This window comes from Brassica rapa, chromosome A05 (genome assembly GCF_000309985.2).
Source record: "Brassica rapa cultivar Chiifu-401-42 chromosome A05, CAAS_Brap_v3.01, whole genome shotgun sequence".
Taxonomy (NCBI): domain Eukaryota; kingdom Viridiplantae; phylum Streptophyta; class Magnoliopsida; order Brassicales; family Brassicaceae; genus Brassica; species Brassica rapa.
In genome coordinates, this window is record NC_024799.2 from 10901942 (window position 1) to 10972343 (window position 70402).

The window sequence follows — 70402 nt, forward strand, 5'->3', positions numbered from 1 at the left end:
TTAAATATAATTTCGAAAATGAAGATCTTTTAAAAATCTTTTAAAACAGATTTGTTAGATTTTTAAAATAAATATATTTATACTTAAAATAAAAAGATATCAAAAGATATTATGATTAAAGTATTCTAAAGATTCTATGTATTATTAGTCCTAACAAAATATATTTAATAAGATTTCTAAGTGATGGTCCAAATTAAAAAAAAAATCACACATGAAAGAAGTCATGACTTCTCTTTTAATATATAAGATATTTAATTAGTAAAACAATATGTGGAATAAAACGTTTTTCTGGATTATTTATTGTGGAGTTGTTGTTTAAACTTTATTAGTCATATGTTTGGTATTGAGTAGTATATTAATCTGGGTTTGGTTTCTAGTGAACAAACCCATATTTCAATATAGCTAAACCAAAGTGATTAATAAAATCTCGATTTTTAAGAGATCGAATGATATATATATGGAAATGGATTTAGTGAGTCGACGCCCCAAATTAAGTTTGGGAGAGGTCTGCCACATATAAATCATTTGCCATAGGAAATAAAATGTTTGTTGATATTGGTCATAAACATTTATATTTCATCAATGCTTAAATGCAAGTTACAAGAAGATTGACCATGCAAAAACAATGATAATTTTCAGACCAATATGACTGAAACTGACATGTGTATTGTAGTTTATAAAGTCAATATGGTTGAAAATAATCATATATAATGGTGGTTTTGATGGCACAAATAATATCTTGTGTATATTTGTTAAAAAAGCAAAATATGTGTTTGGAAAAGATCCAAAACATACAAGTTACATTTATAAATCAACTTGAGAGAACTATGAAAATAGTTGTATGTAAAATGTGAATTTCTAAGAATGAAACACATTTTTTCAAGAAAATTGTAATAATTTTTGAAATTGCTTTTAATTCATTTAAATCTAAAGGAGTTGTAGATTAATTTTCTAAACTCTTAAGAGATGTTAAATGTAATTATGCATGTTTTGAGCTATCTCAAGAAATGTGGGGGAAGCTTTGCTTACCATATAAAGTCATTGGCAAGAGGTCATATGAACTTAGTGATAGTTATCACAATATAATTTTTTTTATTAAAAAAAAAAACAAGCTAGTGTCATACACTGAGTTTTGTGTATAATGGTTAATTGTATCTTGAATAAAAGATGACAAAAATCATTAGACAATTGATCTCCACTAATCTCAAGAGATTATGTTCACTATGGTGACAACCTAGGATCCTTTAATTAAAGGTGTGTCATGAGATCAAATTGTTATATCATCAAAAGGAATGGGTCGCCTGTGAATTAAGATGAGGTTTCGCGGTAACTCTACCTAACTGACTGGAGATCCCAAGAAATAGGTTCAAGGAGACAACTAAGTGAAATTAAGTCTGTCCAAAGCACTGTAAGACTTCGGTCTATACCCAGTTCCTATGATGATTAAACAGTGCTACATGTAAAGAATACAGGATAAGCATTAGCTTTTAATAATTTGTGTCCATAGCTTTGAGATATGAATGGAGTAGTACATGATACTCCTCTAAACAAAGTTAATGGCAAATCACCTTGTGAGTGTGAAATGGGGCCGTTTCTAGGAGAATGAAGGAAAGGCTATATTCTCCAAGTTCACTCATGATTAACCAAGACTGTTCACGGCCAAAATGAACACAATAGAGAACCTAGTTCTGTGAGAGAATGAAGCTGTGTTATGGCTATTGTCTAGGTTTACACCAAAGCCTGGGAGGTTCAAGACATCATGGCCACCTCCTGGCCGAGTAAATCCGATAGCTATTAACAATGACTGGTTCAAGGCTGAAAAATTGCTACCAACTCATCATGCAGTGGATTTTTCGTTTGTACTCTCAAAAGTCCTTAGTTAGGTCTTGTCGAGTCTTGTCTAGGAAGTTGAGTCTTGTCTAGAAAGTCTGTCGAGTCGTCTAGTGTCTAGAGTCATTTCTATTCATGTGGGGGATTGTTGGAACTATTTTTTGAACATTATGAATAATGTATTCATATGTCAAAAAAGAAGTTTTATTTGAATGAGAAATGGAGGTCTAATGTGTGTGATTTGAAAAACTTGTATAAAGTAGCAAATACACACATTGGATATTTGAAATTAGATTTGGGTTTTTTGATTTGTTAGTTGGACTTCATGTTCATTGACTTAATCTTATAAACCAAATATATGTTGATCTTTTATATTGATAAAATATAAAAAAGAAATCCATTTTAAAGTATATTATTTTGTTTGAATTGGTCAAAACAATAATAATTTTATTCTTTAATTTCTTGGTCAAAATGTGGAATAAATTCACATAATAATGACAAGAATTAAAAACTCCATTAGTGCACTATGGAGGTTTCATTTTTGTGTTGAAAAATGAAACTTGTGCTTCTCATTATATTTCTATATAAAGGCTTGTGAACCATTTAGAAAATACACACATTCATACAATCAAGAACATTTCTCCCACTCAGAATAGTTATGCTAGTATTTTTTATTCTTTTGAGTCTGAGAGTACATCACAGAAATAGGTTCGATAGATTCTGTTTTTCGGTGATGGTAAACAGAAACAATGCTGCAGTTGTATCTTGGGAATCTGAGCGCCATAAAACCGTCACACTACGGGGCGTTTAAAGATTTAAGGAAAGAGATTAACTATCTCGACTCTGCAATTCTTCTTTATTTTTATATTTTGGTATTGAAATTTTAGTTTATGTTCTTATTATTCTTTACAAATATCAGTTGTCCTATGGTAGTAAAATAAGGTTCCTACAGATAAGACTATCAAGTCAGTATCAGTTCCCGAAAGACAATATTGGTAGGCATTTTTCGCATGCATTCTACACGAGAGATATGGTTAATGGAGAAAAAAAAGATAAGCAGTGGTTGATATATTCAAAAGCTTTGGATAAAGCTTTTTTTTCTGCTGCAAGTTGTTCAGACATGAAAGCAGTGGTGGAAACTTGGTAACCGCATGATTTAATAATTGGAGAAACTTTGCAAAAAGTCTGAAAGAACACGGAATTTCTCATGATCTTGTATATGCATGACACACTGGAAGGAGTTGGAGTTGAGATTACAAAAAAAAAATCAAACAATTGATAAGCATGTTCAGAAGAATTAAATAGGGAGAAAAGCCATTGGAGAGAAGTATTGTTAAGAATATTTACAATGGTGAAAACTCTAGCTCAAAGGAATCTGGCATTTCGGGGAGAATATGAAAAACTTGGTGAAGCAAACAATGAAATTTTTTTGGGTCTTATTTAGATGATTGCGGAGTTTGATGCATTGATGAGAGAGCATGTTAGGTGAATTGAGAAAAAAAGAAATATATGTGCATTATCTTGGTCACTAGATTCAGAATGAGATGATTGAAATGCTTGCTAAGGAGATCAAAGTTATGATCATAAAGAAGATCCATGATTCAAAGTATTTCTCCATAATTCTTGATTGTACTCCAGATATTAGTCACAAAGAGCAAATGACTTTGGTTATCAGATGTGTGGATGTTTCTAGTTTCTACAATGTCAACGAAGGTTGAGAAATTCTTTTTGAGATTTTTGATTGTCAAAGATAAATCAGGAGAAGGGTTTTTTTACTTTCCTCCAAGATGCATTGGTTGAGCTAGAGTTAGACACTGGTGATGTGAGAAGGTAAGGATATGACAATGGATCTAATATAAGGGAAAGAATAAAGGAGTTCAGAAAAGGTTGTTGGATATTAATCCAAGGGCATTCTTCACCCCATGTAGTTGTTATAGTCTCAATCTTGTGTTATGTGATATAGCACCTTCTTCCCCAAAAGCTGTGTCCTTTTTTGGAATCGTTCAACGAATATATATATATATATATATATATATATATATATATATATATTTCTTATTTGCTTCCTCGACAAACAGATGGGACATACTGACAAATATGGTTAAAGGATTAACCCTTAAATCTTTGTCTCAGACACGTTGGGAAATTCATGTTGAAAGTGTCAAGCAATACGGTTTCAGGCCTTAGAAATCATAGAAGTGTTACTTTGTTTGGCTGAAAGTACTTACAATCCAGCAACACGAAGCAGCACTGAATCTCTTGCTTTTGTTTGGTATGGTTGTTTGATATGACCTTATTTTTGTTCTCAACACTGTAAGCAAGAGCTTGCAATCAGAAAATATTGATATTAATGCTGCAATTCAGCAACTGAAAGGTCTTGTGTCATATTTTCAAAAATATCGGGAGACTGGGTTTGAGGAAGCAAAAGCTAAGGCTAGAAAAATTGCAGCAGATATGGAAGATGAATTTCCTATGAAACAAAAGCGTATTATTAAGAGAAAAAGCACTATGATGAAGACATAGAGATAGTTGATGACAATGTGCTACTATCACTAGAAGAGGGTTCCAGGATTGAGTACTACAACACACTCATGGACCAAGCTCTAGTTTCTCTTCAGTCAAGATTTGAACAATTCCAAAGGTATGAACAAACTTTTGGATTTTTGTTTGATTTTAAAAAAACTAACAGCCGCAAGTGAGGAGACTTTGAGGGCATATCATGTTTGAATCTAGAATCTTTTTTGAAGAATGGTATGCATTCAGACATTGTTGGTGAAGATTTGTTTATGGAACTGAAGATTCTCCGAGAAACAATACCATTGGAAGTTCGAAAGCCTATAGAGGTTCTTGATTTTTTGAAGAAAATGGAGGATTGCTATCAGAACATATAAGTTGCTTATCGTATATTATTGACTATTCTGGTATCGGTTACAACAGCTGAAAGAAGTTTATCGAAGTTGAAACTGATAAAAAATTATTTGCAGTCTACCATGTCACAAGAGAGATTAAATGGATTAGCTATGTTATCAATTGAGACGGATATGATTGAAAGACTTGACTACACGAGTTTAATGGATGATTTTGCAGGAAAGAATACAAGAAGATCAATATTTCAGCAATAAGTATTTTTAATTCTGTTACTTTCGTTTTTCTTTATAAACATTTTGCGAATTTCGATTGTTTTATGGAAGTTTGATTTTTAGTTACTCTTGCTATATGATTTTGAATTACATATGTAAGCGCATAGTTTTTTGAACTGGCTTAGGGTGTTATAGAGTTTGGACCGGCACTGCCAGCACATCTAAATAATTTAAGAGCCCTAACTGTAATGCATTATTTTTACAGTATTTAGCCATGTTCGGAATCGCGCTAGGCGTGAGTCGGGCGGCTGGTCTAGGCCTAGAGAGTTATAAGAAAATCGGAGATTAATCAGGGATTACTTTTGAGTATTTTTTCGATTTTTTTGATAGTTTATGTATAATAAAGAATGATTTACAAAGAAAGTAAGGAAAGTTGACGTGGTGTAGTGGTTTTGTTGCTTCTTTAACATTCAGGAGATCCGGAGTTTGATATCCCTGGTGCGTTTTATTTTTATTTTTGTTTTTAACTCATTAATGGCATAATCATAAACATCTCTTCATCTTCTTTGTTGTATCTTCCCTAAATTGCAGCCGTTTTCTCATCTTCTCCAACACAAATCAACTTTTTTTAACGATTTCCTATGATTTAACGACACTTCTTTGTTCCTAGCACTGTATTATGATGGATTCGTGAAGAAATAATCATTTTTGAACTTGAAAATGGCATAATATGAGGTGTGTTTTTTTAGGCGAGTTTTTGGCCGAACAGAGCTGAATCGCGGCGGAGCTCCGATGCCGAGCGCTGCACCGGCGTGTAATCGGCCACTCCGGCCACGTTTTAGAACCTGTGTATTTAGAGTTAACTTAGAGCTGGGTTAAAAAAAATTAAGGGTTTTGATAGGGTTTGGACCCTACTAGATTAAAAAAAATTGATTGTTCGGCAAACAACAGTGATTGGTACAATATTAAAACTTCAAAAATGAATTTTCTTTACAAAACGGTGAATCGTAAAAATAAAATTTCGTCGAAAAAAAAAAGTTTTTCTGCCAAATCGAATTTTTCTACCAAAAGGAGTTTTTTCCACCGAATCTGAAAAGTGAGTTTTTCTGTAAAAACCAAAAACAAAGTTTTCCCGCCAAAATCATAAAATTGATTTTTTCCACCAAAACCATATAATCAAGTTTTTTTCCCCAAAACTGTAAAATTGATTCTCCCCGTCAAATCCGTAAAATTGGATTTTTTTTGCCAAAACGAGTTTTCTCGTCAAAATTGTAAAAATAAATTTTCCGCCAAAATGAGTTTTCCCGCCAAAAATGTAAAAATAAGATTATTCGCCATAGCCGCAAAAAAAAAATTTTCATCAAAACAAGTTGTCCCCGCAAAACGAGATTTCACGCCAAAACGAGATTTCCCACCAAAACCGCAAAATCAGACTTCCCGCCAAAAAAAATTGAATTTTCCGCAAAACCATAATAAAAATTTATGTCAAAACTCTAAAATTGAGTTTTTCAGCCAAAATTTCACAAATGATTTTTTCCGTCAAATCTGCAAATTGAGTTTTTCTACCAAAACTGTAAAAACGATATTTTCTGCCAAAACAAAAAAAATGAGTTTTCTTGCCAAAACCACAATATAGAGTTTTCCCATTAAAATTGATTATTTTACCAAAATCACAAAATAAGTTGTTTTGCCGTTATCACAAAAATTTAGATTGAAAACAAGAATTTTTTTAATCAAAAACCAATTTTCTTTGATTTATCTTAATATATAAGATAATATGTATTTTATAAGCGATTATATTAAATGTATTCGCATTTCAAAAAATAAATGGTTTAAAATGGTTGAAAAGGATTCTTATATATTAACATAAATAAAAAAAAATTGGTTTTCAACCATTTAAACCCTTTATTTTTTGAAATGTGAATACATTTAATATAATCTCTTATAAAATAATCCAACTTAAGTTGAATTTAATATAAAATCCTTTTCAACCGTTTCAACCATTTTGAAATGTGAATACATTTAATATAATCTCTTATAAAATAATCCAACTTAACCATGCATGAAAAAAAAATCCAAGTAACCATGCATGAAACGAAAAAAATCCAATAATCCAACTTAATAATGCTCTCCACGTGGTGTAACAATTTAGGGCCGAGCATAAATTACATAGGGTTGGGCTGGGCTAAGAACACCCGTAATGGGAGTCTGTTAAGAAAGAATCTTTAGAAAAAAAATAATTAAATAATCAGTAGATCTTACCAAAAGCTATAGATTTAATTCTTAAAATTTCTAAATAATGATTCTTTCTTAGTAAATCCTTACACTATCTGCGGGTCTCCACAACATGTGGCGACACGTGATTAGTTGATATATTTTTTTTTATCTAAAAAGAAAAAAAATAATACTTAAAAAATTAAAATATACCTTTTTTAAAAAAAATTCTTTGGATAACATCATTGCAGGTGCTCTAACATCCCTACATGTGTCTGTCAGAGGACATCACGTCCATGTGTACCTCATGCGAATTGGATCTAGACTGTGCATGACACGTGAACTGAAAACAATAGAAACAATACCCAGCCTTTTCAAGTTACGGAAAATCAAAGACGGTCATCATTTTCTAGCTCTCTTCTGTGCCATTTTGCATACGTGCTGGATAAGCGTCCATCTTATTCCAAATTTCGTATTAGCTGTCAAGGACATGTGAACTGGTTGTGGTCCAACAATTAACAAGTATGATCCTTGATTCCTTGTCATTTTTCTGTTGCTTTGTTTGGTGACACAAATCCATAGTTACTTGGATTTTTTCATCTCATGCATGGCTGCTTGGATTTTTTCGTTTCATGCATGGTTACTTGGATTATTATTAAGTTGTTAAACCACGTGGAGAGCATTTTCTTTTTTGAAAATAATGATATGTATTTGCCGCGGTTCGAGTTTTTTTTTTTTTGAAGATAACCGCGGTTCGAGTTATCCCATACATATAACAAACTGTGGCATTTCACTAACGTTTATATATATAGGGAGTAGCACTGCCCCATGTCAAATACTATCATTCTCACTCACAGCTGCCTTCCAACATTATAAGGTCTCTTTCTATCTCTCTCTCGTACACACATTAATTTTAGCTTTCTTGATTTTTCTGTATATCCCGATTAAAACGAGGTAGGGTTTGGATATAAGAGCATGATTAACCCGGTTCTTAGGGTGGAGTTTTTAACTCATGATTTGATATTTTTTATATTTTTTTTATACTTTTCAGCTAAGAGCTGGCTTTTATATCTCTTATTTAAGAGACGGTTCTTAGTTTTTCTTAGTTAAAAGCTAAGAATCCCATCCTAAGAACCTGGGTTAATAATGGTCTAAGACTATCCACGAAAATACAGAAATCTTTGAAAATACACATTTAAAAGATAAAAAAAAAAAGAACCCTATCCTAAGAACCTGGGTTAATCATGGTCTAAGACTATGCAAGAAAATACAGAGATCTTTGAAAATACACATTTAAAAGACAAAGAAATGAGTACTAAATTGAAATTCTTTTTTTTTAAGACTAGCAACAAACAAAAAAGAGTATTTAAAAAGGAATTCCAAGAATTTATGAACAAATCATTTTGTGGCTATGTTGGTGTCAAACTATTGTCCCAAAAAAAAATATTATATTTTTTAATTTTTTTAACAAATATTTGTGGTCAATATTTTTTGTTCCTTTATTTCATCTTTTTCTCCTGGGTATATTATAAATTTTTTTTCTTTTTCTGATGCCTATCAATTTTTAGAAATCGTACGTCTTCATCCATATATATATATTGTAGTTTTTCATCAGTTTCTTAAAGAAACAAACATATGGTTTTGGTTTCACACGATAATGAATTGTCATCGAACGGATGAAAAGTTGAATTTTAACCATCGAAAGTAAATATAATATGTGTACTATTTATTGATCTGAGTTAGTTTGATCCTGAGAAGTTAAGACTACGTAGTTGCATTGGCGGAGCTACGTTAGTGGAGAGGGGGGGGCAGCTGCCCCCAGCAAGTTTAAATATCTATGAATTTTGTTAAATAATTAGCCAAATATTCATTGGATCAGTTGGTGCTGCCCCCATAAAAATTTCATCTCTGCCCCCAACACTTCTTGGTTCGAGTGTCGCCTCTCACCATTTCAGTTTTGTTTTCATTAAAAATCATTTTTATTAGTTATAACAAACTACTTATTTCCAATTTCCTTCCTATATTAGTGCTTCACGTATCTATAACAGAGAATTTAAGACATTTTTTGTTTCCATATTTTTTATTTACAGAGATTGTTCAATAATATTTTATATACTTTTCAGTTGGTTAATTATTTTTAGAGTATAATTAGTTTTTTAATAATTTCTCTATTTGTGTGTTTACCTTATTTTGGTTGGTCTTAACAAAAAAATATACTTTATATAGAAAATAGTAAAGTTATATGTTAAATCATATAAATAATAAACATATTTCATGTTAAAGATGCTAACAATATAACATTTGTAATAACAATTTAATATTTATATATATATAATTATTTAAATATTATTATAATAAATATTTTAATTAAATTATGTTCCCAGTAAAAAAAAAATTCTAGTTCCGCCACTGTTTAGTTGTGTTTTTTTTACTATATCTTCCAGTGTATAAACTTCTTTTTGGATATATATAATCTTTAATACAATTCTCGTCAACAGATATCTGACGGATCTTTAAGGCCAAAATGTCTTGGGATGACGGAACGCACGCGAAGGTGAACAGAGTCCAGCTTACGTTTGATGACGTCATCAGATCTATCGAGGTTGAATACGAGGGCACCAACGTTCAGCCCCAGCGTCGTGGCACCGTTGGCACCAACTCTGACGAAGTTAGTAAACAGTGTTAATATTTTTGTATTATGATTATTCTGAACTCTGAGAAGTATAAAAGATTATTAAGCATTATTTTTTATATCTATGAAAGATTATTAAACACTATTTTTCTGTTAATTACAGTTTTGTTTTTTGGCAGTTTACACTGAGCTCAGACGAGTTCATAACGCGTGTGTCTGGTTACTACCGAACGACTTTCTCCGGAGACGTTATAACGGCGTTATTGTTTAGGACGAACAAGAAGACCTATGGGCCTTATGGAAACCTAACACGAAACTTCTTTTCTGCTGACGCACCGAGAAACAACCAAATAGCTGGATTTCTAGGAAATAGTGGAAGTGCACTCAACTCCATCAACGTTCATTTTGCTCCCATTCCTCCCCCTGGTAGCATTAAACCAAAACCTGCTGGCCCCGGAACAGGCGACGCTGGAAGCGGTCAACCTGTTAGCCCAGGACCCGGCGATGCGGGAGGTGGTCCAAAACCTGGTGGTCCTGGAACCGGTGAAAACGGAGCCGGCACTAAACCTAGTGGTCCCGGAACCGGTGAAAACGGAGCCGGCACTAAACCTGGTGACCTTGGAACCGGGGCAGATGGAGAAGGTACTAAACCTGGTGGCTCTGGAACCGGCGAAGACGGAGCCGGTACTAAACCTGGTGGTCCTGGAACCGGTGAAAACGGAGCCGGCACTAAACCTAGTGGTCCCGGAACCGGTGAAAACGGAGCCGGCACTAAACCTGGTGACCTTGGAACCGGGGCAGATGGAGAAGGTACTAAACCTGGTGGCTCTGGAACCGACGAAGACGGAGCCGGTACTAAACCTGGTGGCCTTGAGACAGGAGAAGACGGAGCTGGTACTAAACCTGTTGGCTCTGGAACTGGCAACGATGGAGGCGGTCCTAGACCTGTTATCCCTGGAAAGATGGGACCCCTTGGTGGTGACAAGGGAAATGAATTCGACGATGTTGGTTTTGATGGTGTGAAGAAAATAACTGTGGGAGCAGATGAATTCAGTATAACTTATATCAAGATCGAATACAGTAAGGACGGAAAAGTTGAAATACGTGAACACGGGACAAGCCGCGGGCAACTAAAAGAGGTATAAATCATTTTGGTTCTTGTTTATAGGATAATTAATATTTAGCTAGATTTTGACCCGCGGGTTTGTTTTCTAAATTAAATATATATTTAAATGAACTTCTACATAATATATATAGTGTATAGGTTTATGTACATTTATCCCAAACCGCGAACTAAACTGTAGCAAACTGAAAAAGAAAAACGAAACCTACATTAAACTGATTTTCATAAATAATCGAGCAAATCCTATATCTCTAAAACTAAAAAACTGAAACCAATCGTGAAACATTGAAATGGTACGAAAAAAAATTTATTTTTGAAAATGATTTAACTCCTTTTAGTAGGAATACATATGTAGTTTATTGACGAATTAAGATATAAGCATTGTTTTCATATTTGATTCGGACCTGCAATTGGACCAGTAAACTGGTGGCCATATATAATATGGACTGACTTATATTCTTCATGTAATATTCTATCATGATTATACCAACTGATATGTTTCCACAAAATTCAGATTTAAGGAAAACCTATTAATTAAAAATCCGATAAAACAGAAAATCATGCCATTAACCCGTGAACCAACACAGGTTGACCCGATAAAAACTTAAAAAATTTTGATAATATTTTTTAAAAAATTAATTATAATTCTCATATATTTTATAATAATACGCAAAACTTAAAAAACTATTTGATTTGTCATCTACACGTAAGATTTGTGTAGATGAGAATGTGGCTTACCAATTATGAATGATAAAATCTTCAATAATTTTAATGATAATGTGAATTCGCAAGTATATTCTCGTTTAAAAATATTGTAAATTATATGATTAACTTATAGAAAGAGTAAAAATAGGTGAATGATATGGTATATAATGTTATTGAATATTGGGTTATTTATTGTTAGAGATAAATAAGGGAATACCAAAAAAATGTTAATGTAATGAAAGGATCCAACAACCTTTTATAAGTAGATTTTTTCAGAATGTTTCTCTTTTAATAGTATAGATGGTTTTGCTAATAAATTATTTGATTTTTGTGGAAAATACAATATAGTTTTCGGTGGATTATCCAAATGATAATATCGTGGCCGTTGGTGGAAGCTACAATCATATTTTCACGTATGATACAACGCTTATCACATCGCTATACTTCACAACCTCCAGGGGTTTTACCTCTCCTTTATTTGGTGAGAAAACGGGAACAGATTTCGAGTTCCAAGGTGAAAATAGAGGAAAACTTCTCGGGTTCCATGGACGTGCTGGTTTTGCTATTGATGCCATCGGAGCTTACTTCCACACTGGTTCACAAGGTGGCCAGGGAGGTGGTCCTAGACCTGTTGTCCCCGGAAAGATGGGACCCTTAGGTGGTGCCAAGGGAAATGAATTTGATGATGTTGGTTTTGATGGTGTGAAGAAAGTAACTGTGGGAGCAGATGAATTCAGTGTAACTTATCTCAAGATCGAATACATAAAGGACGGAAAAGTTGAGATACGTGAACACGGGACAAATCGCGGGCAACTAAAAGAGGTATAAAACATTGTGATTATTTTTTTTACGATAATATTCATTGGGTTTGCTAATAAATTGTTTGATTTTTATGGAAAATAAAATACAGTTCTCGGTGGATTATCCAAATGATAACATCGTGGCCGTTGGTGGAAGCTACAATCATATTTTCACATATGATACAACGCTTATCACATCGCTATACTTCACAACCTCCAGGGGTTTTACCTCTCCATTATTCGGTGAGAAGAAGGGAACAGATTTCGAGTTCCAAGGTGAAAATAGAGGAAAGCTTCTCGGGTTCCATGGACGTGCTGGCTATGCTATTGATGCCATCGGAGCTTACTTCCACACCGGTTCACAAGGCGGTGAGGGAGGTGGTCCTAAACCTGTAGTACCCGTAAAGATGGGACCCCTAGGTGGTGACAGGGGAAACGAATTCAACGATGTTGGTTTCGATGGTGTGAAGAAAGTAGCTGTGGCAGCTGATGAATTCAGTGTAACCTACATCAAGATCGAGTACGTAAAGGATGGAAAAGTTGAAATCCGTGAGCACGGGACAAGTCGAGGGCAAGTAAAAGAGGTATAAATTAAATATTTTGGTGACTTCTGTTAAATATTGAATATTTTTTGCTACATATTTATTTGTTTCTAATGAAAAACTTACATACAGTTTTCGGTGGATCATCCAAATGATAACTTCACGGCCGTTGGTGGAAGCTACGATCATATTTTCACATATGATACAACACTTATCACATCATTATACCTCACAACCTCAAGAGGATTTACCTCTCCTTTATTCGGTGAGATGAAGGGAACAGAATTCGAGTTCAAAGGTGAAAATGGAGGAAAGCTTATTGGATTCCATGGACGTGCTGGTCATGCTATTGATGCTATTGGGGCCTACTTCGACACTGGTTCTAAACCGGGGGGCGACTCAAACAGTGGAAAAGGAACTGACAGCGGTTCTAGTACTAAAGACAGTGGAAAAGGAACTGACAGCGGTTCTAGTACTAAAGACAGTGGAAAAGGATCTGACAGCGGTTCTAGTACTCAAGACAGTGGAAAAGGATCTGACAGCGGTTCTAGTACTCAAAGACTGGAGGCACAAGGAGGCAAGGGAGGCAATCAATGGGATGACGGAGGCGATTACGACGGTGTGACAAAGATACATGTTGCAGTTGGTCGATGGATTGAGGAAATCAGCTTCGAGTATGTCAAGAACGGACAGACAAAGAAAGGACCCGCACGTGGTGTGAGGGGAAGGAGATCTACCATTGGAACGGTATTATGTTTCTATTCTTTTCTAAGAATATTTTCTATCAAAACACATTATCTAGAGCTTACTGAAAATTTTCATATTGGGTTTCTCATGATCATGCAGTTTGAGATAAGTCATCCCAACGAGTATCTTATTTCCGTGAAGGGTTGGTCAGATTCATCCAACAAAATTGCGGGAATTCAATTCAAAACCAACACAAAGACTTCAAAGTATTATGGATTTGAAAAAATTCCTGGAGACGAAAGTACAGACATTTTACTTGAAGTGAAAGACAAGAAGATCGTCGGTTTTCATGGCTTCGCGGACTCTCACGTCAATGCTCTTGGAGCTTATATCGCTCCAGCAGCCAACTGAAAACTTTGTTGGGGTTTGTTTCTTGCTTTCCGTGTGAATAAAGTTACCTCAGAGTCATACTTGTGGATTTGTCACTTCGAGGTGGCATGGGCTATGCTTTTTGTTTGTGTCTCAGTGTAATTTTTGTGTGTTCAGTGTGATGTTTGTGTAGTCAGTCACTTGTAGGGTTCTTTCTTGATTTTCTTATGAATAAAGGATGTGTCTGTTTATTTTCATTTGGATTATTTTTTTTCGTTTTTTTTTGTAAAAAAATAAATGATCTTTTCCCTTCTTTTTTTATTGAAAATTTTCAAAACATACCAGAGCCAGGTTTTTTTTTTCGTTGAATCATGTGAAGACTAGATAAAGGGTTTGCCTTTTAAACCAGAACTAGATGGACCGTCCGCACGCATGTGCGGACATTAACATTAATATTAAATTGATAATTACTTATTTACAACTATATAATACTTATGTTACATGTACATAGTTAATATGAAAGATTCGATGTTCAATTAAAATATTTATACTATGATCATATGAACAAAGAATACATTAGAACGTTTAGAAAACGATCACATTTAACACTAATCTTAAAACATCAGAAAAATATAATTGAGAAAAAATAAATATTTCACGCATAACCCCAATAAAAAAATCAGCCATGAAATATAAAAGAGAGATTTTGAATTACCTGAGATTTATTATCATTGGAATCATTGTAACAACAGAGATGATTTACGGTTTCCTTCTTTAAGCCTTAAGTCAGAAAAGAGGTAATTCTAACAAAGATATTTAAAGATGTAAACAATCCCCAAAAGATAAAAAATTATATAATTGATAGGACAACGTCAATGAGTTTCAAAGTTTTTAAACAGCTTTGAGATTACCTTTGGCTCTCAGACGTACCGAAGAGGATCACGCACAATAAATAAATTGCACTTGATTAGCATACACATCTTATATTATATTCTTGATAAGTGATTTAACTTTATAAAAAAAAGAATTACCTTTTTCGAAAGGGATGATCAGTTCCTGGATAAACAGAGTCGTCTCTTTTTGTTAGTTGAATCACTACTGATGCAAAAATATAGATAGATATACAACATGGACAGGAAGATAACAGAAAAAAAACGGAGAAGAAGAATCTCCCATAAAATTACCAATAATGGTGTTCCCGTCTATGAGTTACTTATTGATTATCATACACCTGCGCAAGATCACAAAAGTATAATTTAAATTAGAACGATCAAAAACATATGAAAACTTAAAAGATAGATGCGTGAAACTAATGGGGGTGGCGTGATATTTATATAGCAAATTAGTTTAACTTTCTAAATGACCTAGTTTTCAAGAGAAGCTATGAGATAAAATATCCTCTAATAAATTTTGATTCAGCTATAAGATAGAATATCTTAAAAAATTTATTAGAAGATATTCTCGTTATAATATATACATAATTTTGGTAACTCAAATCTTGTTATATATATATTTAAATATTAAATGCATGATATTATGAAAGAATATATATCGCCAGTTGATTGCAACTGGTTTTTGATAAAACAAATCCCACTATAATGATTTAAATAATAGTTAATAAGGAAAGAATAAGGAATTTTGACGTTAAAACCCTTCAACTAAGTTTGTTTTGGATAAAAATCCCCAAACTAAGTATTTAACGGAAAAACCCCATAAACTAACTTTATTTAATGATTTAAACTCTAACAGGTCATAATTACTATTACTACCAGTAAATATTTAATTTAGAGGTTTCTACACTAAGTAAACATAGTTGAGGAATTTTACCATTAAAAATGAAAAAAATGAAAAATATTGTAATAGGTGGATAAATTTTCAAAATACATTTTATAAATTAATATATAAGCTTCTATAAATGACTTAGAACCTCTTATAATAATTTAAAACTTCTGATTTTTATAAATGTATTTATAATTTTATAAATGATTTATAAAGCATGCATTGAATTATTAGACATTAATAGTTATTATGATACTTTATATACAAATATAATTCTTTCTGTACGAATATAAAATCATTATATCAATTCAAATAAACACTTTTGTTTATTATTTTATGTAATTTATAAATATATATAAAAAATTGATCGCATTATTACTCTTTTATAGTTTCAACAATTAGTTACCATAAATAATTATTTCTAATATTATGTAGATTATTTGGAAAGTGAAAATTAAATTATCCTCTCCTTTTAGATATAATTATAATAAATAAAATTAAAAATCATCGGTCAATCAAATTATAACAATTTGAAGAGTTCATTTATGATAAACATGTAATAAAAAATCACTTATGTGACTTCTCAATCAATATAAAGTAGGATTTATATTTTTATAAAAAATTTATAACACTATATCAATAATTTTAAAATTCTGATAAATTTATTTTGTAAACAAAGATAAATAATTTAAAAATCATATTAATAAACATGTTTGGATTTTGTTATATTTAAAATAGTTATTATATAATTATATTCGAATACAATTCATCAAGTAGAGTATAAAACTATTATAATTATCTTATATAAAAATTCGTTCATTATATTTTATAGTTTATAATTATTAAAAGTAATAAATATAACATTATTAATCTTTCTATAATTTCGAGAATTAGTTGCCATAAATTGTTATATTTAATATTCTTTAGATTATATGGCAAGTGATGTTAAATGTTTTTAGACTTACCTTAAATTTTTAGATCTAATTTAAATAAATAAAAACTAAAAACAATCGACCAATTAAATTATAACAATTTTTTTGAAACTTCACCTATGAGCGATACGTCACCAGACTTCACTAAAGTGACTTCTCTTTTAATATATAGGGGGATTTGATTACTCTTTTGGTATTCGTTCGGGTTCGGATCGGGTATTTCAGATTTTTAGGTATTTCGGTTAAGGATTCTAGAACCTGTATGGATAATTTTAAATATTTTGTCGGATTGGGTTGAGTTTGGGTATTTTCACTTCAGGTTTGGTTATTAATTTCGTATAAAACAGAAATATTTAATAATTCGTTTAAAAACTTTTTTGATGTTTCCACAGATTTATAATATATATTTTGTAGATAAAGATGTCGAAGAACGTGAAGATGAGGAAGATCGTAATTTACAGCCGGGGAAGATGGCTAGGATTTACGGATCTTCATTCTTGCATGTACCAAAGAGATCTTTTACACATTTCCATTCTTTTTTCTTTCTTACTAGGGTAAACCCGCCCTACGGGTGGGGGGGGGGGGGGGGGGGCGGACGAGGGCGAGTAAAATTAATTGTACAAATTTATTTTAAATTTTATTTTAGTTTTTATTTAAATAAAATTAAGGTTCATAATTATTTTACAGCAATATTATCTATGTATTTTATTCTTCATTTTATAATTATAAACTTGTCTAATTTTTTTTTTTTTGTAACACAACTTGTCTAATTACAATAAAAATTTTAAATATATAATTATTTACTTTCTCTCAATGTTTATTTTAGTTTAATTATACCAATAAGGCACATAGATTTTTAAATTTACAATTAGAGTAAGTAGAATAAGACACATAAACCTTTTTCTGCATATTTTAAGCAAAAGTTTTTCTGCATAACTATAAAGTATTAACAGTTGACGAAGCATGATGTTTTGTGTGTTTAGTTCTCGTAAAGTTTTAATTTTGAGTATCATGTTAATTTCGTTAATATGCAGATGCTATGAAACTATCTTTTGCTTATTTTTCTTAATATATAGTTATGATGCTAGTTAGGGAAAGGATAAGGATGCTGTAGCAGGATTTATAATTCTTTCACTTTAAAATGCCTGAGATGGTGCAAATTTTAAGGAAGTACAGTAACATAAACAAATATGTAAAAGATTTGAAGTTCTCTGACTTCCCATTGTTTTTCATACTTACTCCTCCCAACATAATCCTTCTTGATTGTAGGAGCATAAATCATAGTACCTGCCAATCCAACTGAAACCCATTGAAGCCCATTACCATTACACATTCTCACATCCAAACCCATCTTCGATTCCTCCGAACTGTCTAATATCGAGGTGCCATTGCATGCCTTATCAGAAACTGTCTCCGTTTCCAACTTTCCTGCTAATCATGTTTCATAATTCATCTCAGACCTATATTTTCACTTAAAAATCATATGTTCTTAATAACATTACTTTAAATATATATATAAATTATATCACCTTGCTCTTGGTACACATTTTTCTTGAGCAAGGTCTTGATCAATATTGCTAACCGTGGTCGCAAACGTATTTTTGGTTGGGATACATCTGGCTATAACAATCAATATCAGGTTGTACCTACATAATGAATCAAGAAAGAAATTAACTTTGTGAAGGAGGGAAACTAAAAGTGGCAAGATACACCTTTTGTTGAGCCGAACATGCATACCTTGCTTCCTTAGAAACGGTTCCATCTCATGTGTGAACTGCTCTAGAAGACCTCCCTTCAGTTCAACCTGATCAGTCAATAGTACCAAAACAGTATTGATCAGTAATGAAGATTAACGCAATCACGCTTGTATGTTTATCAAGCTGGCAATAATTTTATTCACAAACCGTTTATACTGCCACTCCTTCTAAAGTCAGAATCTTCATAAGCGTCAAATAAGCTGTAATGATAACCAGAAGAAGCATTTAGAAACAGTTACAACAGTGATACATGAAAGGCAGGAGAGAGATGGATACAGTTTAAGCCTTTCACTGCTGTCTTCACAAAGCAAGATGAGAAAAAGAGGTCTTCGAGAGAGAGATGTACCTTTCAACCTCTTCCTTTGGCATAAGCAGTTCATCATCACCATGAAGCAGCTGAAATAAAATTCCAAACATATGTAAAAACGCAACTGGCGAGAAAAGACCACGTATATAAAACAACCATTGTAAGAAGCAGAGTAAACAACCTTAGAGGCTTTAAAGATGGCATGATGGACTTCATCAGAAGTAGAACTGCAGAGAGCAAACTACATCACTTTATTTTAGGCGAGGAAGACTGAATGTGACATATATTGATCTCACTTACAATCAAGCAACACCCAGCTATTCATAATTACAAAAAAAAAAAACAAAGAAACTCACCTTCCATGGTGTCTAAACTGTTGTATGAACTCCTTGAATTTGATAGTTTTCATGTTTTTAAAAGAGAAAACATGGACAGAGTTATATTCTTTGAAAGTCTCTCTGATGCCATTAACAATAGTCGTCTTGTGTCCCCTCTGCAATAACAACAACAACATTCATCAAGTAATTCGATAGTAAAAGCAAAGGTTTAGGCTTTATTCCAGATGATTCCTTTAAAAATAGCACACAGCTTCCCAGCTCAGTAACAAAGATGTTATAGTTTCAAGAAACAGAAGTATGAAAGAGAGGAGGAAGAAAGATTTCAGACCTGATTTGTCTTGCTTTCACTTAGGTATGTCTTCTAGAGTTTCAGACTGATGAAGTGAAAGTGAGAGAAACCAAAGTAGAGGGCTTTCCTATGAAATCGGAAAGTATAAACTCTACAAAAAAACTCGAAGCTGATAATGTTTTTCTCCTCGCCGGCTTTCTTTACATCAGTGAGCCTACATAATCTCAGGAGACAAACGTCAACGCCGGCGGCCTTCAAATCACCGAGTAGCAGACTGGAATTTGACATTCTAGTTACTGAGAGAATCAAAACCAAAGTGATTAAAAGGAATGATCTGATATTTTTTCAGAAAGAAAACACAGATATTTATAGTACCAGCTTCACACAATTGAACTAATGTTGCTAATGTTGACAATGCATGCATCGAGTCGAGTACCGTAACGGCGCCGGAATTCCTTCCCGGGTTGAAGAACTCGAATCGACAAAACAGTGACAACGGATTCTATCTGATCTTGTATTGAATCAATCGTAGCCCATGAAACACTCGATCTTCATTGATGGTTGGGAGAACTATAGTTGTTAGTCGGCGATTCAATTCGTTCAATGGCGGAAAACAAAAAGTGGGAAAATCTGATGGTTGAGAGGCTGTCGAGCAAGACATACAAAACGCAGGCCCACATCTTATGCACACTTCGATTAATAAAACGGAGCGTTCAATAAAAAGAACACGTGTTAACACAGGAATTTTTGAATTTGTCACCAGTTTCTTCGTCTCAGGCGCTTCAAAAGAAATCGGAGGATTGAAGAATTCTTATAAAATCGAAAATCCAGAAGCAAAAAAAAACGAATTGGAGAAGCTGTAAAGGAAACTTGAAGAATCTAATGAATACATTAATAATAAGGGAAGTCTAAGAGTGCTCTGTGATTTTCTCAGTTCTATGTTTTTAAGAAAGAAATAATGGTTGAAGTTAATGGCGAAATCACCCGAAGTGTGTGGAGCGGAAAATGAATTGTAGGAAGACACGTGTTGACACCAGAAGACCTGAATTTCTTAGGTGGAATCTGACGTGGAGGGCCCTGGAGAGAGAGAACTCTACTTTATATATATAGATATATTCATTTCACACAAATAAACACATGGTTCGATATCACCCTCGAAATCAGATTAAGAAGAAAAAGAAAGTTAGAAGCTTTTCAACCTTTTAAGATTTCTCTCTCTCAATATATGTTTGGATATTTCGGGTAACGTTTCGGGTATCGGATATAATCCATCGGGTTCGGTTATCCGGACATACTCATATTAAAAGCCATTCAGGTATTTTTATATCACGGTTCAGTTTCGGTTGGAGTATTTTTGTTTTGGGTTCGGATTTGGGTATCAAATAAAATGGTCAGGCTTGCCCATTGATACAATCAAATGTTACATCTATCTTATTAAAAGAGAAGTACAAATAAAAATAATTTTAAGACTTCTACTATGCTCAGTTCTGTAAGTCTTCTGAAAAACTTCCAGAAAATCTTCTCATATAGTTGATCTTAAAAATAATTTATGAATTTTATAAAAAAATATTGTTCTAGGGAAAAAATTGAATTCATGTAATTATAAACATTTTGTAAATGATAGAAATTAAGATATAGTAAAATTGAATTGTTTTCAACATAGATGAGTGAATGTAGATTGAATCATGATATTCTATGGTTTAGGGTTTGGTAGCATATGTCATAGTATTGTTTGTATTTTAGAGTTAGATTTTGGAATCTTAACTTCTTTTTTTTTAAACTAAATTTGACATATATCTGTTTAGTTTTTTGTATATTAGATACTTTAAAAGTTAATTTTAAGCTTAGTGAAGTGTTAATTTATGTCTAGTTAGTTATTTGATTTTAGGGTTTAGGTTAGTTAAGTCTTCTTATGAATAATTCACTAGAAGACTTTCCTATCTTTTGGGAGAATAGTAAATTTAGGGATTAAAAGATTTTACGAAAGTCTTCTATTAGAAAACTTCCCTAAAAGTCTTCTGAATCGAAAATATTTAACATAATTGAAAACTTTTGTCTCACTTTATAAAGAAAACTAGATATTGACCCGTGCACATGCACACATGTTTTTTAATTTTACGTTTTTCAAAATTTATCAAACATAATTTTTGGTAACTATTTTTAATTCTTACCAATATTTTCTCGATGTTTAACATTGTTTTAAAGTTTATATGCAGAAATTTTATAAATTGTTTTGAAATGTTAATTTTTAAATTATATATATATATATATATATATATATATATATTATCTTGTTGGTTTAGCATTGAAACGATAGAATAACTATTTACACAAATAAATCATTTTTATTTGAATTTACCGTCTGATTTTAAAAGGTTCAGCATTTTTTTAAAAAAGCAAAAATTGTTTTTGCAGACAAATTTAGGTTGTTTGATGAATCTAATTTGCTTTGAAGCTATATGAATCTAATGTGCTTTGTTAGTCTGACTCTGTAGGTTAAAAAGAAAATTTAACAAAATATTAACCAAGCGTGATTTACACGTTTAAATAAAAATATATAAGTATCTCTTAAATAATTAATTAAAAACCGTTCTTTTTTATTTTAATAGTGTATAATATTTGTAGTTAAGATTAGAGATATTTGATGACAATATAATAGCATATGAATAATGTGGTTTACTTTCTTGGAATTTTTGTATATTTTGCATTTTGATAGAGGTCCAGATAAAATTATAAATCCAAGCAATGAAAATTAATGTATATATGAAAGTAATATTCCATGATTAGTTTAAGGAGTCTCGAGATTTTATTGAATATCTGAATTAATTAATGCTTTAATGCTGATTACTTAATGTTATTAAATGAAAATAAGACCAGTGACATTTAATTATAATTATTGAGTAAAACTTTGGGTCAGATTTTATTTATACTCCTATGATCATGTTTTAATAGTTTAGACTAGATTTTGACCCGCGCTTTCAAAGCGCGGGTTTATTTTTGTTTTTTTTTTCAATTGACAAATATTTAGTAAATGTCACATTTTCATATATTTGTGTTTTATTTTATAAAAGACTTAAAAAATTTATCTTTATTTATCGTATTTCATTTTAATGACTATTTATGTTTAAAAAATTAAACTTTATTATTTTAATAAATTAAGTTGGTATAACTCTGATAAATTAATTTTATCATGGGGTTAATATTTTAATTAAAAATGATATACTTTTAATAAAGATTTATATTTTTCAATAAAAAATTCAATTATTTTTATGAAAGCTTAAATTATATTAAGAGAAGAAAAAAATAATAATTAAGAATAGTTGAAAAAAAATTATTTGAATTTGGACTCAATGGCCCAAAGGAAAAAAAAGTGAGAATTGAATCTGATTTTTAATAGGCCCAAATGGCCCAAGAGAGATTTGATGTGGGCTGGATCCAAAAATAATGACCCAATATAGATTTGTTATTAATATTACTTAATTGCCCTTAATGAAACATGCAATGTTAGTGAAAGAAATGACAAACTAAGGTAATTATGACAATATGATCCTGCTTTAATAGTACAGATTTGCACATTTTCTCTCTTTATCTCAAATGACTTAAACAAAAATGTAATGTTTCGTACTCTAAAACTCTCCAACTCCTGTCTAATTTCTTTAAACTTGAAAATACCAAACTTTATATCAATTTTTTATTTTTTTTATCTCATGTCTTTTTCACTAATTTATCTTGTTTTTGCAGGTTTTTAGCTGCATGGTTCTCATCTTCCATTCGTTTAAAGGTAGATCTATAAATTTAATTAGATATGTATTTTTGTGTGTTCTATAAAGGTAGATTTATCGCATTTTCACTCATTTTCTCTGTTTTGAAGTCACTTGAACGGTTTTGGATTCACATGTTGTTCAGATCTGAGTTAGGCTTTGGAAGTCTTCTAACATATAATGCGCTACAAGACTTCCTAAAGTCTTATGACGGAGTCTTCTCTCATGTCTCTTCTTTCATAACAAATCTGAGTGTTTTGATAAGTTTCTTATCTGATTTTTTTTCAGTTGGTAACATTTGGTTGCTTAAAACTCTTACAGTTTTTCCAAACTAAAACTCTCCAACCTCTCTCTAATCTCTTAGAACTTGAAAACACCAAACTTTATACCAATTTATCAATTTTTATCTCATGTCTTTCTCACTAATTCATCTTGTTGTGCAGGTTTCTTATTACATAGTTTTCATCTTCTACTCCTTTAAAATTAGATCTAAATTTTTTGGATATGTATTTTTCTGTGTTTTTTAAAAGTAGATCTATTTCATCTTCCACTCATGTTTTTGTTTTGAAGCCACTTGAACGATTTTGGATTTGCATGGTGGTTGATGTACTAATAACAATGGAAATTTAGTACTAATAACAATTGAAATTGTTTGTTCATGGTGGTTGATGTACTAATAACAATGGAAATCTTGTAAATAAAATAGGAATATGAGGATGATTGACTGAAACAACCATTTTCAAAAAAAATTAATAAAATAATAATGGCACGTGAATAATTCAAACTTTTACAGTGAATAGGGCAAACGAAAGTTTCAAAAAAATCATGCGTTAGTTTTGTGTTTAACTTTGAGTTTAAGTCATTTTTGCAAAAATAAACCATAAATATATTATCGTACGTATATTTTGATATAAATAATACCTCTATGTAAATTCAATATGATAAATGTCGAAGAGTATAAAATATATAGTACCAGATTTTAAATAGTATATACATATTTTATTTTACATTATCATAATAATTTAATTCAAAAATAAATAAAAATAGATTTGTGCGAATGCACGGGTCATATTCTCAAAATGTGGGTGATACAATTGACGGTTTGCAAAACAAAATAAAATTACTCAATGTAAAATATAAATTATTTTATTTAGAAATATCATATTAAACAATTATTTAATATGTGTAGATTATAAAATATATATTCTCACTTATACAAAATAAACATTTATTTATAAAAAGTAAAAGCAAACACCCGCATACTATTTAAAATATGAAGTTTATATAGAAAGGTTTATATTAAAATCCAAATATTTCCTTTTTAGATTGTATAGGATTTACCAATCTTATTTACAAATATACTAGATTAAGATCTGCGCGCCTTGCGCGGAATGAATATTATATCTAAATTACTTTTATGTATTATATGTTTTTTACATATTATGAAATAATAAATATATATTAAATTGGTACAAATACATAAATAAATTTTAATTATCCACACAAATAATTTTTTTTCTATTTTATATGGTATAACATTAAGTTTAAATGATATTAACATACATATATATAATACATTTTTAATGTTGACATCTGTTAAAAAAAATTCTACTCATATTATTTTTGATCATTTGTATTTCTTTATTAAAAAAAATTTAAATCACTGATAATAATAAAAAATTTGTGGGATGTTAAATAGTTTTAGTAATTTATAATTTTAAAAACATTCAATGCAAAGTTTAAAATCGAAATTTTAAGTTGCCAATATTTGTTTAAAATGTTTATCAAAAAAAATCAAAACAAATTTCGAAATTAAAATACTTATGTATTTTTTGTGGTATATAATTTTTTTTAAAAAATATTAATATATATATATATATAATATTATTTATTAAATAAGACTTCCTACGTAATTTCATAATAATTTATATCTTGTTATAACAGAAATTTTAAGCCATGGATCACCAAAATTTCAATGCTAGATTTTTAACAGTTTTAACAGTTTTAGTCATTTATAGTCGTTTTTAAAAATTCAAAATATATCATGTATGAAAAAATCTAAATTTTTTTATATAGTTAATCTGGTTGTTTAATTTATTTTAATAAGTTAAAATTTTAAAAAGTGATAAAGAATAGACTAATTTTTATCAAATCTTTATTATTCAAAATCATTAATTGCCATATATATATATTTTAGCTACATTAGGTAATTTCGTGATTTTTATTTAAGGAAACAATTAGGAGCATTAATTATTAATTTATGGTTAGTTTAATAAAAAACTTATTACATATATATATGGACCAACATATTTTTCTAAGGATTCTAAGAATGATTTTGGTGATGACACGTGACTACAAAAATATGTTGTAATGCTTCTCTTTTAATATATAAATGATATCTTGTTATTAATCTATCTCCAATAAAATGAAAAAATAATTATAACTACAACTAGGTATGAGGTTCGAATCTTACGGACTATGCAATTTCTTAAAGATTATATGATGCAAAGCTTTTTAGAGGCTCTAGAGTACTACAGAAAAAACCGCTCGTTGTGGTTGTCTAGTGCGCACAGGGCATGTCTATCGAAGATGTCGTACACTGTCTGTCGATCCAAGTTTTTCGGGAGAATTTCATCGTGGAATTATTATCTGTGGTATTGATCATCAATTTCGCATATATTGCAACTAATTGGTCATCGTATGTAATAGATTAGAAATTATATGATCATGTAGTTGGTAATTACCCATGGTTTAAAAAAATCCACGAATAGCCATTCTTTTTCATGTTTTTTTTTAATTTAAAGCTTATTTATCCCTTTCTTATTAATAAAGAAACAATTTGAAATAGTAATCTTGGTTTTGCAAGTTAATTACATACAAACCTGCTGAGATGTCATGCTTACATTCAATCTCAGCCATGCTTTAGAAAGACCCTTTAATTACTCGCAGTGTTTTGAAACCCGACCCGGACCCATGGTTGAACTGGTAAACCCGGTGACCTAGAAAAAATCCGGTTTAGATTTTGTGAAAAACCCAACATTTAGAAACCTGCAAAAACATGAAAAAAGCCACTAAAATCCGGAACCCGATCCGGTTGAACCACCGGTTGAACCAATAAATAACTTTTACTTCTTTTCTTTAGTTTTTAATTATGTTTTGTATTCTAAGTTTCCAATTAACAAGTTATTTTATGCGTTAGAAAATATTTAAACTATTATTAAATTATGTTTTGTATTCTAAGTTTCCAATTAACAAGTCATATCCAAACTATTATTTTATGTGTTAGAAAATATTAAATTTTAGTTTCTATATTATTATTTTCATAGCTAATATATTATTATATAATAAAATTAATTCATTTATTAACTTGCGGTTCACCCGCGGTCGACCCATCGACCCGATAGATCGTTCGGTTCAGTGTCCGGATCGGGTTTAAAAACATTGATTACTAGACAATTTACAAAACCATGCCACTGGCAGAAAATGAAAACCCGACCACATAACATGAACTAGATTTTGATCCGCGCTTGAAAGCGCGAGTTCTTTTGTTATAATTTTTTTGATATCAATTAGTATTTTGTGATTGTTTTATATTATTATATTATAAAGTCAAATTATATAAAAGAATTAATTTTTTAAAAATATATATAATTTGTGAATTATTTTATTTGGAATTATGTATAAATCTTATGTAATTCTCTCTTACGCATGGGCATATACATGAACCCCGAAAAACCAAACCAAAATTAACTCGAAAATATGTATTCTTTTGGAAATGTGGGTCTCTATTCGCGTCTGAGATCTACCCGAAACCCGTTTGGGAGCCAAAGTACCGAAAATGTTTGCGTATATTAGATATATTTGTGTATTTTGGATATATTTTTGGTATACATATATTTTTGAGTTTTTGGTTTGAATTTCCGGTTATAGTTTTGAATTTCGAGTAAAAATTCAAATTTTAAAAATATATTTTTGGGTATTCAGATACAATTTTGGGTATTCTTTGGTTCTTTGGGTCAGATTTCAGATAAAATTTTAGGTCTTTTGAGTATTTTTTTAGATTTTTGGGTTTTTGTTTAGATTTTTGGATATTTTTCGTGTTTCGAGTATTTATATGTTTATCGAGTATTATTTGAGTTCTAAATATCTGAATAGATCCATACCCGCTACGTACAAAAAAATAACATATATTTTATAGGTATTTGAGTTATGGAGCCGAAACCATCCAGATCCGAAAGAAACTATCCAAACCCAAATAATGTTTTTCTAAATACCTAATTAGATCCGAAAATCCCCGACCTAGCAAAATTCATTGATTTGTTTTATAAAATTTTGGGTGGAAATATTCTTGAGGTTTGATCAATAATGTTTAATAAGACATGGCTCATTTACATTTCAAAAGTTGATCTCGTAAGAAAATTTTGATCTAATAGAGGATGATGGTATAGATGATAATGACCCCTACGTATTGAAACTTCGGTGCCGTTTATATCAAATGTATTTATGTTAAATTGAAGGAAGTTGATTTAAGTAAAATAACCATTTGAAACATTCTATATATGTACTCATGATCTTATTAAAGTGGGTGAAATTTATTTTAGTGTTAGAGGATATTATATGATTCCTATATAATAGGGGATAGTTAATAATATCCCGTAAACTATATTTGAGAAGTGATTTTTTTAAATTTGTTTAGGTGTCATCTTCATAGACGATTTCACCAGAAAATCATGACATGGTACAATTAGATATATGATATGGCTTATAAAAAAGATGACATGGCTAATTGAAAACTTAAAACCCTAACATTATTTCTAGGAGATATATATATATATATATATATATATATATATATATATATATATGAGTCTTACACAAAACGTATTACATCGATTTAGAAAAAGCTTCATAACTTTACCTAGCTAAACTTATTATGTCGTCCCGTGATAACATCCAGCCGTCCACATATGTCTTCAATTCAGAAAAATGTATTTCATAATCCTTCTTTCCGTTAGCTTTTTGTATATTTAGTTTGACCATATTTTGTTTTTTATGCAGGATCTGTACACATGGAAGTATGAGTCATCTTCAAGGCATAAGACTGTCACGTATTTGGTGAATGGTGTAAGTGATTTTTTTTTTTGTAACTTGATGGTGTAAGTAATTTTTCTTTGTTATTTTACTGTAATTTACTTTTCTGTACATCTTTTCTTTTTTTGGTCAAACACTTTTTTGTACCTCTAAAATCTAACCTATTTGATAAAATATGTTTCAGGCCTCCAACAAAATTGATGATTTTCGCAAGACTTAAGTCGATGTACTGTATGAATATAACATCATGATGACATTTACAGTTAGAGAAAAACATTCAGTCAAATTTCTTCATGAGCAAGTTAAATCCAAGTTTACGGTTTGAATGGAAAATAATAAGTTAAGTCATGAAAGTGTAAAACTCAAGTCTTCGGATTGATGTGCCAAGAATATTTTTTTGTGAGATCCGAAAACTAAAGCGTGGAAACCAGAATTTGAGATATGAAGAATATTGTCAATTGTATGCTTTTGTTGCTTTCTTTATTCAGTTCTTTTAGCATCTGTTTTAAATATAGAATCTTTAAAAAAATGCATCACGTAACAATTCATTGTTTCTACCATTTTCTTTATTGCAAATTGATACCATGTTTACAAATCATGACGTAAGTAATCTATGAATATATTATTTGCAAGACAATTTGCCTTTCCTACAAGATATGTCCATATTTTTCTCATTAATGATTGACAATGAATGGAATGAAATAATTATTAACAATATATTTTGTTTTCACGTACCAATTATTAAATAGACAACTTAATATATGAATATTAATGAGTTTTCATAATATCAAGTAACATATATTTCGGATTGCATAGACTAAAGATAGATTGTCTTTTCAAAAACATTCGTTATATTGTAGTGATAAATGAAGGAAATCAATATGGAAAATATATGATTCATGTATTCAATGACGTGAATGAATATCAACTATGTTATATATATATGTATGTATATATTATTCACAATATGTTAGTTGACAAAATCTTAACTTTGCAATCATTTTTAACAAAGCTTTATGCCATGTCTGACACACCTAAAAATTTAACCAAAAGAAATTGAAAAACAAAATCTAAAATTATGATTTTAAATATATACATATATATTTTTAAATATAATTTAAAATAAAAAAATATTTTTTTCTATATTTTATGCTTAATTTAAGCAAATTTATATTAAATATTGGTCAAAATAGTAAAATATATAATGTTAATAAATTTTATTTTTAAAAATAATTTAAATTTTAATAACATGATACAGGAAAACACGTAGTTTAGTTGTATACAATAGGTTGAACTAAAATATAAATAGGTGCAACAATCTTTTGTAAGTAGATTTGTTAGGACTCCTTCTCTTTTAATAGTATTGATATTTTTATGTTTTTTTTAGACGTAATATAAAACGCGGTGTATTGTATAATTTTTATTCACTGCTTCAGTATCTGAGAATGGGTCTCCACCAAAAGTATTCACTGCTGCGGTTTATCTACGTACATGTTGACCGATTATATACCTTTTCCAAAAAAGAATCTTTACACATAGTCTATGATTATGATAACTTGACAAACATTTATTTTCTTGACCTAACTTAAGACTATTAGCAATTGACAGAGCCGTGCTTAGAGGCTTTTGAAAAAGGCATTCGTCTAGGGCCCCCAAATTTTGTAAAAATTTCAGGGCCCTAAATTTTGTAGAAATTTTAGGACTCCAAATTACAAAAAAAAAATAATTTTACATGGTAGTTAACATTCTCTTAGTTAGATTTTTATTTTTATTTGAATTTGAATTGGACTTCTGTTTAAAGTAACTAGGTTTGTGATCATTTTTGCTATATTTTAAATAAAACTATAAAGATTATACTCTAAAAATTATAAATATTTGATCACATTGGTCTTTTCTTTTTATGCTATGAGTTAGATTTATTTTATATATTTATGAGAATTTGATAAAGAAAAAATAATATTTTCAATATATAGTTTATTATAGTTAATTTAAATGCTAAGATTTACATTTTTGACAGCTACCAACATTTCAATCAAAAATTTATATCTTTGTATTTATATTACAAATTTATATTTTTTGTTCATGATTTAAAAATTTTATTTTATAAAATTTTGGTAAAGAAAATTTAGAAAACGTTTATGTAATAATTCAAAACTTTTGAGTGTTATATATATATATATATTATTAAAAATATATCATGTCAAATATATTTTTGAACTCGCCTCGGGCCTCCGAAAACCTTCGCACGGCACTGGCAATTGATAGTAGGTCATTAGCAGCGGGACCATATTAGTTTCTGCCTTTCTGGACGGTGGAAACTGAGAATGATAGCACTGACATTGTGGCCACAGATATAATTATTGTACGAACGTATATCTACACCAATTATTCTCTACGGCTGAGTAACCTTATCGCCAAAATGACAATAAATATCAAACATTTGCCACCCCCAAATTATTGCGATTCACTCTTCTCCTCATCATCTTCCAATCAGGTACACTCTCTCAAACCATTTTATGTCGAAAAAATATCAAACCATTTGCGACGCATTTTCTAGTTTTCTTGATTATTCTGTATATCCAATCAAAGAGATGTAGGGTTTTGATATAAAACAAATCATTTTGTGGCTATGTTTCCTAGATAATTTTTTTACCTTTTTTTTTTTCTTTCTATAACAAATAGGGTTTATTTGTCAAATAACCAAAAAGGGTGTTGTGTTTTCAGGAGATACCTGACGGATTTAAATGGCCAAGATGGAACCGCTAGGTGGTAACAAAGGAGAAGGATTCAACGATGTTGGTTATGAAGGTGTGAAGAAAATAACTGTGGGAGCTGAAGACGTAAACATAACTTATATCAAGATCGAATACGTAAAGAACGGAAAAGTCGAGATCCGTGAGCATGGAGCGGCTCATGGGAAACTGAAAGAGGTATAAAATAAATGTGTTGGTGACTTTTGTTAATTACTGATCAGTTCTTTCGTTACTAATTCATTTGTTCTAATGAAAAAATGAAATATAGTTTTCAGTGGATTATCCGAAAGATAGTATCACTGCCGTTGGTGGAACCTACAAGCATATTTACTCTTATGATACAACGCTTATCACATCGCTGTACTTCACAACCTCTAAAGGATTTACCTCGCCGTTATTCGGTGAGATGAAGGGAACAGAATTCGAGTTCAAAGGTGAACATGGAGAAAAGCTTATTGGATTTCATGGACGTAGTAGTAATGCTATTGATGCCATTGGAGCTTAATTTAGTACTGGCGACAACTCAAACAGTGGAAGCGGATCTAACAGTGAATTTAGTACTCAAAAACTTGATGCACAAGGTGGCAAGGGAGGAAATCAATGGGATGACGGAGGCGATCACGACGGAGTGACAAAGATACACGTTGCCGTTGGCCGAGGCATTGAGCAAATCAGGTTTGATTATCTCAAGAACAGACAAACAAATGAAGGACCTGCCCATGGTGTGAAGGGGGGCAGATCTTCCATTAGAACGGTGTGTATTATGTGTTTCTAATTTTTTCTTCTCAAAGAATGTTTCTATCAAAATATGTTATCATGAGATTACTGAAATTTTTCATGTGGGATTTCTCATGATTATGCAGTTTGAGATAAGTCGTCCCAACGAATATCTACTTTCTGTGAAGGGTTGGTCTGATTCAACCAACAAGATTGTGGGCATTAAATTCATAACCAACACAAATACTTCAGAGTGTTATGGATTTGAAAAAACTCCTGGAGAAGAAGGTACAGATATTTCACTTGAAGTAAAAGACAAGAAGATTGTCGGTTTTCATGGATTCGCTGACTCCCAAGTCAATTCTCTTGGTGCTTATTTCGCTCCAGTCGCCAGCTGAAAACTTTGTTGGGTTCATTTCTTGATTTCCCTATGAATAAGGCTACATCAGAGCCATACTTGTGGATATCCGGATGGGCTATGTCTTATGTTTTGTGTTTCAGTGCGATGTTTATGTTGTCACTTGTGGTTTTTTTTATAAAGGATGTCTATGTTTATTTTCATTTGGATCTGTTTTTATTTGAATCTTGTAACTAAATTTGATTTTCACTTGAAGTCTATTAGCCCTAATTTTTTTTTCACTTGAAGTCTACTACCTTTAATTTTTAAACAGGAACACAACTAAAAGAGCTAAACAAGAACTAAACAAGATACTTTACGTACCAGCGAGAGAAACGACCAGCAGAAGAAACAAAGCAAGCAATGTGTAACCAAAACCGTTTCAATTTTTTACACTTAGAAACACTTTCTCACTTTCTAATTATATTACAAGACACTTCACACTTGAGACACACTTTTTTCTTGTGAAAATGACTCATATAACCTCTTTCTTTCTTATGTATCACACTAATCTTTCTCCTCTTCTTATTCTACTTTATTGTTTTTCTCATTTCACTTTATGATTTCATTTACATTTATCTCAAATTCTAAAATATATTAAACAAAAATAATTGTTACAATAAATTATATATAAAATTATCTATCTTTTAAGATCCATTTTCATATATATATTATATATATATTAACAAATTTGAATGTGAATGTGGATGTGGATACCAGAGCGTGAATAATATAATTATAAATTAGTTGTGGACGTGAACATTTTTAACACGAAGGCCGTTGGTTGATACCTTTAAAAATTTTCTTTTGATGAGAGTTATCTACTATAAAACACATTAACATCATATGCCCACACATTAACATCGTTTGTCCACACATTAACATCGCCTGTCCACATATAATCACTCATCCACACATCACTCATCCATGTATACTCCGTCCATAAATCACGCATCCACGCATCACCCGTCCACAATTATCGTTTCTATTAAGGGTGATAAAATTGTCCACTATCTATCACTGGCCCACAATAAAGTGTGTCACATGTATGAAGTGTCTCTAGGTGTAAGAGAAAGTGAAAAAGTGTCTCTAAATCTATAGGTGAGCTGACTAGCTGAGCGATTAAAAAGCTTACATGTAAGTTTAAAAATTAAATATAATTCTTTACATGCAAGTTAGATCTTCGTTCAGAGCTGACTATCTGAGTGATTTTAGTAAAACTTAAAAAATGAAAAATGAAATCTATAGGTGATTTGGTAATGATATTTTCTAAAAATTTTAAAAGATAATATTTGTTTGTCTACACTTTTTTGCTTATGGGTCTCTTTACCAATTCATTTGTTTTTTTATCACACATGTTTTGTAACGATACGCTCATTACTAATAACTACTATCAAGAGGCTTGAAAAAAGAGTAGACGTGCAACCAAGAATCATACTCTAGAGGTCAATCGATGGCGGCGATAGTTTGGAGATCATTCAAAAAAAGCGAGCAGGAAAGTATGATGTTCGTGATGCAGCCAGAAAGCTGCTCTACGGTTAGTTTTATTTTGCCAAAACATTTAACTGTATCCATCTTTTGAGACATGACTCTAAAAAGGAGTTTTGGTGATTCTTTTCAGGATAGTACAGAAATAATCAAGAAAACCATAAACGACAATAAGGCAAAGAAAGTCGAGTTTGCTTCCAAGAAACAAAAGTCTCAAGCGAAAGGTATATTCTGCAGAAAGTGATGTTCGTTTTTCCTATGATTTTGTACTTGTTACAACAGCAAGTTTCTCTTACGTTGACCAAATTGTAAGTCAGCTAGAATCACTGCAACCTTGTATCTTACCAGTGTAACCAACACACGAACAACATTTTCGTCTCAACAAGAAGATCCAAATCATTCACGGCAGCCATCGTACTTCACAAGACTCCTAGAACTTGATGCATAAGAACATTACAAGTGAAAAAACTATTGAGAAGATTGATGATGAATTGATGATGAGCTTAAATCATTATGATAATTCACCAGAGAGAAAATAGATTGTAAACATCTAATATTGTTAGAAGAATACACTGAGAGATAGACATATTTTTTTCTTGAAAGCTAGAGACAGAGATTTGTTAACCTAGATTTTTTGAGAAGACAAGAAACTGAAGAATGCATGTAAAGATGGTTAGAACAACCTTATTATTGGTAGTCCTAACATTGGTCCTTAGTGTTTTTAGTGTAGGGCCCACTACTTTTTTGCTAGAAACTTTGCTCAAATGTCCCTAATTAAGTAACGGCCCAAGGATTGTCCAACACTGTTTGCAGACTCCACTGACACGTGGCGACCCGCAATTGGTTCTTATTTATTATTATTATTTTTTTGATAAGAAAAACAAAAAAATTTAAGGACCAAAAAATGTCCCAGCCGATAATCATGCTCTTAGAATAATAAATTTTCCCTGTTTATTAACGTGAGAGAGAGAAAAAAAATAAGAGGAGAAGACGATGAAGAAACTCAGAGAATAAACATGAATTTCAAACACAAGAGCACTATGATCGTCTTCTTCCACTCTTGCTATAATTTCTCTATCCATTTTCTGGAATCTTCTTTTACTATACTCTCGATCGCCATTACTCAGCCTCCTGCTTCACTATGTCTGCAATTGAGAAAAAATAGGGATGTTATTTGTAGACGTATTTTAATAGAATTTAAATCTAAACAGAATGATGATTTTAAATTTTATTTTAATATCTGGTGTTATTCAATGAATTATTTAAATTCAGTTTTTTTTAAATCTAGTGTTACTCAATTTTTAAAGTTTGTAAAATTCTTCGTATTTTCAATTGATTTCAAATCATCTCTCATGAAGTCGCATGAATAAATGAGTGAACTCAAAATCCAATGCCTACTGCATAGATTTTAGAATTCTTGAACTTTAAACAATTTAAAATTTAAAATTTGATGGATTGCAAATCACTGATCGATTAACACCACCTAAGACACTATTTTTCAGAATTTGTTATTGTTATTTATTTTAAAGGTATCTTCAAATAACATCTACAAAGACATTATTTCAAGAGGACTATTTTTAACCGGAAGTGAAAGCCAAGTCTCTTAAAATTTCTACAATAATTGTTTTTCCTAAATATTGTTTACACTTGAATAACAATGAATTTGATATAATTTTTATAAATTATTAATTAAATAACAGAAGATTGCAAGTGAGTTTAAGTGATTTTGCACAAATCCCAAATTGAATAACACTTGATTTGAAAAGAAATTTAAAATCACTGACTAAATAACATAGGGTATTAATGAAATCTCAAAATCTCTTAGAGCATGTTTATTGGTAAAACCCACTTAAGGGTCCTTAGTAAATTTTTAACTCTTAAAAGAGAGATAAGAAACATTGTTATGACTGGCGTAGTATTGTATCTGGTAGATCGTTAGCAAAGGACTAATCAAAAGGGTGGGATCAGGATCATCTATCTCAGTAGGGAATGATCCTTGGCTCTCATCCACTCGCCCGAGACTAGCAAATAAAAATCAACACAATCTTTACCCAGACCTTACAGTGGATTCTCTCATTGATGTAACATCTAGAACATGGAATTCACAGGCTATTCAGACTCTAGTGGACCCGCAAGATGCAAAAATTATTGAAAGTATTCCTTTAAGTCGAATTCAGACAGTAGATCGGGATGGATGGCATTTTACAAAAAGTCGAATATATACAGTTAAATTTAGATATCAAGTAGAGCGGGTGTATCCTGATAGTGGGCGAACATTACCAGAGTATGGTCCTTTGGTTTTGCCCTTGAAGGCGCATTGTTGGAAGATACGATGTCCATCCAAGACAGAATATTTTCTATGGCAACTGGTAACATGATGTATAGCGATGAAGAAAAATTTACGCTCACGAGGAATCCATGAGGACACAACTTACGTACAGTGTGGAGCACAAGAAGAGTTCATAAATCATGTGTTTTTTGAATGTCCACTAGAAATTCAGGTTTGGGCACTTTCACGAATTCCGTTGAATCCGAACTTTTTTCCCCTACAATTCCTATTTGCAAATATGGACCATTTATTTTGGAGGGTTACCCCGGAAATGGAAGATCATCAATTTGCATGGATCTTATGGTATATATAGAAAGGAAGAAACAATAAAATTTTCAGTAATCTGGATATTGATCCGTGTGAAACAGAAATAGAGTTGATACTCTGGGCTGAGGTACAAATTACAATAACACAGAGAACTGACCAAGCTCGGACTGCAACGGACGTGATAGTACCATCTATCCCAGGTAGATGGTGTTTCACGGATGGATCTTGGAAAGACGAGGAAATATTTTTGGGACAAGGGTGGTATAGTACGCTAGAAGGTTTTGATGGTCTAATGGGAATAAGAAATACAAGAGCGGGTCAATCACCTCTTCATTCAGAGATAGAAGCTTTTATTTGGGCTATGAAATGTATGAGGAATCTAAGACAGTTAAACGTCACATTTGCAACAGATTATTCTCAATTGGTGAAGATGGTTTCTAAATCTGAAGAGTGGCCAGTCTTTACAAGTTATTTGGAAGATATAAAGTTATTGAAGAGAATTTTCAACAGTTCATAGCTCATTCATATACCACAGACACAAAATTAAAGAACGGACAGTCTAGCACGCAATGCAAGAAATCAACCGTCTTTTGTTGTCCATATGGACGCGGAGCTACCAGTTTGGTTTACAGAGTCTATATGAATTTGTTTGTTGCTGACAAAAAAAAGAAACATTGTTAAGAGACACTTAATTTTAGTGGTTTAATGGTAGTTTCTTAATAAAGGTTCTTAACAAAAAAAATATTAAATTTATTTTTAAACATAAAATTTTAAACAAAGATTAAATTTATTTATTAAATAAAACACAGTCAAACATAACATCTTAAACATAGATTTTAAAATGAAAACATAAATACAAAGATTACTAAAATAAACGATAATAATTTCAAAAAGGCATTCAAGCTCAGTTGTTGTCTTCATCACGTCCAAATTTACGCCATATATGTTCAACCAAATCACCTTTCAGTTGTTGATGTGCTTGTCTATCACGAATTCTTGTTTGAACACCCATCTGATTGGCGATACTTGTAGGGATATATGTCGAATAGGTGAGATCGATATGTGAACTTCCGCTGTCATCTCCTTGTTGGAAATCCGAAATATCATATTGAGTGTATTCATCTTGTTCGTCTTCTACTATCATATTATGGAGTATGATACATGCTCTCATAATCTTCCCAATCTAGACTTTACCCCAAGAAAGTGAGTTTTAATAATGGCAAATCGAGCTTGCAAGACTCTAAAAGCACGCTCCACATCTTTTCGGAAAGCTTCTTGATGTTAAAAAAATAAAACTGCTTTCGGCCCTTGTGGAATCGGAATATATTGGATAAAAGTTGCTCATTTCGGATAAATACCATCGGTGAGATAGTAAGCCAAATTATACTCTCTTCCGTTGACCGAGAAATTCATTTGCAGAGCTTGACCATTTATTATGTCATGAAAAACAGGTGAGCGATCAAAAGCATTAATATCATTTAAGGTACCCGGAGGTCCGAAAACGCATGCCATATCCAGAGATCATACGAAGCAACCGCCTCTAAAACGATTGTGGGTTTTCTCGAACAACGAGAATATTGCCCTTTCCAAGCGGTGGAACAATTCTTCCACTTCCAATGCATACAATCGATGCTCCTATCATCCCGGGAATTCCACAAAGCTCTCCAATATGAAGTAGACGTTGAAGATCAGCCAGTGTTGGTCTTCTTACGCACTCATCGCCGAACAAATTTATGATTGCTTCCACAAAATTTTCCACACATAACTGAGCAGTGGTTGCACCGAACCTGAGGTATTCGTCGACCGCATCAAGTACAAAACCATATGCCAACACACGGATAGCTGTTGTACACTTTTGAAGTGTAGAGAGACCAAGCCTTCCGATACCGTCCTTCTTTTGACAAAAGAACTGAACTATTGGAGAGGCGATCAACAATATGCATGAACAATGGCTTGTTCATTCTAAATTGTCGTCAGAATAGATTTTCGGTATATGTTGGAGTGTCACTGAAATAATCATTCCATAACCGGAGATGGCCTTTTTCACGATTTCTTTCGATAAAAATTCTTTTTTTCTTTGTCTTCCTTTCATCTTCTTGATCACCATAAACATTGCACAAATTCTCAAAAGTTTGATTGAAAGTTTGATCAAAATATTGATCGAAAGTTTCATCAATATTACCCTCGAAAGTGTTGTGAGAAGATGATGCCATGACAGGTTTGTTTGAGATTCTTGTGTCAGATTATATATTTTTTCACATTTAGAAAGAGAATGTAGAGTTGTGTGAATTGTTGTGGGAAAGAAAATAATAGAGAAAGAGAATGGAGAGTTGTGTGAATTGTTGTGGAGAGACGTATGAATTGTTGCGAGAAAGAGAATAATAGAGAAAGAGAATGGAGAAAAGTGTGAAATGTTGTGAGATAGAGAAAGTACATTAAACACAGAAACAAAGAAACTTAAACAGTTAGACTTATACTTATATAAATTAGCTAGACAGAAAGTCATTAAATAGCTTCTGCTTGAGTGCTTCTTCATAGTCAACAAGAGGTTCTTTTTCGCAATCAGACTGTCAAGAAGATTCATCTTCGACAACCTTTCCTTCATTGTCAAATCTTGTTGTTTAATAGACCACATACTTTCAAACTCATTCAGTGCATTCTCCTCTGCCAATGTCTTCTTACCGCGAGCCTTTGCGGCCTTAACACCCGGCGGACGCTTGTTCTCAGTAGCTTGAGAGCTTGACGAAGCAGCACCGTCATCACACTTCATCTTCTTAGAGGTCCCATCGTTTTTAGCAGTAGCAAGGTCGCACCACTTCTGGTCGTCCCAGAGCTCCTTCCAAACGTGTTCCAGTGTGAATTTCTTTTTATGGTTATTGTAGGAAATTTGATGAGCTAGTTTCAGAACGTCATTATCGTTTTGACCGCTACTCTTCTCTCTGCTTGCATCTTCAAAGGCTCAACAAAACTGGCAAACAAGATCATTGATCTTGTACCATCGTTGCTTGCAATGACTAGGCTCTCTCTGCTCGCAGCCAGCAACTGGAGGTCTTGCCGCAAAGTACGCTGCTACTCTTGTCCAGAAAGCGCCTGATTTTTGCTCGTTGTTGACGACTGGATTTTTGCTCGTGTTTAACCACGAGCTGATGAGGAGAATATCATTCGTTGGCGTCCACTTCCGTCGTTCTCTATGCTCCATAGCAGTCTCTCCACCATCTTCGGTTCCTAGCGTGCTTTGAAACAAAGGTTGTGATGAAGATAGTGAAGCACTATCTTCATAGTTACCGAACGAAATGCTTTGTTGACTATGAAGTAGTTCAACACATTTTTAACTCTGGGTAGATGGATAAGAATCCATATCCGAAGTAAGCTCAAGGAAGAGAGAAAAAAAGAAGAAAGTGGGAAGAGAATCACACGGTTTGAACAAGGAAGAGATAAAGAAAAGAAGTGAGGTGAGAAAGTAGGAAGAGAAGAGACACGATTTATGTAAGGAAGGGAAGGATCAATGCATTGATCACAACCACCCATAACCGAGTAGACATATATCTAAAAGCATTCATCACACAACCCCCTTCTACACAAAACACCAAATCAATTTATTACCTAAACCTACCATTATCTCACACAAACCACTTAAACATCTATTTAATACCTAACCTAACACAAAACTACAATTCAATTCTATCCAGACATGAGTAAAAATCAACAACAATCATACCATATTTCACAAACCACCAACCAATATATTTATCATGATTAATCCTATTTAACATAGCAAAGAAAAAGGTTTAATCCAATTCAAAATTCATTTCAAACAACCATTAAAATCAAAAACAATCGCATCATAACTCACAAACCAACAACAAATTTAAGCAATGGTTTATCTAATTCAACAGAGCCAAGAGAAAGTTTAATCCAATTCAAATGATCAAAGAGAAAGGTTTTACCTTTATGAACAAGAAGTGTGGGGTTTTGTCTGACAAAGAGAAAGGTTTATCCTCGATCGCGCCTCTTTCTCAATCACTCGCAAGACACAAAAACAGAAAAAAAATATCAAAACAAATCAGAGGACTGGACTTCTTAAGATTCACGATGAAAGAGCTCAATCAAAGACATGCATAATTGAAATATTCAAACATTAAAACATATGAACTCATCTTTACCTTTCGAGTCACTGTTTTCCTTCGTTTCCGAGAGCCTCCACGAGAGAGATCTCGCTGTTATCCTTCGTCTAGAAGAGCAACCGATAGAGGGGACGCCGTTTTACTTCGTCGACAAGAACCACATAGAGAGACGCCGATTCGTTGAGAAGAGCCACCGACCGGGAGAAATATCGCTATTTTCGTTGCCAAGGAGACGAGAGAAGGAAGAGAGAAAGAAGGAAAAGAGAGAAAAAGACGAAACCGTGAGACACCACCTTTCTTCTCTCCAATGCTTTTGTGACACGTAATCATTAAGAACCGTGTCTTTGCCTGCTTAATTAAGTGAAGGGTCTTACCTTAATGACCGTTTTGTTCTTTTTTTTTAAAAATGATAAAATCAAAATTAAGCTAAGATAAACGTGCTCTTAAAATTCTTATTCTGATATAGTCGGCTCCGTGAACTAATTCATCTGATGGGCCAACCCCATATAAACATTTGGGCCTATGATAAGCAATACGTAAGCAGCAAAACTCTCTCACCTTCTCAATTCATCTCTTCCGTTCCCTTCCGATTTAGGGTTTCCACAGTCGCCATGTATCGCACGGCAGCTTCACGAGCCAGGGCTCTCAAGGTTTGTTACCTAAGCCTTTCATCGTTTCACGATTGATCTCGTTTTGTATGCTTCTGGAACCTTCGCGTAGTGAATAGATTCGTCCTGATTCGGATTATTCTTATTCCGATTGAATTACCCGCGACGATGGGACTGTTATTACTGCTTAGGCTTACGAGTGATCGAGTCTTTGTTTCGCAGTTTCTGAAGTCAAATCTAACTAGAAATGGATTTGCCTCTATCGTTTCAAATGGATCGTATTCTTGTTTTGTGATAGGGATCTCTTAGCCGGAGTTTGAGACCGGCGCGTTATGCAAGTTCAAGTGCCGTTGCGACTAGTTCTTCTTCTTCTTCTCCAGGTTTCTTCAGCTGGTTGACTGGTGGATCATCTTCTTCGCTTAATTCATTGGACATGCCACTACAGGGTGTGTCTCTTCCTCCACCACTTGCTGACCTTGTTGAGCCAAGCAAACTTAAGATCACTACTCTCCCAAATGGTCTCAAAATCGCCTCAGAGATGTCTCCCGTAAGTAAATCTTATGTTTACTCTCTGAAGATAGAATCTTTTAAAATGAACTGAAACAAAGTTATTATCTTGGTGTGTTAGAATCCGGCAGCTTCCATTGGTTTGTATGTTGATTGTGGCTCTATCTACGAAGCTCCTTATTTCCATGGAGCAACGCATTTGCTTGAGAGGATGGCTTTCAAGAGCACGAGAAACAGGAGCCATCTACGTCTCGTGAGGGAGATTGAGGCTATTGGAGGCAACACCTCCGCATCTGCGTCTCGGGAGCAGATGAGTTACACTATTGATGCTCTTAAGACCTATGTCCCTGAAATGGTTGAAGTTCTTATTGACAGTGTGAGGAACCCTGCTTTCTTGGATTGGGAAGTCAACGAAGAGGTGATTCTCTTTTTTTTCTCTTTTGTTGTTATTTTAGTAACTCCTGTGAAATTATTTATGTGACGTATTGTCTTGTGGTTATTTGGCAGCTACGTAAGATGAAGCTAGAGATAGCGGAACTTGCAAATAACCCTATGGGCCTTCTCATGGAGGCCGTTCACTCTGCTGGTTATTCCGGTGCATTGGCGAATCCTCTCTACGCACCTGAGTCTGCTTTGGACAGATTGAATGGGGAACTCTTGGAGGAGTTTATGGCTGTAAGACCGCATCAGCTTTTGAGAATCTATGTGATTAATGTCCTTATTTGCTTCCTCATTTGATATGGGAATTTCAGGAGAATTTCACTGCTGCACGTATGGTGCTGGCGGCAAGTGGAGTTGAACACGAGGAACTTTTAAAAGTTGTTGAGCCATTGACTTCTGACCTTCCTAATGTAACGCGCCAGGCGGAACCAAAATCTCAGTATACTGGTGGAGATTTCCGCCAACATACTGGTGGAGAGGTAATCATGACAGATTTGCTTTCATTGAACAAGTGTGTTTGAGATGAAAGTGTATTTATGTCACAATACTACGTAAGCTTATTCTGTTCTGTCATCTTCAGGCTACGCACTTTGCTCTCGCCTTTGAGGTTCCTGGCTGGAATAACGAGAAAGAAGCAGTCATCGCCACTGTTCTCCAGGTTTCTAACTTGAATATTTAATGTTTGCTTGTGTTAAAAATATTTACTTGTTTTAATCAAATTCTATTGACTGAATATAATTTAATTCGAATTGCTATTAGATGCTTATGGGAGGAGGTGGCTCGTTCTCTGCTGGAGGCCCTGGAAAAGGAATGCACTCATGGCTGTGTAAGTCAATTCTTGTGTTTATATCGCTTTCTTGAGCTTTCTGTTTTCACGTTTGTTGAACTAGTTCATTAGTTCTCAAGCGATCAGTAATAGTGATAAAAATTCCTATGTCTGTTTACAGATCTCCGTATTCTTAACGAATACCAGCAAGTGCAGTCATGCACTGCTTTCAGTAGCATCTTTAACAACACCGGGTTGTTTGGAATCTATGGTTGCTCGGTTAGTTTCAGCAATCCTGATCTATGCTCTTCCTTATAAATCAACTATCCACTTAATCTCATTGATTATAGTTGTAATTTGTGTGGGTATTAATACCTTCAACTTTAAGGAATATCGATTTTGTGGGGATATTAGGCTATGTCTTGTTTGTGTGACTTGACGACTTCTTTGCTTCATATGTGTTCTAGTACATGTTGTGATACGATTTACATCCATGAGTGCAGAGTCCCGAGTTCGCTGCAAAAGCAATTGAATTAGCAGCTAAAGAAATGAAAGATGTTGCCGGAGGAAAAGGTTTGCAGTTTGTTTCTTCTGTTTTCTCCTATTATAATCTTAACAAGTCGAAGCCGTTGTTTACATCTGTTTATTTGTTTGGACAGTTAATCAGAAGCATCTTGATCGCGCCAAGGCAGCCACAAAATCTGCAGTTCTGATGAATTTGGAATCACGGGTATTCTCACTACGATCAAACCGTTTTGCTTGAAAAGCATGTTTGTTCGATTCGAACCGATTTGATTTTACTAACGAGTTAATGTATGTCCTATGCAGATGATTGCAGCAGAAGACATTGGCAGGCAGATTCTTACATACGGAGAGAGGTACACGCAAATGTCTTTTAGAAAAGAAAAAAATTAAAGACAGCGTAGTATTCTTCTTGCGCATACCCGTGTGTTTATAAATGAATAAATAAATAAATATTGCAGGAAACCAGTTGAGCAATTCCTGAAGACAGTTGATGGACTAACCTTGAAGGACATTACAGACTTCACCAGCAAGATTATCTCAAAGCCTTTGACAATGGGTTCCTTCGGAGATGGTAAACAAGTTTTAACTTTTTTCTTACTAGTTTTATATACGTTTTTAATGTCAAAAAAATCAAGATTTTGTGTTCTTTCTTTTGGCAGTGTTGTCTGTTCCTAGCTACGACACCATAAGCAGCAAGTTTTCTTGAAGCAGCAAACAAGTTGCGAGAAAATCAACATTACTTTGGGACATGTAAAATAAAGAAGGATGTTTGGGAAAAGAAGAGTGACCATTTAAAATTTCTATTTCTTACGAAATGGATTTTGTTTCCATCTACAGTTGAAATGGCTGGCATTTTTCCTGTCCGTCTCTCCAACTTTCAAGAATTATTTGTATTCCAATAATTATTTTTTCACAACTTCATGCAGTTATGCTACTTACTGTATGTCATTTTTCACAATTTGTTTTACTTGGTTGAACATGAAACAGATATCTTTTGGACTAGCTCGTGTGTAATTTGACAAAGGAGTAGCCAACGGTAACGACGAAAATTTGTTTATGGAACTGCAGTTATCGACCGTCGAATGATGATCTGCAACTCTATGACTACATTTAATAGGGCACAACTCTAACCCTCATCTCTAAAGGAAGAATCAAATGCTGAAAAGTGAAAACACTTTTCTTTTCTGTTCTTGTCTCGATTTTCAAGTTTATTGTTCGTTTTATCAAACTTGTAATATGTCATTTTAAAAATATCTAGTGGAAGGATCACACTTAGAAGCGTTTCAGTTTTTAATTCAGCTATATACAACATAGATGGATTTGTTTGATAAACTTCAAGACATGATCTGGTAGAGACACTCGTAAGCTACACAGCGTACACTGATGTGGTCGATTAAGGAGAGATTAATAATCATCACAAATGTTAATAAGTGGACCGTAGCAATTATAGGCCCATGTATCCCAACTTAGGCCCATTAAAAATAAAAACGGTCATCTACATCGAGGCTTCCTACTCAAGAGAACTCGTTCCCTTCTCCGCCGCAAAGATGAGGCTTCTTCGCCGCCGTTTCTTTATCTTCACCGACGGAATTTCCGGAGCCAACCGGCGAAGATACGCCACCAAGTATGTCGCCAAGGTCACTTCATCATCTCCCTCCGGCCGATCTCTCTCCGCCGAAGTTTCTCTTCCTAATCCCCTCCCCTCCGACGTACGCGGCTACGCTCTCCCTCGGCGTCACCTCATCTGCCGAGCAACCAATCTCCTTCTCCGCCACGGAACCTCTTCCGATCCCTTCTCCGACCTCTCCGATTACCTCTCTTCCCTCTCACTCTCCCTAACTCCCGACGAAGCTTCAGAGATTCTCAAATCCCTAAACTGCCCTCGCCTGGCCGTCGATTTCTTCCACTTCGTCCCCTCCGTGTGCCCTAGCTCTCACCACGACCCGTTCCTCTACAACCGCATCATCTTAATCCTCTCCAAGTCTAATCTCCCCGACAGATTCGATCGCGTCCGTTCGATTCTCGATCAGATGGTGAAGTCTAACGTACGTGGCAACATCTCCACCGTTAATATCTTAATAGGTTTCTTGGGGAACACGGAAGATTTAGAAATGTGCTTAGGGTTGGTGAAGAAATGGGAGTTAAAGATGAACTCTTTCACTTACAAGTGTCTGCTTCAAGCTTACTTAAGGTCTCGTGATTCTTCGAAAGCTTTCCATGTGTACTGCGAGATTAGAAGAGGAGGGCATAAGCTCGACGTCTTCGCTTACAATATGTTGCTTGATGCTTTAGCTAAAGATGATAAGGTACTTACTTCATAATTTCCTTCACACAAACTAAAAGTTGAGTTTCATCTAGGCATAGGCATAGGCATTCAGTTCCGTTGAATTTTTAGGGTTTTTGGATCTTTCGTTTATAGATAGATATAGGAACTGTTTGGGTTTCTATAAAATTCGGTTTGGTTATGGTAAAAATATTGGAACTGGCTAGTAACATGGAAATGTTCGAGATTGAATTGGTTTCAGTTTGTTGGGTAATTTCCGATAATTGGAAGGAAAATATTGGTAATTCTTCGATGTTTTTAGGTAAAATATTGGGTAATTCAGGATGTTCAAATTTTATTATTGGTTAATTTCATATAATTTGGATATAAGTATTTAGATAATTCGGGTTTTTGAACAATTTTTGGTTTATGAATTATATTTTAGATATAATTATTTTGAACTAAATATAACTAATATTTTTAGGATATGAATTGTATTTTGGGTACCCATTCGATTTTTGGTTCTGTTTTGGTTAAGAGAAATATGAACTATTTGCTTTTTTTTTGTGAGTTTGGTCCGGTTTTGTTTTCGGGTTTGGGATAGACAGAATGTGCAGGCCTAGTTTCATGTATAGAGAAAGATGAAAATGTACATTCTTTGCTCAGATTGATCAGGCATGCCAAGTTTTCGAAGACATGAAGAGAAAGCATTGTAGAGGAGATGAGTATTCCTACACGATTATGATCAGGACAATGGGAAGGATTGGGAAGTACAATAAAGCTGTTGATCTATTCAATGAGATGATAACTGAAGGGCTTACTCTTAACGTGGTTGGTTACAATACTCTTATGCAAGTTCTCGCAAAAGGAAAGATGGTTGATAAGGCTATTCAGGTTTTCTCCAAGATGGTTGAAACGGGTTGTCGTCCCAACGAGTATACGTACAGTCTGGTTTTGAATCTTTTGGTAGCTGAAGGTCAGCTTGTGAAGTTAGATGGGATTGTGGAGATGTCCAAGAGGTATATGACTCAGGGGATATATTCTTATTTGGTTAGAACGCTGAGTAAACTAGGGCATGTGAGTGAGGCTCACCGGCTGTTCTGTGATATGTGGAGCTTCCCTGTAAAAGGAGAGAGGGATAGTTACATGTCGATGCTTGAGAGTTTGTGCGGTGCGGGTAAAACAGTTGAAGCTATAGAGATGTTGAGCAAGATTCATGTGAAAGGTGTGGTTACGGATACCATGATGTACAACACTGTGTTCTCTGCCCTTGGGAAGCAAAAGCAAGTATCTCATATTCATGATCTCTTTGAGAAAATGAAAAAACATGGTCCTTGTCCAGACATATTCACATACAACATACTCATCTCGAGTTTCGGTCGTGTAGGAGAAGTTGATGAGGCTATCAAAATCTTCGAGGAGCTTGAGAGTAGTGACTGTAAACCGGACATTGTTTCTTACAACTCTTTGATAAATTGTTTGGGGAAGAACGGTGATGTCGATGAAGCTCACGTGAGGTTCAAGGAGATGCAGGAGAAAGGATTGAACCCTGATGTGGTCACATACAGCACTCTGATGGAATGCTTTGGGAAGTCGGAGAGAGTCGAAATGGCGTATAGATTGTTCGAAGAGATGCTTGTTAAAGGGTGTCAGCCCAACATTGTGACGTACAACATTTTGCTTGATTGTCTAGAGAAGAGTGGAAGAACCGCGGAAGCAGTTGATATGTACACAAGGATGAAACAGCAAGGACTCACACCTGATTCCATTACTTACAGTGTTCTTGAACGGTTGCAATCTGGCTCTCATGGAAAGTCGCGGATTCGTAGGAAGAATCCGATAACTGGTTGGGTGGTCAGTCCTTTGTAGTCACGTGAAGTAGTGAAACAAGGTTTTGAGAATGACACTTGGCTGGGGAATGAAAACTCCAGATTTTATTGAGGCTTTTTCAGTGAACTCTGTACAAACACCGTATTGTGATGATCAGGTTAGAGTACCTGAAGCTCCAGATGTTTGAAGGGTTTGTTTATTGCATCACATAGTTCTTTAATGTATTGGTTCCTTATTGTTTGCTCCTTGTTGAATTAGTAGAGCTGGAAGATCAGAATAAGATTATGTACCTAGATTGATCAAGAATGTGTTACATAGTCTTATAGAGAGATTATAGTATCCAAAACCTCGACTATAAATTATTTATTATCAAATTTTATTTTATCCATTTGCAGTTTTGCTTTGTTCTTTTTAATTTTCAAGATTGCAGAAGGGTACAAGAAAATAATTAGTTTGTGATTTAATTATTGAAAATTATAACCCTAAATTTGCATCAGGCAACACTGAAAATTCATTTCTTAATTTTTTTTTTTTTACAGAATCATGTAGCTAGAACAAGAATAGCGTTGTTGCTGCAAACTCTCGCCGCCGCTAACGCGATTCTTGGAGGCTATAACCTCATCTAGCGACAACCGGTTCCTCTCAGAAAGCCGATGAGGTGCGCTATGCGAACGTTGCTTCGCCTTAAACGACTGTGTATTCTCCATGTAGCCAGGACCAGGAGTGTTCATTCCATAGCCAGACTGAGCATTTCCACAAACCCTTTTACTAGGACACTGCATTACATAGTAGCGATTATTATTAGCCGTGTGATGGTGAGATGAAGAGGTTAGTCTCGGTGTCGTCGCAAACTTCGATGAAGATGACAATCTTGGCGTGCTTTGCGCAGTCCCAAACTTCCACTTCTCCTTTGGTAAGTTCAACTCCAAATCACTCCCTCGGTAAACAAAACCGTCTTCATATTCAGACATTGGGACAAGATTGTGCGTTTGCCTAGGTTTAGGTCTCCTCTTAAACATGTCATGGACCTCCACAATCTTTTGATGTCTCTCTTCACGTGCCACTTCATCGAACTTATCCTATCAATTATAAGAATCAGACAAAACACTTCTAAAGTCTTGGTTTTGGCTTAAAGAACAAGAAGTCAATAGAAGTGGTAAGTTGGTTCTTTACAAAGGAGTGTCGTGGTTGAAACATGTGGCTGTACTCTTTCTTGTGGCGGCGATCGCGTTTAGAACGCACAGCCGTTTGGACTCTAATCAAAGCTTGTATGCTATGCAGCATCGTAGCCGCGCGTTTCCTTACCAAGTATCCTCTCACTAAAGCTTGCAGCTTCACTATACCTTTCAAAGCTCGTAATGCTTTCCTCGCCTTACCATTAAAACAAAATTTCATATAAACAATTATTTCTAATCAAAGATTCGAACGTTAATAAATCTTTGGAAATAAACGTTTTGAAGATGTGGAAATTTACCAAAGAGCCCCTAAAGACCTTTTGGATTTTCACAGCGGCCCAACGTTCCTCCCACGTGATGATATCTCCCGCTCTTCCTTCACCGGTCAGTCTAACCATTTCCGCAGCTGCTTTAGCCCCAGAAACCACTGCTTCTGCGGCTGTAGCTGCTGCGGTTGCAACAGCAATCGCGTTCTTGTCTTGTTCCTTTTCTTTATCGGAACCATCGCCGGAAACGAGTCTCTTCTTTGTGCTAAACAATCCTTTAAACCATCTCACTGCTCCGCCCATCTCGATGTGATAGAACCTAAAACAACTTTATTTCTTGTAACCTGTGATGTGATGATTTAGAAAGATTTTCTAAGAATGAGATAACTTCGCGAACACCCAAAACGAACGTTTTGTATGGAGAGAAGAAAACAAAATTTCATCGTATTGATTTAAAAATATATATACTCTTAAAGCTTTTATTTTAATCTTTTTGTAACTTACAGCATGTCTCTGATGATAGTTATTTCCTCACAAGTATACAAAGCATCCCACTATAGAATATTGACATGAACATAGCTAAAAGAACAGTTAAAAAAAAAAAAAACATAGCTAAAAGAACTTTACATATAAAAAAATGGTTAGAAGCTGTAAAATAATACTTTTTCTTACTCATGTAAACCTGTAATTTGAAATATACTTACATAAATTATAAAGTAAAAATTCAAATTTATAAAAAAAATTAGGAGAATATTTATGCTCATTTTTCACAGCCTGTAGAATTTGAGTAGTGAATAAATAACGGATGGCCTCAAACTATTGTTTTGCAGAAAAGGAAGGTTAAAGAAAAGGATCTGACACAGCCTCGTGAAAATATAAAAGTGAATTACAAGACAAAAGAAAATGATGTCATGGAGAGACAAAACAAATTCTTTGTAATCATTTTCATATTCGAGAAACTAACAAGTTCTTATTTGTCTTCCGTTATGAAAATCATATACGGATCGAGGAACGCATTATGAAATCAAACGCAATGGGGAAATGATATGCAAGCAAAGAATAAAACATAAATATCAACTTTTACTAGCGATTTAATAAGTACAAAGTAGAACTCACCTTCAAAGGATATAGTAGGTTCTTTGCCTCCAACAAAATTGCTCAGACAATAAAAAATTGTTCTGGCCTTTATGTAATGGAGCAACAAGCTAAAGTCATCACATTTATTCTAATTCCAGTAATTAAGTATTTCCTTCTTTAACTCCGATTTTTTTAAAAAAAATTAAAAGTGCTAGTTAAGATAGTAATATATTTTCCTTCTTTATGGTTAAACACAGTTAATGCCACTGATTGATCGGTTTAAATAGGGTAATGGACCGTTTTGTACTTTTAAAATTATTCAGTAGTCAATCACATTCAGTTTTTTTCACTATAAATTCAATAATTAATTACATAAATTCACAGTATAGAAAAAACAGTCTACATTCAGATAAATATCTATTAAAATTAAAATGTATTGAAATAAATTTATTATTTCCTAATTATCTATGACTGGACCAGTTGCACTAAGAGAAGCCTTTCACCAGCTTGTCTCATTGGGAAATTACAACTGAGCTCAATTTCTGGTAGCGTATGGTCCAATTAGTGATTGTAGGTGATACTAGATGCCTCAGTTTGTAAGTGTGGTTGAAACCTTAGTGGTGTTAATCATGTTCTCCCATGGTGGTTAAATGAAAAGTTGATTATGAGTTAAAAAAGAAAAGAAAAAAAAGCCTTTCATCTCATTTTCCTCAGAATTTTGACGTCTTCTTGACGATTGGTCATTGGACATATTGTAGAATTTGAAGTATTTCGTTAGAATAAAACTTATTTTTTGCGTACCAAAAAATATAATTTTTTTTCTTCTAAAAAACACGCATGGTGCTAGCACTGAAGTCTTCATTTCTATAGAATTCGGTTTTACTTATTCTTAATATGCAAATGAATGAGTTAAGATGGCTTAATCTTAATCAGAATACACTAATCTTTTGTTCCTAAAACGTTGAGGAAAACATAATAAGCCATCATATCAATGTAGTATACTTGACCAGACATTAGAATGAACATATTTTGGAGCAAAAAGAAAAAGTAGGCAGTGAGTGTCGCCTATTGCTGCTTTGAATAGTTTGGCAAGTCTCTCAACGAAAAAGACTCTTCACTGCATTCAATCTGTCTAGTTTTATACATAGAAATTGCCCTTTATTTTGTATCTCTACACTCCAAGAAATGATAGAAATACAGAAGTAATAGTATTTGAGATCAACATGCATGCATGCAAGTATGCAACAAACCGATCTTAAAATCTTTATTACTCTCATCAAACATTCTCGTTGGCCAAAACAAATATGTTAAGATGAGAAAAGAAACTGGTTAAAGAAATCTCTCCTTACAACTCATTTAAAGAAAAGCTGTTATATATTTAAAAACCTTTCACTGCAGAGTTAATAAAAGCTACAGAGCTTTTGCCTATTGCAGAGAAGAAAGATTGTTTCGTTTCTTCTTTTCAAAAAAGACGCTATGCAGAAGTAGAGAGGTTCAATATTTAATAAAATTGTAGTTTTAAATGTGTTCATTAAGTGTGACTAATCATGATGCAAAGCTTTTAACAGAAGAGACTATAACGACTAAAAGAATCTGTAACATACTCAAGAACCTAAATCATCTTTTTCATTGTCTGAACTTGATTGATAACTCATTTAGTATGAAATTCTCAAAATTCAAAAGATGTACATCAGACTTGAATTATAATTATAAACTTTCCAAAGACTAAAACTCATCAGAGTTGAAAAGGCAAAAGCAAAACATAGTAACATCTCTACTTTAAGCTGTAAAAGTTTTTTTTCTTCAGCTCCTCATCTTCTCTTGCTTACCATTTCCATCTGCAAAATTCAAATATTTTCTTTTATAATCTCACATAAAGAGTCATAAGACAAGAAGAATGTTTTCAATTCGGAATATCAAACTTACATGTTAAGGCTGAAGAGATCTCAGAGGTTTTAATCACACGAAGCCTCTTTACCGAAGATACAAACATACTGACAATTTAAAAGGCAAAAAAAAAAATCAATTTCTTTGATATCAAAAGTCACAAAGAAACAAACTTTTAAAGATTCTTACTGCCATGGGATATCTCCCGCAAGCATCTTGTCTCCTTCAATGTCCTCATAAGTAAGAGTATATTCTCCATTCCCATCCAATAATCCAGTGTTGGTTTCTCTTCTTCTCCAAATAATCCAGGGATTACATATTTGAAGAAGTTTTATTTAATTTTATGATAAGTCCAAAATACACAAGGAATATGAAAATATAAAATTTATCCTAACAGGAAGTTTGATATTAAATTCTAAACACTTTTACATCTAAAAATAAAACCATTGTGATATTTCTTCTGATAGAAACAAACGAAAACGTAGCGTGAAAAATTGAAACTGTTGATCAAATTTTCTTACAGTTCAGCATCGGCATGATCATAATTATACTCGTTTCTTCATGTGGCGGCGATAGTACTAGTCCCACAGGATTACCTGCCGAGACAATCGACCAAACTCAGCAGTCTCAACAAGACATTGAAACTGGACAGAGGAAAGTCCTAGTGTTCAAAGAAATCGAACAAGAAGAAGAAGGAGGCGGTAAACAATTTTGTTCAATTTGTTTGGAAGAGTACGAGGATGATCATGAGATTATGCGTTTAAACAAATGTGGACATATTTTTCATCATTTTTGCATGGACTCTTGGCTTGCACGTCACCGGAGCTGTCCAAATTGTCTTCGTTCTGTTGATCTGAATTCTTGAGTTTTTTGGTCTTCATATTATAATCATTTTAGTAATTTACTAGGTAATATTATAAGTTTTGTGACTCATTGAATCGTGACAAAAAAAAAGTTTTGAAGAGTAGATTGTCAATATTTTATACTAATCAAAGTTTTGGTCAAAGGTTTCACAATCGAACTCAAGTTGACTTTGAAGCTATGTTTGTTTTATTAGGACATAAATACTCTTTTATTATTGGTCTACTTTCCACCGGTTCAAGCTTTTTTCCTTGTGCAATACTTTTATGGATATTGAGACTTGAGAGTGGTGATCGAATGCAATACTTTTACATCCGCAACAACTTCAAGCTTAGATAGATTGATGGGATGCCACCACCATTGATGCTTTGCTTTATTATATGCGTTTTTAATGACCGTGTGTGGTGGATGAGAAGTCACAGGCCCCTCGAAGGGATAACATATAACGTTGTTTTGTTTCCTAATCAGAGGATATATCATATGATAAACAAAAGGTACATATTCCAAACAGACCCTAATATTTTGATGGCTTATTCACATGTAAATATAAATATATAGATATCAAACACATCGAAAGCTATTAGATGAAACCAAACTCCACATTTACGGGTCATTAGTGCATCGACATGGGCAGCAAGCACCTGCTGGAGCCGGTGCACAAACCAGTGGCGGAGGGAGAATTTTGTTTTAAGGGGGTCAAATTGATGATACATATATTTTACAAGGGTCATTAAGCTAAACTCATCATATGTTTCCACAAGACATACATGCAAAACAAAAAATCTTCAAAATTCACAGGGTCAATTGACCCAAATGATTATATGCTGCCTCCGCCAGTGTGCACAACACGCACAAGCAGGACAGAAGCGAATTGGTGGCGGTGGTGGTACTCGTTGTGCTCCCAGCAGGAGAAGCATACGCCCTTCAACTGTAAGGAAACAAAAGATTCACCTTACAGAAAACCACGAAGGAATTTTAGTTTTTAAAAATATATGCTTACCATCTAGATGCGCTCGAGCTGCCTGACATGGAAGGATTGGAGACAGGACCAAAGCAAGTACAAGAACAGAGAGGAGGATGACTGAGCTTGATCGCTCGGCTGCCATTGAAAACGTTCTGCTAAAAAATGATTAGAAACTTACGAAAATGATTTCTGATTGCAGTTTGAAACCATTGTAGGTGATGCTTATATAGGCCAAGAACAAATAATTGGAGCAAAGTTGGTCAAGAAGTCTAGCAATAAAATAATATAGAGAGTAAACAAGTATATATGACTATTGACTAAGTAAGCAACCGAAAATTCACACTATCGAGAATGAATGAATGACGGCTCAATGTATATGATGAGGAGACTTTAGATCTCTTGTTAATACGCAAATCTGAAGAAGTTTATAATTTTTTTGATCATTCAATCTGTTTGAGACTGCTGGTAGTGCTCATTCTTTTCTTCCCAGAATTTTTGTCTATGACTATGAAATTGTACTGGTAGGATTTGATTCTTTAAAGTCTACCAGAACATTTTGTAAGTGGCTAGTCTTGGTGGTTTCAATTTAACAAAGTTTTTTAAATGTTCAAATGTCTCCTTGATTATTATTTACTATTTTTTCGCAGATAATGTATTTAAGATATTGATTAATAGTTTTCGTTAAAAGTTGAAATCAAACTCCATAAAACAGTTGACTTTGTTTATTTTTGACGTCGATAAAATTGAAACTAGATTTTGTAAGGATACTGAATCAACATGGCCAATATTACCAAAACGAATTTGATCCAGTTGGTTGTGGTTATGTCCTCCACTCTCTCTCTTTGTTACCTCTTACCCTTTATTATCTCATGACTCTTATCAAAAAGCGAGGTAATAATAATAATTACCTTTTTCTTTTTCAAAAAACAAACATAGCCCATATTATTTATGTTTCAAAGTTAGTATGTCTTTGGAAACTAAGATTAAGCGTTCATGTAAGTGTGGACATGTTTTTCATCGTTTCTGTATATATTCTTGATTTACACATGATCGGAGCGAGATGTCCAAATTGTTGTGGTTCAGTTGATTTGATGTAGATTTTGATCTTTAAATTAATTGACAGATTTTGTTTATCTACTAAATGAATACTTGGGTTGGGCTTGTATTTTGTCATTACAAGTGAAACTTTTTGTCATTACAAATAAATAGTTGTGTTACGAATAGTAAGAGTTATGTTAGTAGTATAGTACTAATGAAGACTTGCGTCTCTTATTCCTTGTGAATCTTTTGAATGAACACTCTAAAGTCACAGCCGTAAACATAGAGAAACTCAATTATCAACCAACAAAAGAAAGAGCTGATATTAAAATTAGAGTGTTATTATTTTATTAGGACATGGAAGCAGAAACATGGACTACAAAGGACTTTATTTATGATTCATCATTAGTCGGGCTTTATTGTTTTATGTTTTTCATGGAGATTGAGAGTGGTGATGAGTCTGAGTGACGATAGGAGATGCACAACATCTGCAGCACCTTCCTATTGGCGCTGGCTCGCAACACACACAAGCCGGGCAAATCGGTCGCCTGGGGCCGATGGGAACTGAAAACACACATACTTCATCAAACTAATACATTGGAATTATTAATGATTGTCTATATAGATAGTTTGACAAGTTCAGTACCTCTGGGGGTCGAAGGAACACGAGCAGCGTTGCTTTGTGATAGGGGAAGAAGAAGTAGCAGAGAGAAGACAATGATCTTCACTAAGATGGACTTTTCACTGTGAAACGCCATTGATGCTCTGCTATTGTTATGGATTATGATATGAGAGCACATATGGTATTGATATACATTATAAAGAAAAAGTATTTATATGCGTTTTCCGAGGACGACTTTTCCACTGTCCAATTTAGGATTCAAAGTCTCTTTGTGTGCTGAATGAGAAGTCAAATGTCCTTAAATTACTAGGCTGACCCACATGTAAGGTAAGGCCAAACTCTAAGGGCAGGATTATCAGGGGGAGAGGGGGCCACAAAAAAACAAAAACCGGTTGAAGAATAGCCATAACAAAAACCGCTATTCGATGGTTTCTTGCACTGTTCGCAGGTCCCACTAATACATGGCAGCTTTTAATTTTTTTCATTCAAACAAAAAAAATAAAATAAATTAAAAAAAAGAAATAAGAAACCCACATTTGGATTTTACCTAAGCATGGGCATTCGGGGTCCCAATCGGGTTTCGGTTTTATCCATTCGGGTTTCGGTTTTTCAGGTTTATCAAAATCAACCCCATTCGGGTTATATAAAAGTTCGGTTCGGGACCGGTTCGGATTCTATCGGGTTCGGGTCGGGGTTAGTAAATCTTCAAAGAACCGGTATAACCCATTGTACTTTCGGGTTCGGGTCCCAATCGGTTCTTCGGTTTAAAAATACTTGATTTGTACCTGTTTTGTAACTAAAACATAAATGAAATCGGTTCTTCGGATTTAAAATACATGATTTGTACATATCTTAATAGCCAAAACATAAGTAAAATCGATTCAAAAATAATAAAAAACATCAAACGTGATCATTCAAAATCAAGCGAAAGATAAACATAGTTAGTGATAGAAAGAAAACCAGATAAATGAAATCATAAAACAAAAAATAAGTTCTCATGAAATGAGAAACATTATTCAATAAAAACAAAACCAAAATCTAAAAATTTCAGGCATCAACCGCCACATTCCACCATCAACCTTCATATAACATATAATTATTTTAGAAGTTCAATAATATCTTAAAGTATTTTGGATACATATTAAGAATTAAGATCATATTTGGTAGAAGTTCTTTTTGTGATTTTAAATGTTTCGGGTTCTATCGGATATCCATTTAGGTCCGGGTTCGGTTTCGGATAATACCCATAATCCAAAATACCAAAAAACAGGATCCATTCGGTATTTATGTCGGGTTCAGATCGGTTCCGATTCATTTTTATCGGATGGGATTCGGTTCGGATTTTCGGGTTCGGTTTATTTGCCCAGCCCTAATTTTACCGTATCTAACGCAGCTCTGTTTCTGAACTAGAGGATACTATATTTTTTTTTATAAATGATAAACAAAAGGTACAATTTCGCGTGTGTTGTAAACATCAAAAGGTACAACAAAAAATGAGACAGTACAAAAACAGCAAATCAAATAGTTTTCATAGAAATTTCTGTTACATTATCCGGGAAGGACCTTGCGAAATGGTTTACCGGTTGGCCAAGTGATCGGGTGGTCAAGGCGAGCGAGCCGATAATGTATTTAAGATATTGATTACTAGTTTTGGTCAAAAGTGAAATCAAACTCCATAAAACAGTTGACTTTGTTTATTTTTGACCCCAATAAAGTTGAAACTAGATTTTGGAAGCACAATGAATGAACTTAGCCCATATTACCAAAGCGAACCTGGTCCAGTTGGTTGTGGCTATGTCCTTTCCACATGGGGTCCAATGTTCTCCACTCTCTCTTTTTTACCTCGCACCCTTCATGATCTCATGACTCTTATCGAAAAGGTATAAGCAAAAGCTCTAAGTTTATTATCAAAAGTCTGAGAACTCTAGATTATCCAAATATCTCTGCATCACGAGGTAATAATAATTACCTTTTTCTTTCTCAGAAAAAGAACATAGCCCATATTTATTTATGTTTCAAAGTAAACAACATCGTTAAGTATGTCGGTGGAAACTAAGATTAAGCGTTTAAACAAGTGTGGACATGTTTTTGAGTTTTTTCATCGTTTCTGTATATATTCTTGGTTTACCCATGATCGGAGCGAGATGTCCAAAATGTTGTGGTTATATTGATTTGATGTAGATTCTGTATATATTGACCGGCTCCAAACCAGTGAAACCAATAGATATGCTTTTTTTTTAATCGCATGCTCTTTTCGTTGTTTCTTCCACCCAGTGAGCTTCTCTGTTGCATTAGGTGGTAGTTTCTTTACTCCACCGTGTTTCTACGGTTTCCTCTCAGCAGAAGTAGCTTCACCCAGGGGTGGAAAAATAAACCAAATTCAAAAACTGAACCCGACCCGAAAAATATGAATTTGAATGGAACCAAATCCAACATAAATACCGAATGGGTCTTGTTCTACGGTATTTCGGATTATATGTTTTACAGAAACTAACATGAATAGATATTCGAGAAGTTCCCAAAATTTTGAAATCCCGAATTACCCAAAATACTCTAAAATACTATTGAATACCCAAAGTAAGTATTTATTAGATGAATAATTATCTCAAATATTTAGTTTAATATATATATTGGTATTTGGTCAAATATCAAAGTTCTTATGTTTTGACAGTTGCATTTGAAGGTTAATTTTAAATAAGTATGCTTTTAAGTTTAAACAAGGTTGATTTATTTTCAAGTTAAATAATGTTTTCTACTTTTATAAAATTGTTAGTTGCTAATTTTAATTTTTATATTTTTCTCCTTTTAGCCACTAATTCTGAATCATTCCACGAAGTTTCTGTTAGTGAAAATTATTTAAAATTTCTGAGTTTGTGAACTAAAGTGTGTAATGTTGAATCACAAATAAATATTTGGGTAACCAAAACCGATGTAGAACAGAAGTTAAAACGAGTTCAACTGGGTTTATGATGTGTTGCTACGCCGACCGGATCTGAACATAACTTTAAAATATCCGAATGGGTTCAAATTTCATGCCCCCGAAAAACCAAAACCCAGTTGAACCAGAGATGAACCCGATTTTACACCCGACACCCATGCCTAGCTTCTCTTTTCCGAATAGTGTTTCGTATGGTGTTCTAGCTCTGGCGATAATTTGTTGTTGACGTGGATGCCTTTGTGAAGGATGGTTTTGGCGAATTTCATTCGGCAGTGGGCTCACTGTTTTGTCTCTCTTTTGTGCTGTCGGTTAGGGTTTCACTCATTCACCGGTTTGGTAGCTGGTTTTAGGCGCTTTGGGTTAGTATTTCTGTAAAAAAAATTCTGTCTTTCTCTATTCCAGCTGAAGAAAGCTGAGGTTATAGTACTAAGAACTAAAAGCAGAATTTGGTGACTGAAAAGAAGCATGAGGAACTGGAGAATGCATCATTAGAAGTTGAGAATCCAAGAGACTACTGTAATGCTCCGACCACGCATAGCTAATGGGCCATTCATGCATGCTCACTTGGCCCGTGGGCCCCATTCCGTGCGACGGAGGGTGTATTACTTTTTCGGAGGCTCATTAGTCATGTTTAGTGAACCTGCAATAATCACATGACATTATCCCATGCTTTGTCCTTACTCACACAATATCGCGAATCCTTTTCCGATAGGTCATCCATCCTTCTAATATTCCAGCTCAAGCACGCTTAACTCTGGAATTTTAAACAGATGTATGCCCGAAAAGGTAAACGCACTATAGTGACATAGATAGCCAAATCAATTATCTTAAGCCTTTCATCATATACCAGAAATTAGAATGTTATAGTTCACCTCTACTCACAGAGCGCAATGTCCTCGTTACGCACCACAACATGTCTCAAGACAGCTCTCGGATCAGAACCGAGATGGCTAACTAGCTCTAATACCACTTGTAACGCCCCGATCGCCCACAGATAATGGATTACCTACACCCGCTCACCCATGGATAATGGATTACCCATGCCCGCTCACTCGGACCCTGGGCCACATTCGGCGCGATGGACAGTATGTTAAGGCTCATCAGTCATGTTTATTGACCACATGACCTTTTCCCGTGCTTTGACTTCACTTGCACGATGTTGCGAATCACTTCTCGATAGCTCACATATCCTTCCACTACTCTAGCTCAAACACGTTTAACTCTAGAGTTTTAAACGGATGTGTGCCAAAAAAATAAGCACACTTTGAGGACATAGGTAGCCAAATTAGTTCTTTTAAACTTTTCATCATATACCAGATTTATCATATATCAGAAAGCAAGATATTACAGCTAAGTTCTTGAAACAAGAACAAGACACCAATGTTAAGAAAACTAAGTTGGTGGTTCTTTATGTATATAGTATTGTGATTTTGGGGCCTAAGGTGAGTTTTAAAACTAAATTTATATACAACTATAATGATTTCTGATATATGATAAATCCCCGTCATTTGTGTTTCATTAACGTGTCTACTTCTACTTCTTATTCATCTTTTATCTTTTTGTTATATCAACTAAGTGGTCTCCAGTGATGAAGTTTTCAAGTTTCTTCTTCATGCCGGAGCGGCCACGTAACTACCTATTACTTTTCGCGCGCTTCTTCATCTTCACGTGTGTCATTGTATCCGTCTTTCTCGTTCTCCGCACCACTTTTTCATCCAGTTCCTCGTGTGATCTCCCTTTTCTCACCGTGCCTCTGAAAGCCATAGCCTTCCCACCAATTAATATCTCTCACATCCTATTCTGTATCGCCGAATCAGTTGAGAGCTGGATCGAGTGGAGCCAATACACCTCCTTGGGGTGGCGGAAATCAACTCGTGGCTTCGTTTGGCTCGATGAACAAGCAAAAGTCCTCAGAAATAACGGTTTCTCTCTCCCGATCAAAATATCAGGTCCAGGATGGACTCAATTCAAATTCGCAGCTCAAAAGCTGCGGTTCGGATCGCCCGGATAATCTGGGACAGTTATAGGCTAAATCTGCCATTGTACGCAGAGCCGGACCTAAAATTTTTAAGGCTAGATGTCCAAAAAAAAAGTGGCCGAAAATAAAATAATGCAGGTGGGAGGAAGCAAACTCTGGTGTGTATTTAAAGAACCATGTCTATTAAACCACTATACTAAAGACATATTTACAAAAAATGTAGCCGGTTATATTAATATTATTTGGCGGCCAGAAGCTTATACTTTTTTTTTTCCGAGGGTCGGTTCTGGATGTACGTTGGTTCGTGATGGGAGATGACGACACCGTCTTCTTCACGGATAATCTCGTGAAGGTTCTCTCCTAGTACGATCACGAGCAGATGTGGTACATCGGCGGAAGCTCTGAGAGCGTCGAGCAGAACGTGATGCACGTGTATGACATGCAGTGGCGTGCTTAGGTAAAATGAGGCCTAAGGCAATTCTCAGAAGAAAAATATATAGAGAAGGAAGAATCGAACCTGGGGTCTCCTGCTCAAAAACACATACCTCTTAACCACTAGACTGCAATAGATATTTTGAAAATGGGGCCCCGAAAATAACTATATTTGTCGGGGGCTTGAGGCAAAAGCCTTTTTGAATACATGGTGTGCACGGCTCTGATGACGTGGCGTTTGGCGGTGGCGGTTTCGGCGTTAGTCGTCATGCACGTGTCTCTACCGTTTTAGACGCTGAATTAATTGCCAGCGCACTTGACTTTGTCATGAAATCATGCTCGTTGGTCACCTCAACGAAAGTTTCTTATTTTAAAGGTTATTGCCAATTTTAATTAAAAAAATTTAAAATAATGTTATTAAACAATTATGGGGCTTATATACCTATGCAAATTATTTTTAAAAAACCGGGACTATCCATTAATCATTATTTGCGAAGTGATTTTTTTTTAAAAAAATATTATGTGTTACTGCCACATTCATTCTTATAATAAAATGAGACATGGATTTGTGAAAATGACAACGTATTTTAATTCTTTTAATGACATGTCAAATTTTGTTTATGAATTTTTACATTTTTGGTAAAATTCTTAAAATATAACAATAACTTAGATGTATTACGATTAATAACAATTTTAAACTAATCACATCATTATAAATATATATAACTTAAAGTTGAAAATATAAATTTCTAAAATTTATCTTTTATATTCAGATATTTTTACATTTATTCATATATGATCACCATATAATATGTTTCTTTAACAATTTTAGTATATTCATTGAGTTAATTAATAAATTACTTTTATACCACTTAAATGTAAGTATAATCTACATTTTTATTGTGATAATTAATAAATTCTTTTATTATTTTAATATGTCTTAACTAAAATTCAAAAACTAAAATTTATGCATTATATATATAAATAAACATAATCATAATTACAATATGAAATAATATATTTTCATTTTTAGAATTTAAATTTAATGAAAATAAAAAAGAGAAAATTTTATAAGGAAAAATAAATATACTTATGAAAAAATATTTATATTTCTACTGAAAAAGCTATTTGAAATATTTTTTTTAAGAAAACAATATATTTTTTAAAATTATTATTACTGCTCATGGCGCATGAAACTTATGTAGAAAAAGAGTAACTGTTACAAAATCATGGGTTCATGGCTGAGAAATCTTAGGGATTTTAATATATATTAAAAAAAATTTAAACAGTTAAGATAAAGAGACGAAAATGTTTTTGCATTAATTTTTTTTTTTGCATTGCGATACTTTTAACATTTTTAGTAATTATGTTAATAATTAAATATTTAACAAATATGATAGAAGATACATGTAGGAACCAAAATTCGCACTGTCGATTTCCGTAATCAGAGGAAAGTAAAGAAACCCTAACTTTCCATAAGGTCCGGGACTCTCTGCAAGAGCCAACGACAAATGACCAAATAAATGCGAAAAATATGAAAAGGTAACAAAACGAATTTATAGAAAAGGTAGATCTTTTTTCCAATCCGCGTAAGAGCGTTGTGATCATTACAAGAGTATATAAAAGCTTCGCCCACAAGAGCTGTCAGCGAATTACCTAGTTCTAGCAACTTAAAACCTAAACGTAGTTGAGTCGCAGCTCGATAACAGAAGACAAAAAACATACAAAAAGGGTTTTGATTGATTTCGAACTAAATCTTATGAAAGGATGTCTACATACCCTTTTCGAGGATCAAGCAGAACGTAGTTCGATTGAAAGAGTAGAACAATAGATCGAACCGCCTTTGCGAGTTTGTTTAGTAATCGAGTGCCAGTCATAGAAACATAACATGTCGAGAATAATGCCTAAAGTTTCTAAGTACAAAGAGTTCTAAGAGTAGAAAGAATTGTCCCCCGTATCTCTTCAACCTCGACGTGCTTATATAATCCTCCTAGAGGCAGTTTTCTCTTTCCCTTTCTGTCCTCGGTCGAGTTTATCGCTTTGTGAAAATATTCCATTTTCCTTCGATTTTCGTGTTTATCTTTGAAAACTTCACATTTATCCTCCGAACTTGACATTTATCTTCTCCTGTGGATTAAAAGATAAACCGTCATAATGATTGGGCTTGATTTCATATAAAATCACGAGTGAACTTTTAGCTGCGTTCTGGGCCCTTTCGGGCCGTTTTCCGACTTGAGCGTTTATACTATTTATCGAAACAGCGCTTCCGAAACGACATCGATTCCGAAGAAGGTTCGAATTTCTCGTATGGTGGAGGCAGTATGGTGGAGGCAGTTCGAGGTGTTTAGTTAACTGTTGCCGTTCTATACGATCAACTCGAACTTCATACGAGACAACGAGCTCTTGCGGTTTTTAAATCATAAAATTCGAACGGTGACTCCGATCGAGATGAAACAAGAGCAGGTTCGATCCAATCCCGAAGGAGGGAGCTACGAGGACGGGGCGAAGGCAGGCTAGTTGATCCAACTCGCCAAACAGGCGTGTTGGACGACTTGCTCGATCCAAATCGCCCGTTTGGCGAGTTGGACGGTGCGTTCGGTCCAACTCGCCCCTTCGGCGAGTTGGACGATGGGTTTTTCGTTGTTTGTGATCCGTTTTTCCGAGGCCTGGAGTAATCTTTCTCGAAGACTTATCGTGTGAATCCTTTTCGGAGTTGATAAGAAACTCGATTTAGGTTTTTCCCGCTTCTCTTTTCTTTTGAATTTTATCTCTGTTTTTCAAAGAGGACATTTCCAGAGAACTTTCCGACATTGATTCCGTCGTGACCGATTTTGACCCCAACAATACACTAATTTTTTTATCAAATATTTATTATTCAAAATCATTAATTGTCATATATACTTTAGCCACATTAAGTAATTTTGTAACTTTTATCTAATGAAATAATAAAGACCATTTATAATGTATTTATGGTGAGTTTAATAAAAAGTGTATAATATTATTAGATGGACCAACTTATTTCTCTAATGATTCTAAGAATCATTATAGTGATGACACGTGGCTATAAAAAGAAGTTATAATATTTCTCAATTAATATATAGGAGATATGGGATAGAAGTACGAAATAGAAATAACTTTTAGTTTTACAATTTATTTACATTAGAATACCACACAACCAAGGAGATTCGGCACCACCGTGTAACATGTAAGAATACGGGCACCTATGTACAGTTTATCTAGAATTTCAAAATGTTATATCAAACAATTATTTAATACGGGTAAATTATAAAATATATATTATTAGTTATAGTAATAAATATTTATTTATAACAAATAAAAATAAACAACCGTGCGAATGCACAAAAAAATTAACCTTAATGAATTAAAAGCTATACATAATTGTTATTAATATAATATTTTTATTTCTCTCTTGCTTAGTAAATTGTTAATTAGATTTTTTAGTTTAAGTTTACTTTTATTACATAAAATAATAGAAATGAAATATCTTTAAGTATGTAGATTTTACATAGATCACAAATTTATTTTTTCATATATTTTTTAAAACAGCATAAATAAAAATGGATTTTTACGTTTTAAAAGTCCTCAACTAAGTTTGTTTTGGGTAAAAACCCTCAACTAAGTATTTAACAATAAACCCCCCCCCCCCCCCCCCCCCCCCCCAACTAATTTTATTTAATGAATTATACCCTAGTAGATCATAATTACTATTACTACCGTTAAATCTTTGGTTTAGGAGTTTTTTTTTTTGTAAATATATGAGTTTCATGTGTTTTTAACATCAACATTATATATGTATAAATTAAAAATGTAAAAACCCATAAAATATAATAAAAATTATCTATATACATGTAGGGTTTAACTGGTGACCGCTAAGAAGAAATGGAACGAGAGGGAACACTGCATTCCTATTCATTCCTTCTTTTTTCCACTATTCACAAGTAATTTTTGATATATAAGGAATACATATAATTCCTCTTTGTTCCTCTTTATTTAGGGAATAATAGAAGAAAAATATTCCCTATCAATATTGGCAAGGAACAAAATGGAAAAAAAGGGCAAATCTCTATTAACTTGAGTTGAAATATATAGAAAATTAACATTTTTCTTGACTCTTTTCACGTTTAGTTCGCTTTCACTAAATATATGAGAATTATTATATTCACGTAACCTAATACAATCAACTAAAGTTCTACAGCAAGAGGTACACACTTCTTTCTTACAATTTTTAAAAGAAAATTACAATACACGAGTATTAAGATTGAAAATAACTTGAATATTGTATGTGTGCTTGTTAGATATCATGTCAAGTTCAAGAAACACTAGCGGATCACAGCTAGTTTAAAATCTTTTATATTAAAAATGTTTTTAAAATGTTTTTAAACAATAGTTTCTAACATTTTTTAAACAATAGTTTTTAAAATGTTTTATATCTAAAATGTTTTTAAACATTAGCGGAACATTTTGAATATTTTATATTTAAAATGTTCTTAAACACTAGCGGATCATTTTGAATATTTTATATTTAAAATTATTTTTAAACAATAGTTTCTAAATTACTTTAATTAAAAATACTAATTCCTTTTAGTGTTTATCATTCATTGCAATACTTTCTTCCATTCCCTCTCTGCATTCATTCCTTTTAATTTGTTCATATTCATTCCTTTTGATTCATTTTCCATATTGTTCCACTTGTTCCCGAAAAGATCACCAGTCAGACCCGTAATAAAATTACTAAAATTTTTAAAATGTAAAAACCATTAAAAAATAATATCTTATATAATAAAAATGTAATAATAATCTTTAGATAATTTTTATTACATTTTCTGGGGTTTTACATTTTTAATTTATAAATATGCAATGTTGATGTTAAAAACACATCAAACTCATATATTTACAAAAAATAATGCTAATTTTGATCATTTAAGTTACTAATTTGTGAATTTTTTTTGAATTTTTTATTTTTAAAGGTAAAACCCCTCAACTATGTTTACTTAATTTAGAAACTCCTAAACTAAAAATTCACCGGTAGTAATGGTAATTATGACCTGCTAGGGTTTAATTCATTAAATAAAATTAGTTTGGAAGTTTTTTCGTTAAATACTTAGTTTGAGAGGTTCATACCCAAAATAAACTTAGTTGAGGGGTTTTAACGTTAAAAATGCAATAAAAAAGGAAAGATCTTATTGTTAACAAATAAATAAATATATTTACATTTAAATATATATATATATATATATATAACCAATATATATACAACATAAATTAATCTGGTTTAACCTATATAGAACAAAAAATAATTATGGTTCGTTTCATACGAATATATTGAGGTAGCGACTTATTATTATTTAGAATATTCTTCTATATATTTTATACATGTGAATTACAAACAATTCAAAACTAATAATAAAGTGAAATATATGTGTATATATATATATGTAATTAAATATATAACAAAATTTACTTTTTTCTTCATAATTTTTTGAAAACAACATAAAGAAAAAGGCGAAAAAACAGTTACATTTTCTGAGTTTACTCACCACGATTCAAGTGGTTCAATTTCGACCAAAATGTCGAGATTTTCCATGGGGGAACACACGATCTTCCATGATGACGCAGTTATGTGGAGAGTTGGGGGTAAATTTGGGGATAAATACCCAATTGAAAGGCAATCGACTTCACATCTTCTCTCTGATTTTCTAGCAAAATTATTGTTTTTCTTCTGGAGATTTGCCGATCATTTGATCACAATGGTGGATGGAATTTGTCGTGTTATGCAAGACATCGATTTGGGGGTTAATGATGAGCCTTTTGTTCGGCCACAGGCGGTGATTCAACAAGCGGCAGAAGAGAATCATTTCTTTCTTGTGGGCCAACCGGTTATGCCGAGAAGACAAAACCTTTGTGTCATCATTGCTGCGATGCCTCGAACTTGGGGTTTGGAAGGTAACGTTCGTGGGAGAATAACTGAAGGTAGAATATTTCAGTTCGTCTTTCCATCTGAGGAAGCCACGGAAACGGTGATTTGTCGGGGTCCATTGGCGTATGCTGAGAGAATGTTGGTCCTTCATCGTTGGGCTCCTCTGATGGATGTGGATCTCCTCAACTACATACCTTTATGGATTCAGATCCTAGGGATTCCCTTCCAGTTCATGAACAGAGAGGTCATTCTCCACATCGCCCGTGCAATGAATCAGCAATACATTCAAATGGAGTATAATGAAGAGAATGGTGGGCGCTTAGAATTAATCAGGATCCGCCTCAACTGGAACATCAATCATCCCTTAAAGTTTCAGCGCAACTTTCAATTCTCTCCAGGAGAGAATACTCTATTGTGTTTCCACTATGAACGCTTGAGAGGCTTTTGTGAATCATGTGGCTTGATTATTCATAACACAGGCGCTTGTGTCATCAACAATGAAGGTTTTGCACCAGATGGAAACGATGACAGCGGTGATGAAAATGATGAGGAATAGATAGTCCCAAACCAGGGGATTATCATTGAAGAGATTGTTGAAGAGGAAGAGGCTGCTGATCCAGAACCAGAAGTTTACCAGATTCAAGATGCATATGAGAGGAATGTGGCTGCTTGGGAGGCAGAAAATGATGATGAAGAACTCTGGGATGGACATGGAATGCAAACCATGTTCTGATGTTCACTAGCGATGTGGATAGAGATCTCATACATTCTCAATTCATGACGAATTCCTACAATGAGGGAGATGCTAGTTTGAAACGGAAGATTTGGATGGAATCTGCTACTGGGAATGCTTCGAAATTTGAGACGGGAGAAGCTAGTGTAACTACAACTGCCAAGAGATTCAGAGAGTCATCAGTGGAAGATGCTGGATTTGGGATGCAAGCTGAGAAGAGCGACGAAGAAGATCCTAACATGGTGAGAGGCCCGGTTGGCCCTGAACCACCACTTCCACCACGAGGACAGCCTGCTGGAACTCTTGAGGTCTAGGCAATGACTCGACAGTTCAACGTCTTAATGAGATGAACGAAAACATCTCCTGGACAAAATATGCGTTTCCGAAACAAAGCAGCAAGATGATCTCATCCGTGATGTAGGATCTCAGCTTGATTGTCTCAATTATGTTTCTGTTACTCCCTCAGGTTTGAGTGGAGGTTTAGTTATATTTTGGAAATCTCATGTACAGTTGCAAGTCTTGTTTCAGACTCCCAATTGAATCGATTGTAAAGTTCAGATCAGTGGAAGTTCTTTCTAATATTCCTTTATTTATGGAAACCCAAATCCTAGTTTACGACACCACACTTGGGAGAAACTTCAAAGGTTGGCTGTAAACAGAAGGAATGATATGTGGATGGCTTTGGGAGACTTTAATGAGATTATGGGAAACCATGAGAAGTCAGGTGGCAAAACACGCCCTGAATCAACATTTATTGACTTCAGAATGATGATGAGACAGTGTGACTTTACTGATCTTCCTTCTTTAGGAAATCGCTTCTCATGGGTAGGTAAAAGGGGAAATGATGTGATACAGTGTTGTTTAGACAGAGTAATGGCTAATACCCATTGGTTCCCAGAATTTCCTGTTTCCGAAACTCTCTTTCTTGAGCTAGGGGAATCTGATCACCGTCCTCTGATCACTTATGTATCTGCAGAGAGAGAAAAACCTAGGAGATCATTCTGCTATGATAGTATAATGTGTGATAAAGATGGCTTTCAGGCAGAAGTTACTAGAGGACGGAATGGAACTGGTCAAGCTACGTTGTTACAAATACCTCTGTGTTAGAGTATCAGTAGATGTCGAGAGCAGATTTTAGTGTGGAAACAAAGTAATAGGACCAACACTGAAGAACAAATAAGGTTGCTACGAGGAAGATTGGATACTGCTATATGCTCTGCATCGATTACTCAGGAAGAGACCAATATGATCAAAGAAGACTTGAACCAAGCATATCTAGAAGAAGAAATCTTCTGGAAGCAAAAAAAGCAGAATTATGTGGCTAAGGGCAGGAGATCGGAATACTAGATATTTCCATGCAGTATCAAGAGGAAAGAGAATCAAAAGCACACTCTCTTCTATACAGGATGACAATGGTGTCATTCATAGGGGTCATAGCAACATTGCGAAAGTAGCAGAGAGCTATTTCAACAACTTTTTTGCCTCTCAAAATGATTTGACTAATCATTTTCACAATGTCTTTCATGGATTTAATGAGAGAGTTAGTGAAGACATGCAGATCTAACTAAAGACATTACTGAAGAGGAAATCAAGGAAGCGATTTTTGACATAGGTCCACACAGAACCCCGAGTCTAGATGGCTTTCATGCAGTTTTTTATCACCAACATTGGGATGTTGTAAAAGAAGATGTCATTAAAGAAATAAAACAGTTCTTCAGTGAAGACAGTATTGACACAAAATTGAATCACACCAATCTCTTCCTTATACCTAAAGTATATCCTCCTACGGGTATGTTTGAGTTCAGACCCATTGCGTTGTGTAATGTCATCTATAAAGTTATCTCCAAGATACTTATCAACCGTCTTCAACAATATCTGAATAGTATAATTACTGAAAATCAAGCGGCTTTTATTCCCGGAAGGATGATCTTAGATAATATCATTGTCGCCCATGAGATATTTCATAGTCTCAAGGTACGGAAACGTCAAGCTAATTCAAATATGGCAGTGAAGACAGACATCACAAAGGCTTTTGATTGCTTGGAGTGAAATTTCTTTCACATGGATGAGAAGAGATTTTACTGAAAGCTATTGCCCTTGCAATGCCCATCTATACGATGAATGTCTTTCGACTGCCAAAAGATATCTATGAAAAGATAAATGCAATATTGGCGAAGTTTTGGTGGGTATCAGGAGACAATAAAGGAATGCATTAGTATAGTTGAAAATGAGTATGTGTCCTTAAAAGGTAAGGAGAGTTGGGATTTAGAGACTTGGAAAAATTCAATCAAGCTTTATTGGGAAAGCAAGTATGGCGTATACTCTAAAATCCAGAGAGTTTAATGGTAAGGATTCTTAAAGCTCGTTATTTTGCTGATGGTAATATACTAACTGCAGTTTTGAAGAAGAAGGCTTCATACGCATGTAAATCTTTACTCCATGGTAGTGACTTATTTAAGAGAGGCATACAGTTCTTAATTGAGAATGGTTCAAATGTTAGTATGTGGACTGATCCTTGGATACCAGATCACACACCGAAATCAGCACGATCACTGGAGAACAACCATACTGTGGAAAGTGTTCGAGATTATATGTTACCTGATGGTTCTGGATGAGAAGTAGATAAGTTGAGATCAAAAGTTATACATGAAGATGTGGAGAAGATCTTGACTCTAAAAGATATCACGAAAGGCAGAGTTGGATCTACTAGAATGGCACTATACTGATAATGAGATTTACACAGTGAAGTCAGGATATTGGTTGAGTACACACCTTCTAGACAATGAGATGATTGCACCAATATGGAGAGATCCGATACTGAAACAGAAACTATGGAAATGCTCTTCACCTCCTAAGGTCAAACATTTTCTATGAAAAATTATGTTTAGAGCATTACCAACGGTTTCTAACCTGAAATGGAGGCATATTACACATTTTGATCAGTGTAAGAGAAACATATGTTATTTGATTGTCCCTATGCAAAGATGATTTGGTGCGCCTCAGGGGTATCAAATGCAACAATCAATGGTCGTTGGAGGAAAAAATAAATGCTTGTATCACTTGTAATACGACATCAGATTTGTCTCACCGAAAAGACATTCCTATCAGTATCTTGTAACGAATTTGGAAGAATAGAAATATGTTGATTTTTCAACAGAAGACTGTACCGTGATGGAAAGTGATTCAACAGGCTCAGTTTGATGCTGAAGAATGGAGGAAACATAATGGTGATATAAATATCG

General features: G+C 33.6%; 8 protein-coding genes and 2 long non-coding RNA genes across 22 annotated transcripts; 6 read left to right on the forward strand and 4 right to left on the reverse strand.

Moving 5' to 3' along the window:
• The first annotated feature begins 7917 nt into the window (after positions 1 to 7917).
• LOC103868522 (jacalin-related lectin 34) lies at positions 7918 to 14256 on the forward strand. 2 transcript variants are annotated; one of them, XM_033290961.1, is made up of 7 exons: positions 7918 to 8001; positions 9623 to 9792; positions 9936 to 10895; positions 11933 to 12406; positions 12495 to 12968; positions 13059 to 13673; positions 13773 to 14256. In XM_033290961.1, exons 2-7 carry the CDS (start codon positions 9649 to 9651, stop codon positions 14022 to 14024), a joined length of 2919 nt encoding a protein of 972 aa, XP_033146852.1. In that variant the 5' UTR covers positions 7918 to 8001; positions 9623 to 9648; the 3' UTR covers positions 14025 to 14256. The 2 variants fall into 2 exon arrangements, with proteins under 2 accessions (XP_033146852.1, XP_033146853.1); XM_033290962.1 differs by lacking the exon at positions 11933 to 12406.
• LOC103868523 lies at positions 14249 to 22461 on the reverse strand. Of its 7 annotated transcripts, none has more exons than XR_004457947.1 (9): positions 19760 to 22461; positions 19424 to 19680; positions 19114 to 19250; positions 18939 to 18984; positions 18797 to 18846; positions 18598 to 18650; positions 18431 to 18497; positions 18017 to 18339; positions 14249 to 15213 (listed from the first exon to the last, which is right to left on the reverse strand). It is a non-coding gene; the product is annotated as an uncharacterized LOC103868523 (long non-coding RNA). The 7 variants fall into 7 exon arrangements; XR_004457949.1 differs by lacking the exon at positions 14249 to 15213 and having other exon boundaries at positions 17409 to 18124; positions 18196 to 18339; positions 19760 to 22456; XR_004457948.1 differs by lacking the exon at positions 14249 to 15213 and having other exon boundaries at positions 17409 to 18121; positions 18196 to 18339; positions 19760 to 22455.
• An 8078-nt stretch (positions 22462 to 30539) lies between these two features.
• On the forward strand, positions 30540 to 32345 carry LOC103868525 (myrosinase-binding protein 2). Of its 2 annotated transcripts, none has more exons than XM_009146617.3 (4): positions 30540 to 30730; positions 30961 to 31166; positions 31258 to 31743; positions 31853 to 32345. In XM_009146617.3, exons 2-3 carry the CDS (start codon positions 30981 to 30983, stop codon positions 31492 to 31494), a joined length of 423 nt encoding a protein of 140 aa, XP_009144865.1. In that variant the 5' UTR covers positions 30540 to 30730; positions 30961 to 30980; the 3' UTR covers positions 31495 to 31743; positions 31853 to 32345. The 2 variants fall into 2 exon arrangements, with proteins under 2 accessions (XP_009144865.1, XP_009144866.1); XM_009146618.3 differs by lacking the exon at positions 30540 to 30730 and adding an exon at positions 30754 to 30829.
• LOC103868526 lies at positions 32113 to 40498 on the reverse strand. The gene is made up of 2 exons (XR_632932.3): positions 40135 to 40498; positions 32113 to 34736 (listed from the first exon to the last, which is right to left on the reverse strand). It is a non-coding gene; the product is annotated as an uncharacterized LOC103868526 (long non-coding RNA).
• Positions 40499 to 40719: 221 nt separating this feature from the next.
• LOC103868527 (probable mitochondrial-processing peptidase subunit alpha-1, mitochondrial) lies at positions 40720 to 44125 on the forward strand. Its single transcript, XM_009146619.3, has 13 exons — positions 40720 to 40961; positions 41218 to 41466; positions 41548 to 41844; positions 41934 to 42101; positions 42179 to 42346; positions 42448 to 42525; positions 42627 to 42693; positions 42815 to 42912; positions 43137 to 43206; positions 43293 to 43363; positions 43462 to 43511; positions 43617 to 43729; positions 43818 to 44125. Exons 1-13 carry the CDS (start codon positions 40803 to 40805, stop codon positions 43862 to 43864), a joined length of 1635 nt encoding a protein of 544 aa, XP_009144867.2. The 5' UTR covers positions 40720 to 40802; the 3' UTR covers positions 43865 to 44125.
• Positions 44126 to 44145: 20 nt separating this feature from the next.
• LOC103868528 (pentatricopeptide repeat-containing protein At1g51965, mitochondrial) lies at positions 44146 to 47987 on the forward strand. 2 transcript variants are annotated; one of them, XR_004457945.1, is made up of 3 exons: positions 44146 to 45464; positions 46088 to 47408; positions 47791 to 47987. XR_004457945.1 is itself a non-coding variant. In XM_009146620.3 (2 exons), the coding sequence occupies exons 1-2, from the start codon at positions 44613 to 44615 to the stop codon at positions 47288 to 47290; spliced, it is 2055 nt and encodes a 684-aa protein (XP_009144868.1). In that variant the 5' UTR covers positions 44146 to 44612; the 3' UTR covers positions 47291 to 47639. The 2 variants fall into 2 exon arrangements, 1 of the variants encoding a protein (XP_009144868.1); XM_009146620.3 differs by lacking the exon at positions 47791 to 47987 and having other exon boundaries at positions 46088 to 47639.
• Positions 47774 to 52191, reverse strand: LOC103868530 (protein IQ-DOMAIN 14). Of its 4 annotated transcripts, XM_033290993.1 has the most exons (5): positions 51846 to 52191; positions 51696 to 51763; positions 48726 to 51607; positions 48425 to 48622; positions 47774 to 48330 (listed from the first exon to the last, which is right to left on the reverse strand). In XM_033290993.1, the coding sequence occupies exons 3-5, from the start codon at positions 48993 to 48995 to the stop codon at positions 47785 to 47787; spliced, it is 1014 nt and encodes a 337-aa protein (XP_033146884.1). In that variant the 5' UTR covers positions 48996 to 51607; positions 51696 to 51763; positions 51846 to 52191; the 3' UTR covers positions 47774 to 47784. The 4 variants fall into 4 exon arrangements, with proteins under 4 accessions (XP_033146884.1, XP_033146883.1, XP_033146882.1 ...); XM_033290992.1 differs by having other exon boundaries at positions 48726 to 51763; XM_033290991.1 differs by having other exon boundaries at positions 51696 to 52191.
• On the forward strand, positions 52150 to 52953 carry LOC103868629 (E3 ubiquitin-protein ligase ATL31; the record flags this gene model as incomplete). The annotated part of the gene is made up of 1 exon (XM_009146712.3): positions 52150 to 52953. A coding segment is annotated over one exon (372 nt), but the record flags the coding sequence as incomplete, so codon positions are not given.
• A 244-nt stretch (positions 52954 to 53197) lies between these two features.
• On the reverse strand, positions 53198 to 55784 carry LOC103868532. The gene is made up of 3 exons (XM_018659020.2): positions 55166 to 55784; positions 53518 to 55083; positions 53198 to 53445 (listed from the first exon to the last, which is right to left on the reverse strand). Exons 1-2 carry the CDS (start codon positions 55317 to 55319, stop codon positions 54953 to 54955), a joined length of 285 nt encoding a protein of 94 aa, XP_018514536.1. The 5' UTR covers positions 55320 to 55784; the 3' UTR covers positions 53198 to 53445; positions 53518 to 54952.
• A 10473-nt stretch (positions 55785 to 66257) lies between these two features.
• LOC103868630 lies at positions 66258 to 67160 on the forward strand. Its single transcript, XM_033292605.1, has 3 exons — positions 66258 to 66738; positions 66907 to 66960; positions 67015 to 67160. The coding sequence occupies exons 1-3, from the start codon at positions 66258 to 66260 to the stop codon at positions 67158 to 67160; spliced, it is 681 nt and encodes a 226-aa protein (XP_033148496.1).
• Positions 67161 to 70402: the final 3242 nt, after the last annotated feature.

Bases quoted from the DNA above. Each gene is read 5' to 3' on its own strand.
- LOC103868522 (XM_033290961.1), top strand. From the start codon at position 9,649: ATGTCTTGGGATGACGGAACGCACGCGAAGGTGAACAGAGTCCAGCTT. The intron at 12,407-12,494 runs GTATAAAACATT...AATAAAATACAG, and splicing joins ATCGCGGGCAACTAAAAGAG to TTCTCGGTGGATTATCCAAA. The intron at 12,969-13,058 runs GTATAAATTAAA...ACTTACATACAG, and splicing joins GTCGAGGGCAAGTAAAAGAG to TTTTCGGTGGATCATCCAAA.
- LOC103868525 (XM_009146617.3), top strand. From the start codon at position 30,981: ATGGCCAAGATGGAACCGCTAGGTGGTAACAAAGGAGAAGGATTCAAC. The intron at 31,167-31,257 runs GTATAAAATAAA...AATGAAATATAG, and splicing joins CTCATGGGAAACTGAAAGAG to TTTTCAGTGGATTATCCGAA.
- LOC103868527 (XM_009146619.3), top strand. From the start codon at position 40,803: ATGGGCCAACCCCATATAAACATTTGGGCCTATGATAAGCAATACGTA. The intron at 42,913-43,136 runs GTTAGTTTCAGC...CCATGAGTGCAG, and splicing joins TTGGAATCTATGGTTGCTCG to AGTCCCGAGTTCGCTGCAAA. The intron at 43,364-43,461 runs GTATTCTCACTA...TGTCCTATGCAG, and splicing joins TGATGAATTTGGAATCACGG to ATGATTGCAGCAGAAGACAT.
- LOC103868528 (XM_009146620.3), top strand. From the start codon at position 44,613: ATGTATCCCAACTTAGGCCCATTAAAAATAAAAACGGTCATCTACATC. The intron at 45,465-46,087 runs GTACTTACTTCA...TTCTTTGCTCAG, and splicing joins CTTTAGCTAAAGATGATAAG to ATTGATCAGGCATGCCAAGT.
- LOC103868530 (XM_033290993.1), bottom strand. From the start codon at position 48,995: ATGGGCGGAGCAGTGAGATGGTTTAAAGGATTGTTTAGCACAAAGAAG. The intron at 48,623-48,725 runs GTAAATTTCCAC...TTTAATGGTAAG, and splicing joins AGGTCTTTAGGGGCTCTTTG to GCGAGGAAAGCATTACGAGC. The intron at 48,331-48,424 runs GTAAAGAACCAA...TATAATTGATAG, and splicing joins TTCAACCACGACACTCCTTT to GATAAGTTCGATGAAGTGGC.
- LOC103868532 (XM_018659020.2), bottom strand. From the start codon at position 55,319: ATGTGCTCTCATATCATAATCCATAACAATAGCAGAGCATCAATGGCG. The intron at 55,084-55,165 runs GTACTGAACTTG...GTGTGTTTTCAG, and splicing joins TGTTCCTTCGACCCCCAGAG to TTCCCATCGGCCCCAGGCGA.
- LOC103868630 (XM_033292605.1), top strand. From the start codon at position 66,258: ATGGTGGATGGAATTTGTCGTGTTATGCAAGACATCGATTTGGGGGTT. The intron at 66,739-66,906 runs GTGGGCGCTTAG...TTCATAACACAG, and splicing joins GGAGTATAATGAAGAGAATG to GCGCTTGTGTCATCAACAAT. The intron at 66,961-67,014 runs GTGATGAAAATG...TTATCATTGAAG, and splicing joins AGATGGAAACGATGACAGCG to AGATTGTTGAAGAGGAAGAG.